Source organism: Sipha flava, unplaced genomic scaffold, assembly GCF_003268045.1.
Source record: "Sipha flava isolate LNK unplaced genomic scaffold, YSA_version1 88_pilon_pilon, whole genome shotgun sequence".
Taxonomy (NCBI): Eukaryota; Metazoa; Arthropoda; class Insecta; order Hemiptera; family Aphididae; genus Sipha; species Sipha flava.
Window position 1 is genome coordinate 1,466,567 of NW_020273630.1, and position 64,752 is coordinate 1,531,318.

At 29.6% G+C, this 64,752-nt stretch overlaps 5 protein-coding genes, 1 long non-coding RNA gene and 1 pseudogene across 8 annotated transcripts; 3 read left to right on the forward strand and 4 right to left on the reverse strand.

Annotated features, from left to right (window-relative positions):
* Nucleotides 1-1,315: 1,315 nt before the first annotated feature.
* LOC112693568 (ARL14 effector protein-like) lies at nt 1,316-1,997 on the reverse strand. Its single transcript, XM_025568690.1, has 3 exons — nt 1,653-1,997; nt 1,454-1,579; nt 1,316-1,382 (listed from the first exon to the last, which is right to left on the reverse strand). The coding sequence occupies exons 1-3, from the start codon at nt 1,730-1,732 to the stop codon at nt 1,334-1,336; spliced, it is 255 nt and encodes an 84-aa protein (XP_025424475.1). The 5' UTR covers nt 1,733-1,997; the 3' UTR covers nt 1,316-1,333.
* A 6,359-nt stretch (nt 1,998-8,356) lies between these two features.
* On the forward strand, nt 8,357-13,993 carry LOC112693583 (DDB1- and CUL4-associated factor 12). Its single transcript, XM_025568708.1, has 7 exons — nt 8,357-8,655; nt 8,742-9,150; nt 9,996-10,199; nt 10,267-10,563; nt 12,675-12,834; nt 13,218-13,369; nt 13,439-13,993. Exons 2-7 carry the CDS (start codon nt 8,743-8,745, stop codon nt 13,598-13,600), a joined length of 1,383 nt encoding a protein of 460 aa, XP_025424493.1. The 5' UTR covers nt 8,357-8,655; nt 8,742; the 3' UTR covers nt 13,601-13,993.
* A 2,276-nt stretch (nt 13,994-16,269) lies between these two features.
* On the reverse strand, nt 16,270-19,489 carry LOC112693516 (neutral alpha-glucosidase AB). The gene has a single exon (XM_025568628.1). The coding sequence runs from the start codon at nt 19,162-19,164 to the stop codon at nt 16,435-16,437; it is 2,730 nt and encodes a 909-aa protein (XP_025424413.1). The 5' UTR covers nt 19,165-19,489; the 3' UTR covers nt 16,270-16,434.
* A 9,103-nt stretch (nt 19,490-28,592) lies between these two features.
* On the reverse strand, nt 28,593-31,335 carry LOC112693535 (annotated as a pseudogene).
* Nucleotides 31,336-34,460: 3,125 nt separating this feature from the next.
* LOC112693580 lies at nt 34,461-38,921 on the forward strand. Of its 3 annotated transcripts, none has more exons than XM_025568704.1 (4): nt 34,461-34,728; nt 35,377-35,571; nt 37,523-37,928; nt 38,017-38,921. In XM_025568704.1, the coding sequence occupies exons 3-4, from the start codon at nt 37,526-37,528 to the stop codon at nt 38,442-38,444; spliced, it is 831 nt and encodes a 276-aa protein (XP_025424489.1). In that variant the 5' UTR covers nt 34,461-34,728; nt 35,377-35,571; nt 37,523-37,525; the 3' UTR covers nt 38,445-38,921. The 3 variants fall into 3 exon arrangements, with proteins under 3 accessions (XP_025424489.1, XP_025424488.1, XP_025424487.1); XM_025568703.1 differs by having other exon boundaries at nt 35,380-35,571; XM_025568702.1 differs by lacking the exons at nt 34,461-34,728; nt 35,377-35,571 and adding an exon at nt 35,587-35,765.
* Nucleotides 38,922-51,111: 12,190 nt separating this feature from the next.
* Nucleotides 51,112-57,184, reverse strand: LOC112693505 (eukaryotic peptide chain release factor GTP-binding subunit ERF3A). Its single transcript, XM_025568613.1, has 10 exons — nt 56,881-57,184; nt 56,526-56,798; nt 56,152-56,298; nt 55,944-56,089; nt 53,025-53,326; nt 52,791-52,965; nt 52,557-52,730; nt 52,404-52,493; nt 52,151-52,319; nt 51,112-51,195 (listed from the first exon to the last, which is right to left on the reverse strand). Exons 1-10 carry the CDS (start codon nt 57,071-57,073, stop codon nt 51,152-51,154), a joined length of 1,713 nt encoding a protein of 570 aa, XP_025424398.1. The 5' UTR covers nt 57,074-57,184; the 3' UTR covers nt 51,112-51,151.
* A 133-nt stretch (nt 57,185-57,317) lies between these two features.
* Nucleotides 57,318-60,418, forward strand: LOC112693508. The gene is made up of 3 exons (XR_003149487.1): nt 57,318-57,801; nt 59,393-59,547; nt 59,690-60,418. It is a non-coding gene; the product is annotated as an uncharacterized LOC112693508 (long non-coding RNA).
* Nucleotides 60,419-64,752: the final 4,334 nt, after the last annotated feature.

The following is a 64,752-nucleotide window of genomic DNA, read 5'->3' on the forward strand; positions in this document are numbered from 1 at the left end:
ATTTATATATATAAATATATATATATATATGTATTTATTTTGTATACATTTTTATACGGGGGCTTATTTAGACTTACTTCTAGAAGGGGCAACTCATATTTTTTTTCAATTCAGGCTAAAAATGTACAAGTTAAATGTTGGTAATATTTAAATCGGGTGAATCCTTGATATTTGTGGTTTTTTTTTTAATCTTATGTCAGATCCACTTAGAATCGACTTTAATGTAGTTCTTTTTAAACACCTGTCCGTGTTTTGAAAGTTACACGTGTTTTATTTGATTTTTCACTAAGTATGGACCCGCAAAAAAGCCCAATTCAGTATCACAGCCACACATAATTTGATTTTGTTATGAAATGATCCACATTAAAAAAAATTATAATGTGTATCTCACAAACTCGTATAATTGATTCCTTAAATACAGATTCAAGGGGGGTGATCGCTCCTGCTTTTATATACTAGTTTATAGTATATTCTATGATGGTTATTCAATGTTTTCTTGACAATAATATTATCAACAAACTTTGGTGGTTATCAACTTATTAATAATATGCACTGGTAAATAATTATTATAGTAAATAACGTTGATCAAGCATATTGAATAAATTACTATATATTTTTAATTTTTTTATATTTATAAATATTATAATTAACTCATAGCAGAATGCATTTATTTCAACACAACTATTACAAAATGGGTTATAATTTTCTGGAAAAATAAACAATTATACTAAATATAATCAGAATCATATATGACATTGTGTAATAAAAATTCTAAATAGATGTATTATTTTGTATACATCATGTATACAAAATTGAACACTAAACGATTTACTTGTTTGACGATATATATTTATAAATATAATATAATGTTGTGTCACATAAAGTGAAAATACATAATTTTTGTTTTGTAATTCTATTTAAATATTTTTAATTCTTTGTTGTCTTATTCTGAGGTCTACAATATAAATAATAAGTAATAAATTGTTTAAGTAAAATTTTTATTATTTATAGTTATTTATTACTAAAGGTACAGCTTAATACAATCTATGTCAGTATGCAAAGTAGAACTTACTTGGTTTATAAGGTAATATCAGTAAGAAATTTAACTATAAAAATATAATTTAGTTAAATTAAAAATAAAGTAGCAAAAAAGCATTTATATCGGAATACAATAAAAAAATTATTTACGGAAAGTATATAAAGTATTATGTTGATTAAAAAATATCAATTATTCATTATAAAAAAATTTTACAAATAGTTATAAAATATAAAAGAATCAGTAGAATTGCATTTCAAATAAATTTATAATTTTTTAGGTAAAATAGGAAATAATTTACTTTCCTTGAATTATAACACTTTCATACTTCCATTCACGGCCAACACTGAAACAAATCAAATATATTAGCAATTAATTTTCAATGAATCAGTTTTAAGTAATTTAAGTTAAACTCACCGACATTGGGGACCACATTTGACTGATCTACACGATTCACATGGTAGAAAACATCCAGGACAATCAGTATCACAACAATCACAAGGACCATCATCAACTGTTAATGATTCCGAATCCGATTCATGTCTAAAACAAATTGTAAACAATTTTAATAACAGCCATCGCACAAGATATAATTTTAAAAAAATGACACACTCACTCTACTTCATCTAACTCTAGACTGTCTAATTTTTTCTTTTTTATTCTTGGAGACAGGGCATCAGTATTAGGCGAACTCATTTTTGAATAAATGGTTCTTACTTTCCACGATGAAGTAATGGATTTCGTTACGGTTTCATAATGAGTAGTCCAGTAGGATACAAGTTCATTTCACGAACCATAGACAATACTTACTAATAATCCGACAACCACGGAATATTACAGCCTCTTCTTTGTTATCGTGATCTGACAGTTTATTATTATCCATGAGTAACCTAACCCCCTAACCTAACCCCATGGAATAATAATAGTACAGACAAGGTGGATATATAAATATCCACTTTGAGTACAGATAAAAATATTTATGTGAGAAATGATAAGTGTGAATTGTGTTATTGATTACAGAGCGACTTTACCGCTCTCTATTTCCTATTCTCAGAGCCAGAATCGAATTTAGACTAAGATAACACATAGTCTGGCGGGGGTGATTAAAAAAGATACCAATAAGGGGGATGATAAATAATTGTCGACCATCAATATATCATAATTTCGATATAATTTCAATATTATTGTCTAGTACCCATTATCGATATCTTATATCTTATGTATTATGTACAACAAGTATTATATTTATTATATACAGATATAGCGATTGCTTGTTTGTCCGCAAAAATCACAAAAACTACTTGTCAGATTATTATGAAATTTTAAATAAAAATTCTTTATTACATGTGGAAATGTCATAGGCTGTATAGATTACATTTTTTTTAATGCATTATTTGTGAAAAGAAACTTGTAAGTTCTTTCACAAAATTGAAAACAATTATTGATTACATATTTTATCGGGAAAAATTAGGAACCCCGTCCCGGCTTTGTGCTAGACTATTTATAGACTGCCTATCTGGTTTTATCGCTCGCTCATATATTTATTAAAAGTATATCAAATATTATAATCTTATACACTCATATATTAAACGTTTTTTTGGATAGACTCTTCGATTTGATGAACGACTATAGTGTAATCGTTCTATGCACAGGCCTGTATTTAAAAATTTTTCGCCCCCGGGTAGGTATATAATTTATGCCTCCTCCCCAAAAATAAATAATGATAATAAAACACTTATTATTTCTTCCATAATCTAGATTCTTTAATATTAAAATTAACTTATAAATGGAAATCGTTTAGTACCTTTTTTAATTAACAAATTAAATAAATTATAACATAATAAAACATTCAATTTCCTTTTTTTTTAATTAACAAATTATAATATAATAAAAATACAATTTTTTTTTAATTTACAATTTATAACACAATAAAACATACTTTTTTATTTTTTTTATTGTTTTATTTTATTTTTCATTTGGTACATAATTTTTAAAATTATTTTTGCTAAAATATTTTGCCGTCCCTGAGACCTGACGCCCCCGGGCTTGTGCCTACCCGTGCCCCCCTAAATTCGGACCTGTCTATACATATTACATGCATGCTACTCAGGCCCGTAGCTACGATGGAGGGGCAAGGGTGGCATATCCCCTTGGACCTTATCGTTGTTCCCCAATAATTATTAAATTTGCATATGTATTATTTAGTGATATATCATGCAGTATATTGTTTTTTTTTAACGCTCCTCTAAAATTTGGTCTGCCCCACCTGATGATTTGGTCTGGCCACGGGCCTGATGCTACTACGTTAAGAGCTGCATTTGAATATCAAGTTCATAATATAGGCTACATCAATCAATTATTATTTAATACAATTTATAGTTAATAAACTATATTCACCGTTAAAATGTTTTTACTTTTGAAAATTTCGGGGGGGCCACACCTCTGGATCCCCCCCAGTTACGGCCTTGATTATCGTTTTATTTATTTTTATATTATCCCTTCTTCTGCATTTTTAATTTTTTTACGTATATGTGTATGTGTATATGTATATGTATATGTGTCAACTTATATATAACTAGTATTATCAAAAGTAAAGAAACCGATATTACCGATATGTTTTGCTAACACTTAAATATATTTGGATTTACCTTACCACTTTGTACGCAAGAAGCAACATTTCATAATTAATTAAACGATATACGTACATAGGTACACATCATTGGCGTATATAGGGGGTGCCTAGTGGGCTATAGCCCCCCCCCCGAAATGTTTTAAAAAACTTTAAAATTATTTTAAACGTATGTTATATTTTAATGGTGCTTTATGCTTATTTAGAATTTGCGTCCAACGTCAAATCGTTTTGGGACATTCTGTAAATGAAACGTAGATAAGTACCACAGTGCCTTGTTAGTAATTCTTAGGTAGCAGTGGTAATTTAACTCTGTCGATAGTAGCCCCTCTCGAAAATATTTTCTATATACGCCACTGGTACACATAGGTAGGTATATATGATTTAGGTACTATAATAAATAGTATAGGTATATAGTAGGTATGTATATAAAATAAATCGTCGCAGTTTGTATAATGTATTTTATCAGTTTTGTTGCAGATTGTAAAATCTTAAATTTTTTTTTTGCCGCAGCTTACATCGACTTTTAAAAAAGGTTAATTTTTCGCATTTTACATACAGCCTCCGATGGCTGTTATCAGTTAATATGCTTATCGCCTGTATACTGTTATCGCCTTCAATTGCGGCCTACAGCTTATAGATGACTATTGTTATGGGTAAAATAAGTTTTGCCCAGGGCCTCGAAAAAGGTAACGCCGGCTCTGTCAAAAATCATATTTAGTTGGATTGATTTTTTAAATCAAAATAGTACGTTTTTGTATTTTTCGATTACAAAATATTTTAAAATAATTTTTAAAATTTTTACAATATAATATTTCGAGGTTTTATCATGTACGACACTACGTCAGTTAAAAATGTTAATATATATAATATAAAAAAATTAAATTAATTTGAATTTAAATTAAATCATGGCATATTATCATAATGTTCAGGTAGCAAATAATATTTATAATTAATTGTTATTTTTTATTACATTATTCCGTATATATTTGCAAACACTAGTAAAGTAAAACAAAAATACGTTATCCAAAATATCTAAGACTTTTATTGTACCATAAATAAAATCTATATTTGTTTATTGTTTACCGTAATCACCGTTTCATAATTTTCTGCTCTAAATGAATGATAAATTGATTGTCAATCATTTTTGTGGGCTAAGAAAAATACCATTGAGCAATAAAATGTTAATTTTAAACTATTTTATTCAACACTGGAAATAAATAATAAACAAACAAAAATCTGGTTGTTAATAGTAATATGGGTTGAAAAAATAATTCAAGAGTTCTAACGCAGTTGTTGATTTGGAATAAATCATTCACTTGACAGTTGTTAACGGTGAAAATGTATTCTTGACATTCGCTTGTGGGATATTTTTTCATAAAAACCTAACACGTAAAACATCATTACAAACGAGTGTATAACGTTATTATTATATAATAATAATAACGGAACCATATATACCCGTATACTTACTGAAAACGTATTTGGATAGTTTCGTTGGTCTCGTTTCAGGGTTTCATTACGGTTTATGACGAAAAAAACCAATGAACACTATTAATTGTTTTCATCGATATTTGGCATAGACGTCTGTGGTCCGTACCACTGCTTCAAGGTGTAATCGAACGAAAATAATCTTACGATTTATTAATACACTCTACGGATATGATGTAAAAACAAATCAATTATAGCGACGGACGCGATGTGCGAGCCCGAGACGAACAGCATTGGGACTCGAGTTGCTCAGGGAAAACGTATTTACCAGAGCTCGCAATTTTGACCGGATATTAACAAATACGTGTACACGGATTCAGTGTACTCGTCCTTGAACGTATTAATACCCGTATAATTACTCAAGAGTTCATGTATCTGAAGTACAAGTATATTTAAATTTTATATTTATATTTTACATATAAATATAAAATATTTTTACGGATAAACTTCTCCAGACAATTCTTATCTATCCGATGGACGAAAAAGATAGATTGGATGTAACTGGAAACCCACGGGCCGCCGTGCTTGCACAATACGTATTGGCGGTGAATAATTTAATCCATATTGTTTAAAATCCTTTCTTATTGTATACAAGCATCTTTTCTCGCGCAACTGTTTTGTATTTTCTACAAATCCAAAGAGTATCTACCCGTTTATAATGTAAAATAAAATAAAATTATGTGTCGTCTTAACTTTTAAAAAAAAAAAAAAAAAATTCTTCAAAGTCAAATGTAAGCCCGCACCCGGAGCGACATAACTTTTTAGTTGCTTCACCCGGCGACAGAAGGGCGACGAAACTGTCCCGTGCGGTTTCCTTTCCCATAGTTTGATATCTACGTCCGGACGCAGGCGACATTATAGTTGCCGTTTCAATTTTTTAGTGACGTATGAGCAAGTCGCATGGATATCGCTGTCATAAAACGCTGTTCTTTTTGTTGTTACAAGCTTGATAATGCAAAATGGTCACTATAGTCTGTCCAACGGTATAAATGAAATAGAAAAAAAACTGGCATTGTTCAGTAAAAATTTAAAAGAATATTCAGATGCTAATTTTTTTTTAATTTTCTTTTATTTAATTTTCCTTTGTTGTAAACATTACAGCAAATATGCTAATTTAAAAAACAAATTATGGGAAGAAGTGTACTTAAATTGGAACCTAATATTACTTTCTTAATCGTTTTTTTCCTACGTTAAATGAGAAGAATATAAACCACTGCGGTCTCCGAAAAAATCTATGATAACGTGTACGTGGATAAACGATGTGCATGTGTATTTGTTTACATAGATCATGGACCAAGAATCAAATACCCTTCCGCACAATTTTGTTTTCTAATAATTACCATGCATCCATTCTTGTTGAGTTTTGAACACGTTATCAGTGACAAAGTTAAAAATATCAAACCAGTAGTCAATAATAATAGATTATTATTTAGTACGAAAATCACACCCTCTACAATTTTACGCCCGGAGATAAGACCCCGTCTTCCTCCCCCCTAATTCCGCTATTTGTTTTTGAACACACATGCAACAGGGAGCTCTTGCACCCTGTACGTCTGCGGGTCATGAAGGTTGGACGTCGGAGAACATTGATCGGAATGCATTCAGCGGATCGTTACTCGACAACAGCACGCAACCAGAAGGTGATCGCTACCAGCACCACGGATGGCTTTTGAACGTAGCGTCTAGCCAGGGCCGTAGCAAGGGGGTGGCGAGAAGTGCCTACGCCCCGGGCATAATTCCTGGGAGAATTGAAATCTAACATTTAATGTTAACAATTACAACGATCAATGTCGTATATTTTGTTAACAATTTTCATATTAATTAAAGCAATCGTCGAAAATTATATCTAATTAGCATAATATTTTTAAATTAAAAATACATAAGGGCGCATTTTGAAGTTTCGCCCTGGGTGCAATGTTTGGTTACTACGGCGTTGCGTCGAGCGTTTGTTTTCAATTCGTCCGTGTGCTTACGCCCGTCGTAGCAATAGGACCGTCAGACAAACCTTCGCAGTGCCGAATTACCCATTAGACGGAGTAGGAGCCCGCCTTAGAACCTCACTCATTCAAGAGGCCCTGTGAAAACGGAAAACTATATTTTTTTTATTTTATAATATCTGTATTTTATTTAAGAATTTACAGGACAAAAGTCATTATAAAATATAATACATATTAAGGCCCTGTGAAAACGGAAAACTATATTTTTTTTATTTTATAATATCTGTATTTTATTTAAGAATTTACAGGACAAAAGTCATTATAAAATATAATACATATTAAGTTGTAGGTGTTATATGCAGTAATAATAATAAAATTATTTTGTAAAAAATATAAATAATATATTAATTAATTAATTTTTCTTGCTAATAAAAAAATGTACGAATAAACGTCGAATTTACGAATAAATGTCGTAATAAACATGATTTTATTTATTGATAGTAATTGGTTATTATTAAAGTTGTAAGTTTATTTTAATTATCGGATAGTAATATTAAAGATATACGTAAAAAATAATTTTGTAGGGCCCAACATTTTAATAGCCCACAAATGTTTAATCCGGCACTGAACCTGCGTGTCGAAAAAACCGTTCGCAAACATCATCACGGCGTTCGTACCGACATGGGTCGACGTTTTCGTCTTGGCACCCGCCGCGGTCCATCGTTCCGCCGCGTTACTTAACATTTTTGGTACACTCGTGTCCGGACGGTTGTCACGATTATAAATCTAAAGTTTATTGAATTTATTAACCTATTAGTTAACAACAAGTCCACGCAGAAGCATAGATACAATTTTTTTCTGAGGGGGGGGAGGTTAAAGAATCAATTTATAATATTCTTAGTATATCTTAATACGAGGTCCCATATAATAATATTACATTTAAAATGGTATTATTATTATTATGTCCGATACCTAGTTGATGAAAATTATTTTGTTACTCAACTTTTTAATATATATCTGATCATAGTAAAATGAAAATATAATTTTACTATAATAAGTAAATATTAATAAATAATAATTAAATATCATTAAAAAATAAATCTGAGAGGGAGGGGGTGGAACCCCCTTACACTCCCTCCCCCCGTAATTACACCACTGAGTCTTTGGTCACGATGACCGTGTACAGTGGTCGTCGCGTGTAATCACCGTAGCGCGTAGTCGTCGGCTGGCGCTCGTTGATATTGCCTATCGCTCGATTTTCATTATTTCAGTTGCAGCAAAACGACAACAAAAACAGTTCATACCCAATGTTGGTCTAACTGTGACCTACTTATCATTTTATTAGTATTTTATCTTTTTGTTTTTAGTTATTCGAAGATATTTGTGATTGTATTTAATCTTAATATTCCTGTACGATTCGTTTGAATTACACATATTTCGTGATTAAAGTACGTAATGTCGGTCACAATTATCATGTTGCGTCTAAAATTCAACGTCTTGTTCGATTTTCTCGTTCCTTTATTATAATCGTCATACGCCGGGCTTAAGGTGATCATTGTTAAGTGAGTTCTTTCATTTTTTTTTTCTATCACCGTTTTTAGGTGAAAATATTAAATAACGTTGTACATATTCATTACAATTCTTCTAGAATGGCACAAACAAGACGAGTACCAGTATTCGGTTCAAGACCACCATGCGCATATCAATCTCGTCTTGATGAACGTAGCTTACAGTTACGAATGGCAAGACTAGAACGGTCAAGAAAATCTGATAAGCCTGAAGATTTTGTTTGCTATGAAGATTCAGATGAAGAAGAAGAAAGTACTATGTCGCTATGTACGATGCTAAATTCTTCGTACAATTTTGTGGATTATATTAGAAATAGAGAGTATGGAATGCGAGAGTATCGGTCTGTTAACCAAAATCATGGTACTAGGCATATTCTTACTCATGATTTATTCAAAGAAAGATCCATTCCTTTAAAAACAATGAATAAAGTTTTTTGTTCGCAATGGCTAAGTAGTAAACAAATTGTGTTTGGTACGAAATGTAATAAAGTAAGTACAATGTTTACAATATTTTAGTATTCAGTTGCTTAAAGGTTTTTTTCAGATTTTTCTTTTCAACTTAATGTTTATGAAGTTTAATTTATGTTTACACTTTAATAGATTATATCAAATTGCCTTATGTTTTTCATTTGGTGTAGTTTGAAAATATTTTTGTTTAGAAATAATTTGCTTTGATCAAAAGCTTATTTATAACTTAAAACTCTTGAATTAAATTCAAATGTTATGTAATGGTTGATAAATTAAATTAATATAAATACACTACATTAAGAATAAAACCAATCAATGGCTTATTATTAAAGATTTATCTTTAAACTATTTTTAAGTTATATTTATTTTCTATTTCATATCATGTTTAATTTAAATTTTATTTTAACTAAGCTTTAAAGCAATGATATTTGTATTATTAATAATAATATTATTTCAATTAAAATATTCATTAACAACATTCAAATTAGTTATATTTATATATCAATATTTTTCAGTGTATATAAGAGAAATAAATTATAATTAATAATTACATAAAAAGATTATTTTTTTGAAGAATTATTTAAAACATGAATTATTTATTTGAATATCATGGATTTGAGCTTCAATGTTGTTGATATCAGCTGTAATTTAATTAAAACTTATTTTAAAGTCTTAATTTTAAGTATGCTGTTAAATTCTATAGTAATTACAAAATATAAACTTTTATGAAAAAGTATTTTGTATAATATCAAATTTTGATTAATTTAAGATTTCACTTATAACCAACCATTATATGTATACACAATTATATTTTCTAAGGATTTATATTTACTTTATTTTCAAAAATGTGTATTTATTTTTATTAGCTTATGGTTTACAATGTAAAATCACATGAGCTAGACCAAATACCTTCAATAAAAGGACGAACAGATGAAGCACCAGATCAACAAAGTGGCATTCATTCTTTAAAAATAAATCCATCTAGATCATTATTGGCAACAGGTGCATATAATTCAAATGAAATTGCTGTATACAGGTTGCCTACATTAGATCCAATTGTTTTAGCTGAGGTATCATTTCCTCTTCTTTTTTTAACATTATATAATATAAATAAAACTAACATTATTTTTTAATTAGGGTGCTCACAAAGATTGGATATTTGATATTGAATGGTTGGATGATGAATTTTTTGTTAGTGGATCACGAGATACCAAGCTTGCACTATGGCAAGTTCAAGATCAATATGAAGAACAATATGATGCTGATGGTGATCTCATACAACCAGTAACGCAATATCTGAATCCCGCAGTTATAAGAAGCTGTAAAACAGCTCAAAAAGTCCGTGCAATTACATTCAATAAGCATTTAAAAGAAATGGTTACACTATCATTAAATGGATATATCCATATTTGGGACGTTGAACGTTTTAGACAAGTAATTACAGTTTCAATACATCAAAAATATTTATTTATTAGTTCTTAACTGAGTTTTTTTAACAGACAAAATTACAGTATATTTTCGCATAATTAGTACATTTTATGATTCTATATATACAATTTATTTGAATAAATCAATAAACAAATAATTTATACAGAGAAATAAATAAAATTACTTAGCCTTGAATATTATTATATTTGTAAAGTACAATCAGTTTTAAATTAAAAGCTCATCATCACATATATACAAATTCAATAAATTTGCGACTCTATATGAAAAAATAAAAGTAGGAGTATATTGAAAAAAAATTGATTGTTTCATGTAAAGATAATTTATTTTAATAGAAGAGATTATTTAAAATGATTTCTTATTAGACAGAGATATGTTAAAAAATTTAAATATTTTGGTTATAATTATTTATTATTATTTAAAATTTAATGATATATGACAAAATGTATTTTTAAAAAACATGTTTAGGAAAATTTGAATTAATAATTTTTTTTAATTTTATTTAAAAAATGTGTTCATTATATCATAGTTTAAAAATATTATTTGTTTTAATTTATACAATTTATTATATTCATCTAAGTTGATATATATCAGCGTTTTCAAAAGAAGGAGTATTTTTTGTGAAGTTTTTAATTCACCTTTGTAATTATATGTTTAATTAAATTATTATTAGTTATAATAGCAATTTTACATTTTAGTTAATAATAAATAATAATTACCAATGTATTTATATTTCTTAACATACCTATATATAATAAGAACTTATTATAAATAATCTCTCCAGTTAAAATAAATTATCTTTATGTGAAACGACAAATTTTTCTTAATGTATCATTCTTTTCTTTATTTTTTTATATTCAGTCACAATTTTATTAAATGCAGGTAATATATAAATATATATATAAATACCTGTTAATGAATTTTTAATTTGAAATGTGTCATACTTTATAAATAGAATAATATTCTAGGCTAAGCATTTATTTATTTATTTTTTATGGCTGCATACTACTTGTGTCCCCCAAAAAGGTATATTTTTTAGGTAGTAAATTCAACAAGTAACTTGCATCCCGTTTTGGGGATGCAACTTGACCATAATATTTTTCTTACCTGCTATAAAAGTCATGACTGAGATGTGTCCATAAATATTATGTGTTACAATAATCATGTATGTGTAAATTGTATATATGGTATAATATCTGCGACTATTGATAAATTAATATTATTAGCTATTATAGTGCTTCAGTGAATAAAACGATGTACCATGACAATGTCTGGTTGTCGCCAAACAATTTGTGAGCCGTATTTATAAAACTGAATACTTTGAAAAACCAAGAGACAAGAGATTTCATTTTATAGATAGGTATATCGTACACTATAATCGATTAGAATAACACAAAGTATTTTGCACAGTGCTATACTATATATATATATAACTGTAAATAATTTGAACAGTTTTATTTATTTAAATTTGATGAATTATTTATAATACTTATTTTATGCTATGCTTATGATTTATTTGTGCTGGGACGCAACTTGGCTGTCTCAAAAGGTATTCTTGGACGCAAATAGGCTATGACCTTTTTTGAACCTTTTTTGGTGGGACGCAAATTACCTACTGATAATAATCTCGGACACAAGTAGTATGTACCAATTTTATGTATAAACAATCCACTAAAATGTATGTATTTCCAGTATTTCAAGTTAAATATATGGGTAAACAATGATAATAATTTATTTTCCCCTTTCCTTAATATAGCATTGGAAATCACAATTTAAGTATAAGTTTAAGTAATCAATAGTATTTTTTAATAAAGGCAAAATAAAAAAAAAAATCAAGATTAATTATTTTACATTTGTTGAACACTTCTATCTATTTTCTATCTTTTTAAAAATGTTTGAATTTTTTTATATTTATATTTATAACTTTCTAGAAAATATATACTTTGGATATTTAACTTGCATGATTAACTGTGAAATCATTGAATAGTCCCTAAAATATTTGATTTCCATTAACTTTTATTTTCAATTTATATTTATTATTATTTAGACATAAAATAATTAACATTAATAATTTTGTATTTTCTATTTTTACCTTGTAGAGATTTTCAAGAAGACTATCATCTTATCAGGACAATGTCTGCATGGCAATGAAAAATGACAGTAGTTTATATGCTGTTGGATGCCGTTCATACACATTATTACTTGATTCAAGGACTTTACATACTATAAAAAAAATCCCAGCAAGATATAGTGGATGTGGTTTGTACAATTTTAATATTCATTAACAATAAGTTAGGCAGTCATGAATTTATGAAGGTAGTTTCAAATTTTGACTAAACCTACCCAATTATAATTATAAAATATTTATACATTTTATAATCTCTAACTTGTGACCCTCTCCTCCTACTCCTTGAAAAAATTAATAATACTCATAATTTAATTTTGTGATAATTATTTAATACATTTTTGTCTCATGAATGAATAAACCTTATTAACTTTCTTTTTAATCATTTTCAGTTTTAAATTATTAATTGATAATTTTTTCAATGTGCTTAAACAACTTCTATTATAATTTCTAATATTCTTTAAATATAATAAAATAAAGTTTTAATTGTTAAAGTAACTAATTGTTGGTTTTTCAGGAATTAGATCTTTGAGTTTCCAAGATAATGTAATTACAATTGGAACAGGTGTTGGTGTTATAATGTTCTATGATATAAGGGCTGGAAAATACTTAGAGTCTAGTATTAATTCAAGTAGAGCCGTTGTATTAAAGACTAGTCGAGGTTATGTTGTAAGTATTATTATTTGCTTGTAATAATATATTTGTATGATTATTTTGTTTTATAACTATTGTTATCAGTACACCGATGAAGATTTCATGATGGATCAAGGTTTTCAACGAGTAAAATACACACCAGCAATATACACTCACTGCTATGATTATTCAGGAACCCGATTATTTTCTGCAGGAGGACCATTACCAGCCAATTTATGTGGAAATTATGCAGGCTTATGGCAATAGTATTTTCAATTGTTAAGATATTATTGGTAGTATTCTCATACTGTGTTAAATGTTTATACCTTCAGTGGGTAAAATATAACTATTTTATGAGTGACATTCCTCAAGTTAAAGTGTGTGTGCGAAATGTTGAAATAGGTACTAATTAATTATATAAGCAATTTAACTATGCTATTTGATAATCAATACTTGATCTTTTTGATTATGTGATTTGAACATGAAAAATTTACTTTTTTCAAAATATATCATGTTTTAGGAGTAAGAACTAAGACTACATCACGAGGAATGAGTGTTATTCAATTAATCTAGCGATTTTTTATAAGAAAACAGTTTTTAATTTTGCAAAACTTGTAAAACTTATTACTAATATACTGATAATTGAATTCTATAACAAAAGATATTCTTGCTTCATTCTGTATTAAAATAATCATCTACAATTATATATATATATAAATATATATATATTTATATATTGGTTTTGTCTTAAATAATATTTAAAGTTGTAGTTATTTTACTTATATAAATAGATAACAATATAAGTATTCTTTTTTTTACATCAAATAAAATTTACAGAATTAAAATTATATATGATTGTAAGTAATTACAAACAATTAATGAAATATATGTCAAGTTTTTAATTTTTAATTTATGTATTGTTTATTTATTTTTATTTATTTTATTTAAAAATGGTAATAATTTTTTTGTGTAACACATTAATATTGGGTGACTATACTCCTGTTTTCTAATTATTGTTATTTTTGCTTATTATTTTTATTTTATGTTTTTTTTTTAAATATTGGATATACCAATATCAATAAAAATAAAAAAGTTTTATTGAAAGAATAATATAATAAATAGAGCAGAGGACTTGTAGCATTTGCATATTTTTTTTTGCACAGTCATAAAAATAGTAGAGTGCGAAACAAATACATTTCATGCTTCCACAAAGCTAGTTTTGAAATTTTATTGTGTATATAAATGCATATTTTGCGTTTTTTTTTGGTTTTTAGGGCATATTTCTTCCATTTTATACTTTTAGATGCATATTTTAAATATTTTATCATTTTAAAATATTTTTTCGTCAACGTTTGTATTTATTTATTTATACAAACAAAATAACGTTAAATTTAAAATGATTTTAAATTTTAATCATAATATTAATATGTTTTTTGACTTTGCCCAGACCCATCATGGTTTTACTAAAAACCCGTCTTAATAGTTGTCCATTAGATTGATTGTCGGTTTATTAATTTTATTTATAGACAGATGAGATAATATTGTCCAATGCACAAAATATTGATATGGACCACGGGGACGCCTGTCGCCAATATCAGATATATTCATATATCAGTAATCGCTGTGTTTCTCAATGGTTGACAGTCCAAATACGTTCTATTTACTATTTATTATAAAAAATGCTTAAAGTAATTATCCAGATAAGATAACTCATAAAATAAACCCAATTAATTAATTGTAAGTTGTTAAATAAAGTTGTAAATAAAATGTATTCATTATAAGTATCTACAGAAAAATTCTTATTTTTTGTTCAAAAAATTAATTTTAAAATATATATTTTGTATACTTAAGTTGCATATTTGGTGAATTTGTTAAGCTACAAGTCCTTTGCCCTAATAATAAAAAATAACTCTGCTTAATTATACTAAATATATATTTGTTCTACTAAATTTTGAATAGTAAATACACATAAATTGTATTGATTAGGAAAACCAGTGGCACCAAAGAATTATATCAAATATAAACATTTAATTATGATTATATTCTACAATAGAACAAATTTAGTATCCACAAGATACTAATGGGGTACCATCCATCCAAAAAATAGTGCTGCTGCATCACAAATAGGGTTCGGTGCCGCTATGAGTCCACAATATAAAATTTGGAATATTAATTAAAAAATGTATAAAATGATAATAATTATTTAGGGTCTTATACTTTAATGAGTAGTTTTAATAAGCACTTGAAATTCCTATAGTATTTTATTGATACCCAAATTATTTACCTATATTTGTTATTTTGCTGCAAAAGTTAATACCTAATTTAATTAATTAATATTATTTTGTTATTATATGGTATCTTATATTTATTACATTTTTTTTATGTTACATGTTATATTTTTTATTTTGTGCTTGAGCAAACACGAGTAAATAATATAAATAAATAAGTAAAAGAACAATTCGAAATATAAACATTGAAAAATTACATATAAACTAAAAAATATAAAAATTATACCCTATATGTTCATTATTATAATAATTAGTTATTTGAAAACGCATAAAATAATTTTTAGAATAAACTCGCTATAAGTAAAAAATACACTATTCATTATACTATATTTCTAGCTTAATACTTCATTGATTTAAATAAAAGGAAGTAACTATTTTATCAAAAAAAATTATAATTGCTAATAGACTAATTTATATTTCAAGGAAATATATAATAAAATAAATAAAATATAGAGAACATGTACAAATAGATACATAAATTTTATATAAACATTTTATTTAAATTTACAATATAATCAATTCTAAGTAGATTATAAAAGTATTATATTTATTTTAATTTTGTTTCATGTTTATTGATACTTTACTTCTATAATTATTATGTTTCAATTATTTTCAATGCCACAAATAATTTGAAAATATTAAAAAAACTTTTCTAAAATTGATAATCATTTTATTTTTAATTACTAATAAGAATTGTTTATTCAAAATCATTTAGAAATGAAAATTTTCTATGCTTCATACCACTATATAAAATAAATACTTAAAAATTATAATTGATTAATACACAATTATTCAATTACATATTAAAATATATTAAAGTAGAGTTATGGTCCAATTTTGAGCTATTCCAATTGCAGGTTTCCGTATAGTAAGAACTTGATTATTTGTGTTGTATGAAACAATTGACTCAAATGAATTGCTGCCATCGACATGCACAGTAGCTTTGGTGAATACAGAAGGAATACCAACAATCATAACTTTTTCTACCCATGACTTGGTATTAAAACCCTCATTGTGCAAACATTTTGAGATCATTTGATTATTGATGTATTCATATATTATGTATGCAAAGTTACCATCACGATATTCAAAAGTTTCTTCATCATCAATATACAAAGATCCCTTAGCAAAACCTTTATGATCGATTGCTACGATCAATGTGTATGGATCATCTCTCATTAAAACTGATGATCTACGAACTCTTTGTTTAATAGGAACAATTGTACCTCCTCGTTGATAAACAGGCACCTTATTAATAGGCGCTTGTATTTTTGCCAGTCCGTTTGTTTTGATGGGCTGGTAAGTATCTCGATCATACCAAATTTCCTCATGACCAGGGAAATAACAAGTCAGCTCTTGAACGTTTTGTTCTAAAACAGGGCAAACTAACAAAATATTGCCAACCATAAATTCGCTATCAATATTATTGAGTTGTTCTTCAAAGGGAAACTCAAAAAATAAAGGTCGTATAACTGGAAAGCCAGTCAATTCATGATCTCTAAATATTGAGTACCATAAAGGTAGCAGAGAATACCTTGTTCTAATAGCATCACGAATCAAAAGTGTAGTTTGCTTATCAAATAACCATGGTTCTCGACGCTTAGTGTCTATGTGTGCATGACCTCTGAAGAATGGTAAATAAGCTCCAGTTTGATACCAGCGGATTATTAATTCTTTATCAGGGTTATTGAAAAAACCTCCTACATCAGCACCACAAAATGATATGCCAGAAATTGCTAATGACAAACACATAGGAATTGATATTTTTAAATGACTCCATTCAGCCATATTATCACCAGTCCATACAGCAGCAAACCGTTGAGTACCAGCAAAATGGGACCGGGTTAAAATAAAAGGTCGTTTTTTACCACTTGATCGTGCTAGTAGACCTTCATATGTACTCAACACTTGCATTAATCCGTAAATGTTATGTATATCTCTATGTTCAAGATCGCCATGATGAATACAATCTTTTGGCATTGTCACTTCAGGTCCATTAAATACAGAAGGTTCATTCATATCATTCCAAATAGCAATACCATCAGTTGGACCAACAAAATTATCATAGGAATAACGAGAAACATAATACTCTATTGCTCTGGGGTTCATAAAATCCAAATAACTGGAAGATCCTGGCCAACACCAACCTTCATAAACATTTCCGTCCTTATTCTTTACATAATAATCATTACTAAGAGCATCATTATGGAAAAAATAATTGGTATCACGTTTAATATGTGGATCAATAATTGTTACCAATTTTCTTCCTTTACTTGTTAAATTGTTCACCATTTCTAAAGGATCAGAAAATTTTATTGGATCCCATGTAAAATATTTTTTACCGTCTGTATACTCAATATCTAACCACATTACGTCCATGGGAATATCGTAAACGTCAAAATTTGTTTCTACGGTGTGTACATCTTTTTGATCATTATAATTCCATCGACATTGATGGTAAGCCAAAGAGTACAAAGGAGGTAATGGAGCTGTTCCAGTAAGTGAAGAATATTGCCTGGTCACATCTAGAGGTCTAGGTCCCAACATAATGAAAAAATCAATAATTCCACACTCTGACATAAAATGAGCCTTGGGGACATCTTTTTCTGCAGTAGATCCAGAAACTAAATTTACTATTGATTCCACAACTGAAGTATGTTCAGAGTTTTCTTTTACACCTGCAATATCTACCCATGTTTCAGCAGCATTCAACCAAAAAACTCCAACACTGTTTTTTTTCCCATGTCCCATCAAAAACGGAACAGCTCCATAGAGAGCCATTCCATTGTATAATTCATATTCGAAAACATCTAAGTTATAAAACCGATAAGGCTCATTTCCATAAGTACCTTTAAGAGCTAAGTTATCTGCATGCTCAGGTAATCCATAGAGAGAAGTAGAGGTATATAATTTAAAATCCATAGCTACTGCAGACGGTCCACGAGGTTTAGAATCTTGATGCTCCTTAAAGTACTCTTCCCATGATCCTATTTCGTTGTCTGGAATAGATTCCGGTTTGGATCGAAAATGTTCAAATTGCATTAGATTATCATGGTTTACACCAATGGTTAATTCATTGTTAAAAAAAACATCCAATTTAAATGGGGCAATGGTGATGTACATTTTAATGTTTGTACTCAATTCCAATTCTATGGTTGATGAATTTCGAGCCATGGTCATTGGTTCAGTAATAGGTTCAGTTACTAGAGCATGCACCGGTTGAAATCTCTTATGCATTTGATAACCATCTTTATTAATACGAAGACGCAGTATACTATCTTTAAGGCCGTCCAATCGCATTCGTAATGAAACATCTTCATAGTTCTTATTTAAAATGAGGGCTTCGAAATATTTTTCAGTTAATATCATACTATCAGGTTTCAATTCAAAAACAGAATTTTGGTTTTTGTCCATAGAGCGACATCGTTTACAAAAATTACTTTGCTCGCATGTTTTAAAATTACTGCGATCAACTGAATGTACTTCTAAACCAAACAAGCAAACCAAAAATAGTACAACATTGATTGTACTTGTTAACAACATTATTTGTGTGTTATTAATTATGGTTTTAGAAACTAATGACAGATTTATATTAAATACAAACGTGTCTAAGATAAAAAAAAAAAAACACTCACATCGCTTTTAACATGGTCGAAATTGCATATTAATGTGTTACTATGAAAAATGATTATAAAATTATAAGCGTTATATTAAAATGGTTAACAAATTGAACATCCGACATTCGTGTTCGTAACGCGTTAAGTCCCTTGCACAATTTTTACAATAAACGTAAACACTAAGTAAATACTAAATAGATATAATCACAAGAAGTAGTAGGTACTTTAAACGAACAATGATCCTAAATTCCTAACCTAAATTTATCGCGCAGATAATACAGATAACGTATTTTGTTGTTATTTATTAATTTTTTTTATTGAACGGAAAATATTTATTATTTTCGTAACTATAAGGTGTAAAATATCTATACTGTTAAAATTTAGAAATAATTATTATAGGTATGTATTAGTTCAAATCATGGTGCAGAAAGATCTGCTCTACACCGGGGTTCAAATAACACCATAGATTTATAATATTATATTATAAGTCTATGATAAACACGACTATCGTATGTTGATATCAATCGTTCGCGCGAGCCAAGGTTTATAGATTATAAATAATAATCTATTTGCATTTTTTTTTTGGGTCATAATTATTTAAACGAATACATTAATTTTCATATTGTCAAGTTTTTATTCAATATGATTCGATATTTGATCATCAATATGTCAACAAATTCAAAAAAATATTCTGGAGGTTCATCCTGTGCTAACGTGCAAAAATTACGCGAGCCAGTTTAAAAACCAGGAACTTAATATATCATTTCATAGGTATAGCTTTAATTTTTATACTAATAAATAAAAAATAAATAATAATAACAAAATACTCAGTGGTATTACACAATATAAATACTTCTAGGTATATTATGTATTATATTATGTTTAGATTTCCATAGGATCTTGTTTATAAAAATCAGTGGATACAAAAATGTCGACGAGGATAAAAGTGGAATCCCTTAAAGTCTTTAATTTGTTCTGTACATTTTACTGCACATTCTTTTGTTCGTGATTTGAAAGCAGAACTCTTAGGTAGGTATTCATTTATTTATCTTTCTCATACTTTTTTTAACAATTCATAATTATTTATCATTTATAAAAATGTTTTAGGATACACTCCTAAAGTTCGAATTTTAAAACCTGATGCAGTTCCAACATTAAATTTACCAGCTAATCATAACCAAATTGTTGCTTCTACATCAGCAATTAATCGAAAAAAAGAATGGAAGCTAAACAGTTAAAGAGGAAAAAACATTAGTATTATTTCATAGAATAATATATATATATAGGTATTTATTTACTCAGCTAGTATAGAACTTTGAAATTGAATTCATTTTTTATTCTTTATTCTAATTTAAATGATACAAATAAAGACAATTTGTTGTATGAAAAGAGTAAACTGAAATTAAATATAACATATTTTTTACACTAATTATTAATTTTAAAAGTATTTTGATCAAATTAATACTTCTAACCCAAATAAAAATGAGTTTTATTCAAATAATTAGATTTTATACTCATGAATATAAAATTATAATAATTATAAAAAATATAACATAAACCACTATTTATTTTTATATTGTCAATAAATAAAATGTTTCTTTACTGCCAACAATTGATGAGGAATCAATGCTCTCAGATACATCACTTTCTATCAATAATGATTATGAACAGTTATATCATGAACTTAAAAAAAAAAAAAAAAATATATAATAAATTGTTAGCTGAATATCACAAACTGGAATCTAAGATTAAGCTAATGAATCAGCCTGTAGCAGAATGAAAAATTTAAGACTTCAAATTTAGAATTGAAAACAACTAAAAAAAAAATTATTTGTAGAAGTTATGAATTTTTCCCTAGACAAAACTAAATCCGTTGAAATTAAGCAAAAAAGATACCAATTCTTCAGTTTTTCTCAGAATCAATTAAATCTATTATTGAAGAAAAAACAAAGAGTTCGTTGGACAAGAGATGAGATGGCAAAGCTTTTACATTGAGGTACCTAAGTAAAAAAGCTTATATTTATGTATAAGATGAACTACACTATCCTCTCCTTGTGAGAACTATTTTTTATTTAATGTTTTACCTAGTTTTACTACTATTTACTAGAAGTATTATCTTATTATTTACAGCATATTTATATGTATTCTTTTCAGAATTATCATCCATTCAACGATGGGCAAAAACTATAGAGATGAGATATGGTATTCTATGTGACATGTGGAACAGGGTTACCTAAACCGTTAATTTTTGAATAAATAAAAATAATCAAGAGACATTGCCATCAATCTTCAACGATTTGAGTGCAGCAGTCAATACATTGGAGATATTGAGGAGTATGCGATGTGTTGCTCATACTTTACAACTATCGATTCTAGATGTATTTAAAATAGAAAGTATATCCACTATAAACAAATTATGGAGATTGGTGAAGATGTTGAGATTACCAAAACATTTGGAAGCTCTCAAGAATATGGATATGTTACTATATTATTATTCATAATAACTTATTACCTATATTATCATAATAATATTATATCATCTTATATTGTCAAAAATAAATGATTGGCTATTGGATTTATTTTGGCTGAAGCTTCTTTAATTCTTTCAAAGTCACATTATGCTGTTGATGTATATTTTTAATCCTTATCTTAGTTATTATTAAAGATAGGACTAGATGTAATTCAAGTTTTAGATTTTGATATTAAAGTACTAATTATTCTTCAATAATTTTAAATTCAAAATAGTCAAAAGATAATTTTGATTCATAACGTTATTTTCAAAGTTCGAAGAATGGTTTAATTTATGTTATTTTATGTGTAAAAAGTTTAAAGAACGTATTAGCTTACTACATTTTCTTGTAATTGTTAAAAGAACTTAATAAGTTGTAATGATTTTCTAGTAATTGTTCAAAGAACTTGATTGGTTATGACGCTCATCATGTCAATTTTTTAAAGAACTTTTAAGATAATAACGTTTTTTGTAAAAAAGGTTAGTAAACTTAATAGTTTATATTGTTATTTCATATGAAGGACCAATAAACAAAAATTAAATAATTGATTTAGTTCTATTATATTTTGATTTATGAACAACAATAATGTTCTTTGACCGTTTTTTTTACGTTCCATTCGGAAACCCTGGTGCTGAAGATCATGAAACTAAAGGGTGATACATACTTAAAAAAATTATGAAAAAACTAATAGTCCTGATATTTGACGAGGATAATATATCAAGTACTCTAGAATATGATGTATTACATGACGAATTTGTTGGACCCCATAATTATATAAATAAAATATGAGACTAATTTAAAACTAAAATTAATTATTACCTACATGATTTTGTGTATCATAAATTTAATAACAATAACGATATACTGTCAATTTGACTTCCAATACCCTTTTTTATACTAAATAAACTATTAAAATTTATCACTGCATTCAAAGTCCAAAATAATACTAGAAATACTGACCATTTCTGGTAATATAAAGGTAATGTGTTTCATTTTTATTATATACAATATAATGAGTAGTTACTATTTTTATAGTTATAATAAATATAGTGTAGCGCGCCGTCGGTTACTTGATGGTGCAACAATAATGTCTATTGCAAGTTATTCGTCTAAGCGTTACGATAGGAAAAGTTCAATAATTACTCGTAAAGAATACTATTACTATAGTATTTAATAATATATTTAATACATAGAAAAAAAATTAGCAAAGACAATAGTCAATATTAAAATAATCAAATCCAGGGGCGTCATTTCAACTTTTTGAAAGGTATGCTAAAAACAAGGCAGGCCAATGTATTATATACTAGTTATTACAAAAAAAAATTTTCTCGCTACACTCAACAATTTCATTCTTCGACAACAGACGCGGATCCAGCCCCCTCCCACCCCGTCAGAAGTATCAAAATGTATAGTATCTAATTTGTTGTACTATTAAATTACATTATTTTGTGTTATACCAATCTAATGTATTGTTAATTGTTATTGTCACCAATTTTCGTCTTTATTTTTATAACATAAATATATGAAGTGCATAGGCAAGTGCAAACTCTAAAAGCCGGTAGTGCCCATATATTATCATCGGCCCTTTAGTCAACCATTTTATAAATACAACACATCTAAATTACATATACCTATTTAATATCAACACACATCCTATATTATCTTACATAGTTTATAATATAATAATAGTAATAATAATAATAATAATAATAATTATAAATTATAATATAATATAGTTTAAAGTTTTTTTTTTTCAATACTTTATATCATACAGGTACAAGTTAATTAAAATAAAGGTTAACGAATATAATAATTATGAATGACATAGATAGAAGTTATATAAGTATTTTATGTACTTAGAGAGACATTTGTCTATTACCCATACTATTGAACTCATCTATTACTGCATTTAAATCTACCTTTGATACCATTTCTTGTTCCGTAAAAAGTAGTAATAATGACTCCAAACGTTCTTGATCCATTGTACTGCGTAATTTGTTTTTTACAACAGTTAATTTTGAAAAAACGCGTTCACATGTACAGCTGGTTACAGGTATGATCTTAAACATTTTTAAAGTTTTAAAAACACAAGTATATACAGTGGAATTTCTAGAAGTTTTCAACCAATCAATCCATTCATAAACAGATTCAATAGTAGCACCATTTAGTTGCATAGCATTTTGATAATTTTTCATAAGTTTCAGTTCAGTAATTAAATCTTGCGTCAATCCACAGTACGTGTACCCGAGTAAATAAAAATAACATATTAATATGATATACACCACTAAACGGGTAGATTACTCAGTGATTGAGATGCATGAGTTCAGAATTGTATGTCATTATAAATGGAAAACCCTACATAAGCTCTTATATTTATTTTTTAAATTTATTGAAATGTTAACATGTATATCATATTGACTCATATTTAATAATTCCGATTACAAGATATCTTTGTATATCTTATATATCTTTTTATATATCTTTACTATATTATATTAGGCCCTCCGCACACGGTAAAACTGTTTTGCAACGAGAATTTCAAATCAGTTGCGCGAGCAACCGTTTGGCGATTTTGCTTATCTAGCGTAATAGGAAACCGCACACTTGTCGATCAAAACCAAATCGGTTTGTAATCAATTTCCAACTGGTAGCGTGCAACTGTGCTTGCAGGTCGAATTTCGGTTTCAGTTGCGTGGTTGCATTGAATTAATGATTAATTTATTACTTAAAACGTATTAAAATTATTATTTTATTATTATAATTATTATATAATACCATTTCATATTTTTCTCTATATATGGATGGGTCCAATATTCCCTTCGTACTAATTTTCGTTTTCTACGGTATTGATAGTAGTCAATTATATCATCTTCATCAGAACTACTCGACGTATTGCAAAAGTTTAATGTTTAACTATAAAAAAACTTCGAAAAACTTTAAAAAAACGCACGTTTTTTCCGAACATCAATTCGCATACAACTGCGTACACTGGTCAAAATTCGATCGAACTCGTGTGCGGAGTAAATACATAAATTGATTGCAAACTAATTGCACAACAATCGCTCACGCAACTGATTTGAGATTCTCGTTGTAAAACAGTTTTACCGTGTGCGGAGGGCCTTAGTTTATTATATATACATTTATGATCAAACTATAACCATATGCTTAACAACCGCAACATCTATAAATAACATATAAACCGCGTTATCGCGACCAGACTAAACCGATTCTCCGAACCGTCGGAAATCGGTTTGAAACGATCACAAAGGGTTGCGGTTTCGCCGATAAAACGCTAGTCTCATCCGGGCCTAAGAATATTTATGCCAAAATATGTCTATATACAATAATATATACAAACTTTCATCTACAGAGTGCACATAGTGAATTCAAAATTTTTTTTTTAAATTCTCTTTAAAATTGAATTTTGTAATTTAGGTAGATCAGAGGCATAGGGCGCTTCGGCCCATGAAAAATCACAGGGCGTGCCTGGCCACGCCTATGATGAAGTGTCGATAACAACAATATTATTGCGACCGTATGAGCGACGACAACCACCAGCCGGCCAGCCCAACCGACTCATAGTTTTGTTCTAAAAATAGTATGAGATTCCATGTTTATTTTGTTTACAGATATTAAAATCTTCCTTATTCCTGACTGCCTGAAATATACATATTTATAATACAGATATCAGTTTATTTCTAGCAGTACCTATAATAGTAATAATTGTTGTGTTGACAGTTGACATTAGATTAGACACTTTTTAGTCTTTAGTTAGACAACCGTAGATATACACGCGTACTTGTATTACGTATAATTTCCTTAGTAATCGAAATTATATTTCTCGTAATACGCCGTTAAAAGTAACCGCGATTTATTCTTTTAATTTAATTGGTGACGTTTGTATTATAGTGTAAGTTGTTATACTGTAATTATTTCATTTTATTCGTTTATTGAACAAAAACATAATGTCTAAGAGGAAAAATGTCGATATCACAAATTTTTTTTAAAAAAAAAAAGTGCAACTAGTGCAAGTACTGTGGAAAATGATGATCGAACAACTGAGGAAAATAAAAATCAAATTGCAGTGGATTCAAGTGAGTCGTCTTTACCATCAAAAAAAAAAGTATTCATTATACATTTATAAATAATCAGGAATTGCATTATGTACTATTGCATTTATAACTATTTATATATATAATAATAATATAATATAATATATTCGTATTTAGCAGTAGGTATCTAAATATGTATATTTATTTATAATCCGTCCCCCCCCGTTAAGATAGGCTGGATCCGCGCCTGTTCGACAATATAATAATTTAATATAATATCATATTGTATATACCTACCTAATAATCCCAAGTCAATACTCAATACCTACATTATTTTATTTCAAATTTTATTATATTTTTTTGTAGACACTATGAAAATAAAACAAATCCTGAAATTTTTAATCACACATAAGTTATTTAATATAAATCAAACATTTATTTTTAAATTATTTCATTTAAATAATAAAATGTTAATACATATTAACAAAAATAATTTAATTATATTTACTATTGGTACAGTGGGTACCTTCTGACTTTCATTTTTGCAAAATCATCAACTGCATCGTTCAAATTAATTTGATTTGCTTTTTCGATTTCAACTCCAAGAACCATTAAATCGTTTAATCTTTCATCACCAATTGATGTTCTTAAGAAATTTTTTATCCCTTCCAGTGAAGAAAAGAAACGTTCATTAGATGCTGTTGTCACCGGTAATGTTAACATTATGGACAATATTTTTGTTGTTTCAGGAAATGCAAATGGACCCGATCTTCCGTCGACGCGAATTGCTCGCGTTGCGAACCGAGACCGTCGTCACGTCGGTCCTGAAACTTTCGTTTTCTTTCGTCAACGCGAAAGACGAAGCATTGAAAAACTACGAGCAGATTTTCGACCATTGAGCCGATCTCGCACATTCGGTAGAAAAAGTTCTTGACACTCTGACGGAACTCAAAAAGTCGTCGGTCTAACACGAGCGAAAGGTATTCGATTACGTGTTGAAGTACTTGTTCAGCTAGATCGAATGCTTCCGAATGTACACCGCAGAAGCGTTAAACCGATGTGCCCATCTGTTCGGTGGTGTAATCGAACGCGGTTTGATATCCGATTCCGAGGCTCTAGGAAAGGCCTTATACTGTTCAACCTCAGCGACTTTTTGGGTACTATTACGACCACGTTCAACAAGTGCAAACCTACCGAAGCAGCGGATATCCAGCTTGTCAAGCGACAAGTTAAAGCATACACGGTTAATGATCGTCAGTATATGTATTTTATTATATCATTAAAAATACATTATTATATTATTAAAATATTATATCATAAAAAATTTTTTTTTGATTTTGCAATGCGAAGTGATATCAAAAATGACGCTTTAAGGGCTAACTCATTTTCAGTTCCCGTATTTCGAATTAGTGTCTTCTGAGCTTTCAATTTACTCTCTTTTCTTTTAAAAAAAATCGATTGACTTACTCTTATACTGCTGGTGTTTTGTTTCCAAATGTCTTAGAAGTTTTGCTGGAGCCATAGAACTATTAGTTAAAATTTCCGAGCAAATAACGCATTGAGGGCAATTATCTTTATATGTAAATCCGAATCCTAGGTATAAGGGATCGTATTTACGAATTTTCGGTTTCTTCGGTTTTGGTTCCAACGAAGATATTACATCACTCGTTAATGGTGTTGGTTCCTCAGCAGTAGTAATAACACTAGTATTTGGATTTTTTAAAAAAGAAATCCAACTTCTTTTGTTTACTCATATTTTAATAAATTGCCACACACAACTGACGAACAACGGTTAACGGAAGACTACGAATGGACGAATACGTACTGAAGTACATTGGTAATATTATACTTCGTAAAATAAAATTTTGTAATAATATACGATGTGGTTAATAATAATTATTCGATACTGTCATGCCATCGACGTTGCCCTTATCGTCATCATTAACAATATAATAATATCTCATACAATATATTGTGCACGTCTAACGGGTTTTCCTACTAGCTGCCTCTAGAATTCTAGCTTTTTTTCTATTCTTAATATTTTGATAAAAACACAGCACAGCACTTTCGCGGAACCCTCAAGTGATCTTCGCGGAACCCAGGTTAAGAAACACTGTTCTATAAGAATAGAAGGTAAAGATATATTAATTGCTCCACGTTTTTGCAGACCAGCATGTGTACCAAGAGAGTAATGAGTTTCAAATTCATCAAAATAAAATAAGAACGGAAATAATATTTTATTTGGATTTTTTTCATGTTTTTTTTTCCACAAATTACTTTGAATAAAATTGGTAACATTCATCTTTAATTAACTTTTCTGTGTTATTTACCATCATGTTTAAAACATTTGGCATTTCAAATTCCCTAACCTAATCTAAGTTTAGGTAATGGTATGCTATAAGCTTTCATAGGAGTAGAAACAGCAATAGTAAGGCCGTTTTCAAGTTTATCATTTAACCGATAACCCAAATTTATAGGTTTTGGTCTAATTATACATCTAGTTCTTCTAAAGCTTTAAATCTTTGATGTTCAGTGTTTAAACGTTTGAAAGGGTTAGTAATTGTGTTAAACATTGCATTTATTTAAGTTTTGCATACGAAACGAAATACGAATACACACGTTACAAGTTACAACAGTTGAGAGACGAAATTACAGTAATTCGCACAAATGAAATGATTCCACAACGCGTCATTGATGAGTGCGTGAAGGCTTGGAAGCACCATAGATTCACAATAGATGATTGATCTATGGAGGAACCGACAAGTGTAGTGTACCTTACCAAGGCGCTTAAATCAATTCCACGGGTCGTACACATTTGATAAGAAAGCTGATAAACCTAAAATTAAAAAAAAAAAAACTTAAAAAAATATATAGGAATCTACTATTATATATAATGCATAAGTTTATTATAACGCCACATAGGAGTATTAATGGCGAGCCAATTGTCAAAAATATAGAGGTACTGTTTCACATCCTGCCCCATCCCAAATGACGCCCCTGGAGCGCTGGTAGGGTTTGAATAAAAATACTTTATCGAATATATGTTGCTAGATAGCGCTAAAGTAGTTGTACATGATGTTATGTCTCGTTTACACCTGATGACCGCTCGGCCATGAAATTTATTGAGTAGTTACTTTGGATTACCAACTAGAATAAAACTAATAAATTAATTGTCTTAGTTTGTTTCCTTTGGCTCACTCATTAAATTTAGTGGGACAAAATGCGGTCAACTGTTGTAAAGAAGCTATTTATAGTTTCTTAACTTTATTTAGAACATGTACACCTTTTTTTTCAGCATTGACTTACTGTTGGTAGATTTTAAAGTATTCAATCAAGAGATTGTCAGATACAAGATGGTCTGATAGAGATGATGCATGTTATTCATTGAATAAAAAAATATATGTATATATATATATATATATGAATAAAGTAGTTATCTGTTGAAAATTATTTAACTTAGATTAGAGAAAATGAAAAAGAAAAACCAATTCAATGTGAAGTAAATATATTTAAAATACTGAATTCATAAGAAACATCTTTCTTGTCAATTTTTTTGGGGAGACTTATTATATAGCTTTATTATAGTTAGTAAAAACTTCAGTGTAAATATTTAATATTTAAATTAACTAGAGCATTGTTGTTGATCATTGTCAACCATTAATTAACTACACTGGCGATATTCATATGGATAGAGTATGAAAGTTATAAATAAAACTATTATTGAAAAATGTGGTACCATGAACTTCAAAATGACTGAAAAAAATAATTACAAATTTAATGATAGTTCAACAGAAAACATTTTTACTGATTTTAAAGTAAATACATATTTTGCAATGTTAGATCAATTTAAGCTAGAATTGTTGAAAAGAAAAATTGCATACAACTACCTATTAAAAAATATCCTTGCTTTTTAAATTTGTTTATTATTGCATAGGATTGATAAGAAATTATAAAATTAATTTGAATAGGAAGTAAAATAAATAATCATTAAGTATTTATTTATTTTAATCAGTATGCGCCATACAATGTATATAAAAAAATGTAAATTTTACAATTTAATTTTAATTAGATTCTTGGGGTTGTTTGGTAACACTTAATTATTTAAATTTGGTTACGCAAATGATAAGCAAACTCGTACGTGTGAACTTACAAAAAGTATATTACGATATTTATTTTCAATTAACGTGTATGACGATAAACACCTTTTCACAAACACTATGTTCGTTATTTAATATTTCATAAATAATTTGTTAATTAAAATACGTAAATTCCTGCATTTTCAGTCATTACCTTTTATCCCCCCGAGTACCCTTGCGTATCTTTTCGGGTACCATTAGTGGTACGCGTAACCCGGTTGAGAAACGCTGATTTAAATTAACCGGTGGAGTACGATTGCGCGCGGTGCCGGAATAACAAAGAACACGCTTTTGACTATTCAAAAGCGTACGATTACGCGTGAAATTGGATGCGACGTTGCCAACTTATTATTAAAATTTAAAGTAATTATTATTATTAAAAAAAATTATAAAAAATTTGTTATTTGTCGTATATGTTGTTAGGTTAAATTGTATGTGTATTGTATGTTAAAATGTATGTATTAAATTATATGTGTTTAGGTTAAATAGTACAAATAGTTACAAAAAATAACAGATACTTTATATTCACACTCAGTCTAATTTAATAAAAAAATCGTTGTAATAAAATAATATAAAATATTCGAATAGATATCGAAAAAAATTTAAATTTCAAAGCCCTAATACCTATTTCCAATTATGGAAATTATGCAAATACTTAAGTAAGTTTTTTGGTGTTTTATTTTTTAGATATTTTTCGTGTTGCTTACTCACAAATTCGATTATTTTTTAGTTCTTCCTTTGATTTTGGCTTGCTTTTTCCTTTGGAAATGGTTGATAATTTAGTGACGGTTTCTGCCTGAGTTTCCATAAGCGTACTTATAACAACAGATGTCGGAGGATGAGCACTAGTAAACTGGCCAATATATATTCTATGGAAACTTTCAGCCCCGTTTGTAGTTCTGAAATGTATGAATATAGTAAACAATATTTTTTTTTTTTTGACTTATTAGTAAATATATACCTAGGATTTAGTGATGGCGTTTCATCCCATTAAATAAGTGGAAATAAACAACCAGGTTCAACATACGTCTCCAAAACATAGTTAGAAAATAATTGTCCATCTGTAATATTTGGACACGTACTTATAAGCTCTACAAAAGCATCCTCCACGTCATCTGGAGCGATGAAAGAAAATCCAAAAAATGATTTAAGCCATAATTGTAAATCGTTCTTTTGATCGTTGTATGCCATTCTTAGCTTTGTATTGCCATTAATCTGAAAATTGATTTTGATTAATTATTTCTAAAAATATTCATATTGATTCAACTTACTTTGCGCCACCAAGCTTGTCCTAAGTGAAAACGGCATGTTTTAATTTTGACATCCGGAAAAACTTCTTTTGTTGCTTGAATAGCACCAATTTCAAAATCAATGTGTAATATTTCAATTTTAAAAAGTAGTGATTGCTTTTCACATATATTAATTAAATATTTCCATACATTTATGTATGTGTTTTTAAATTTATCCTTTAAAAAAAAAGTATACCAAAGGTACGTAAACACCGTTTTTATAGCCATGAATGGTGTATAATTGCAAAAAAAAATTTTGGAGCATAGTCGAATGTACCGTCCGAAAATATATCTGTGCAACTTGTCAAACATTGAAGATTCTCTTCAGTTGTTAACCAAATAAAAGTGCAATCATCGGGTAAATGTATAATTTTTTTTCCCTCTAAACATTAAAAAATCTTCATTTTGTAATTCGTTCAGTTGCGTAATGGCATTTTCTCAAGATGAAGGTTAAGGAGGAATGTTTTTTCTTCGTTGAATATACATAGCCTTTCTAACTGATTTTATATCATTATATTCTAACTCGGTACTCACGCTATTTATAAGTTGACTTCTAATTATTTTTATTGGCCGGGTAGCTATGGAACATAGCTTTACGCTTACAGTTTTCCCTTAGAACTTGCCTTTTGATTTTTTTGAGTAGAATCTACAAGGTGGTTATGCTCACCAGCAATTTTTATCATTATTTTATTGTCACTTGTCATTAGGTGCCCATACACGAGCTGATTTTATAACGGATTTGGTCTCTGACGGATTAAATCCTCTAAAAAGTCCTATCGTGTGTGGTGTTCTAAGGATTCAATCCGGCAGATTTAAAATCCAACGGATTTAGTCCAACGGTTCAAGTCTCTCGCTTTGCCACAGACTAAAAGACCAGGTCCGGCGGACCACGGACCTTGATAAGAAATTTTTGTTTTATTGATAACTGTTGTAGTCCGTCGCGTAAATCCGCAGATCTTTCAGAACGTCTTGAAAGACCAAAGGACTAGGTCCTCAGCATAAAAATCAACGGATTTCCTCCACTAACCAGCGGACATGGTCCGCTGGTGGATTCGCTCCGCGAAAAATAGCGGACTTTTATTTTCACGTTAGTGGACACGTTAAAGGACCTAGTCCGACGGACCAAATCTTTCAAGGACCTAAGGATTTAGTCCGTCAGACCTAATCCGTTATAAAATCCGCTCGTGTATGTCTACCTATTAAGACTGTACAAGTACACTGCTTTTTACAGCACCTCCATCTATTATTTCCATCTGCCCGCTGTCTGATATGTCGAAATTTGTGTTTCTTCACCACTAACAAATCACTCCCCCTTTCTGAACTTATTATGAAAATTTTTATTTTCCATTTTAAAAAATTAATTATAAATTGTTAACAATGCAAAAAAATATACGTTGACAACTAAAACACGAACACGAACACAACTGACATTTCAGTAAATACGTATAGACATACAATGCGAGATCATAGTTTAGGTATATTTGTACATGTGAGAAAATTTACAATAAAGATAAAAATATGATCTATAGTAAAATTATCTACTTCTTAGCGATGGAAAGTTTGTCTGGTATCGGCGATATTAAGTAATAAATAACGTACGGATCACCACAATCGGAATCTAATCGGATATTTACCATGCACCTATAATCTGTATATTTGGCAACGTTGCTTAGAAGCCGAAAAAATTTAACACGCGCAATCGTACACCTAAAAAGAAGAACACTCATCAAAATTAGAAAATATATTTTTGATTTATTTATTTAATTCTTTAGATAAAAAACAAGTTGGTAATCAAAATCTCTTCAAACACTTAATATCTGAGATAAATTTTTTAGAAGAGTTTGTTATTGATGTAGTTGTAAATAATCAATCATATCAAATTTATTTCAGTTTAGCACTAATAGTTGGGGACAATTTAGGTTTACATGGTATTCTAGGATTCACTGAATGTTTAGTTTCTAATTATCATTGTAGGTTTTGTCATAGTTCTAAAGAGGAATGCCACATACAAATTTCCTAAAATAACAAAAGTCTGAGAAATATTGATAGTTATAATATAGATGTTAATACCAAAAATGTTGCACTAACTGGAATTGTTGAACCATGCATTTGGAATAATGTTAATTCATTTCATGTTGTTTATAACTATTCTGTTAATTTAATGCATAATTTACTTGAAGGTGTATGTAATTATGATATGTCATACGAAACGGTAAATATGTTTACTAATAATACAAATCTGCAGGATTTATACATTTGCCACAAGTGTAAATACATTTATTTATACTTATTTTATTTTTTACACGGAATATTGTGGTCACAATGGAGAAAAAACAGCGTGTAGGTTGTAGACGTATGCACTTCAGGAATATGCTGTAATCTTATTATTCAAAATTAATTTAATTTCTGCTATTTACACTAATAATAGTCCGGCGATAAGGTTGTATACTTTTTGATTATTGTTTTTTTTAAAAATGTTACTCTGAAGTTGTGCCAACGGACACATTATTTACTAATGTAATTCAAATTTAATAAAGAACATTGTTATTTACATTTATTTGTTGTGTTCAGATTTAGTAAACAGATCATTGAATTAGTGGCATATTGAAATCTGAATATTTCAAAATTATAATATTACCAACAGAATTACTTAAAATACGTCAGAGTTTGGATATATTTTACTATTTTAGATTAGAACAATTACTATTTCGACATAAAAAAAAAATTAGATCTGGATGTGCGAGTGTCAGCACTTTTCGGGCTAAGTATTTAGGAAATATTTTTATTTATTTGGTTTGTTCATTTTCATAATTACCGATTGAGGTACATGTCAATCGAAACGGTATAAATAAATAAAAATAAATATCATTGGAATACAAGACGAGTAATAGATTTTTACAGCGATTACTGTATAAATTTTCATACACCAATGTGAAATATTTTTAAAATCCTTCATCGCTTAAAAACTGCCACTCCGAACATATTACAATAAAAATCGCTACTCGAGGCGAACGTCGTTGTAAATGCACCAGGCGGTACGAGAAACCAGTCGAGAGACGATGACGAACAACGGATTTTACACGAGGTGAAACGTTAACGCGCGAAGAAACGTTGGTAGCGAAAATCGGCGAGGGGACACGTCGCGTCACATGGTCAACATGATCGTCTAAGCGCGAGCAAAATGGCGACGGTTGATAACATACAGTGTGACCAACGTCAGCGTTGGCGGTCACCGTATTATTGTTACGTGAGCTGTAATATAAATATTCCGAACGTTTGTCGATTATGTCGACAACAACAATAACAACAATAACAACAATAACAACAACAACAACAACAACAACAATACATTCGTACGACTCAATACACATACGTCGAGCGTAAATCGCACGTGAAACGTGTGCAAATCGGTCGCGCGGAAGCACGTCACTGTTGTACTCAATCCGACCGAGCGGAGGACGATTGCGAGCGCAGTTAAGCGAAGCCACGACGAACGGCACACGGTGAGTAACCCGTCGCGGTATCGTTGCGGTCGTGCGTTGAACACGGGCATTCAGGACCGCGTGCGATCCGTAGGGTTAGGCGGAACACGCGAAACGGCCGCTCGTCGGACGCGGTTTTTATCAGCATCACGTGGTCACCGAAACAACGTCGCGCGGCACCGCCATCGCGTGGACCACGTCGTTCGCGCACAGTGACCACGTGTCGGTTACCCGTTCTCCTCGATGGAGATACGGACGCGGCCCGCGCACTACCCTGGACGCGGGGACGAGACTGATATACGGAAAACGGAAACGTGTTTTCGAGGACGTTAATTTCAACCCGTTCCGCGTGACGGTTTTTCACGCCGAGGAGACGACCGCACGAGCATATTGGCCGGGCCGTGCGAACGCGTTTTTTTTTCATCGGGTCCGGTGCACGGGCTGGCCCCTGAAAAGCCGACCCGTGCACGAAAAATCGTAAAAATCGTCGTACCCACCGGCCCCGACAGGTGTTCATCGCCGAAATAATACTATCATTAAAGCACCGCGCGATCCGAGTGTTCTTCTCGTTGATATCGAATCGAACATTTACAATTATAATAATAATAATAATAATTATAATAATAATATTAATTTAATCCCGTGGTGTTTTATATTATTTCGATGAAGAAGAATTGACACATTTCGCCACGGACGCCGAGCGTTCACTTTTACCGGACGACAACACCGCATCAGCCGCTGTCCGCGAGACACGCGTCGCCGCAACGCCCTGTTCAACCGTGTTCAGCCGTCAAACCGTCCAGTGTCTAACCGCAGCCGATAGCTACAACAACATTGCGCTCGATTCGTCCGCGTTGGTCTCAGGTACGTAGTGAGTCACTACTAGTGACAAAGTATACTGTTGTTGCCGCGTGATTTCCGTAAATACGCGTATCGTTTCGTGTATCGTATATCGTTTCCAATAGTTTGCGAACAACATTACAACCCCCCGGATACAGTCAGTGAGCGAGGCCTGTCCCGGAACCGGTGGGCCGCAGCCTAAACGATCCATGACTAAGGTGACCATACATTTTCATCGTCAAAATGAGACAGAAAAAAATATCTTCATAGTTTTGATTACGAACAAATTTTTTCTTTTTTTCTAATAATTATTAACAAAATTAAGTACCATTATGGTATGAACAAAAAAATTGAATTAATTACACTTATTAATTAGTAACTCAGTTTTATCATAATCAACTTTTTTCTATATACATATAAAAAAGTTTCGACGTGAAGAAAATGGTCAACGATTACTGTAACACTGAAATAATGAACTATAAAAATAATTTTCCGTTTGCCCTGATGTGGCTTTGCTTATATGTATATTTTATTTTATTCCAATACACCGTACCCGGCCCCTGCCATTGTTGGTCGTCACTCGTCATGCACACATACTAGTTAAATATAATAAAAATAATAATCCATCATCGAATTAATATTGACCATCGTTATTTTTTACTACTTTCTGCAAATAGGATATTTTAATGTCCCGAAGATACTCCGGGGGATGACGAGATGCAGACAAAAAACGGAACCTTAGCTATGACACGCCCTGGCGCGCTGCACCGCCGTTGGTACTGGCACGCTATCCTGTAATCCATGGATTTCTTTGTCTTCACGCCAGTAGCGCAATTATCGGGAGCGTTGGGTGTGCAAATTCACTGGGGGCCCCGAGATCTCCTGATATTACCTTTATCCCTTACGATATTCCTACTATAATTTGTATTATACACATGTTACATTATTTGTTTTAATATAATAACAATAAATAATAATTATAATAAACAAGAGTCTTGGACTGGACATTATCACAAGGGCCCTTTACTATGAAGTTGTGTCATTGCTTCGTGCCACGTGAGTCCAACACACATCGCGCATGTTCCCCGTGATAGCCGTCCCGGCACGTCGTTTTCCGCGACCGTTTCATGTGTACGCGTACACCTATGTGTTGATTGGGTTAAAACGCTACATTTACCGTACATTTTTCCCGACCTTTCTTTCACAATTGTGTGCTCAAACCCTTCCGGTCACGGTACGTTCCGCAGTCCTCTTGCTTGACGAACATCAGTTCCGTTTTAGAACGTATCATAAATATTTAAATGTTTGGACTGGGAATATTAAAATTTGGGAGAGGTTAGCCCCCCCCCCCCCCGACTACTACTATTTGTACCTATGCATATTATAATCATCTCAAATAGTATGTTTCATAATATAGGTATGTGTGTGTGTGTCATTGTGTATGTATATTTATGTATTATTTTCCATGTTATATAATAGGAATGGGCAACTTAAGTAACTTAAGAGCCGATTTTTAGAACTTTAAAATCTGGCGGACTGTAGTAAAGAAAGCAAAATTGAAAAAAAGGTCATTAAAATTGACATTTAACATTTATTTTACAATATTTAATTTTGCGACTGAATCAATACAATAAAATAAGTACCTATAGCTATGTTAGCTATGCCGATATGGATATATATATTATATTAAGACATTTAATGATTTAACTGGAGTTTAATAATAGAGATTAATATAATATCTACATTTTACAATCAATGTGATAAAATTAAATACTGATAAACGCTAAAATGTTATGAAGTGATTTGAAAATTTTGCTTGAACTAAGTAAAAAAAGTACACACCAGTTGCTCATTCCTTATATATATAGTACGATTGTACCAAAATATTGTTAACTGCTTAATTATTAGCATCAAGTATGTTTATATATTATTTATTTATATTGTTGTGTTAATTTCTTTTCTTTCTTTACATTAGGTAATGATCAACAAAATGAAAATGTTAAAGTTGTCGAATATCGAACGCAGAAAATTAATGAGACTGAATATTATACGTCATAGAGAAACACTTTTAAAATATTTAGGAAATATTGATGACACAACTTTAAGAAATAAAATAAATAAATTACATCCTAGCAATGTAATAGATTCAAATTTAATTGAAGAACTTAAACAAGAATCGCCAGTAAAAGTCGAGGTTAAAGAAGAAGTAATTTATGAAGAACAACCGAAACCCAAGAGTGAAGATGAGATCTCTGTTGGATCCAACAATGAATGGCAAAGTATTTGTGAAAGTAAGATTGAGACTCCTGTTGAAACCAGGAGATCAAGCCGCTTAGAATTAGTTAAAAAAGATGCCCATCACAGTACACGGCGTGAAGATTGTAAGTACATAATACATTTTTATTTTTTAATTATAGATAAGTATGTAATTATTCTGTTATTAACTATGTTTAATTTTATTTTTTTAAGTTGTTTACGATGTACCACATGCTAATGGTATTAGATCGAATCCGAAAAAGAACTGTTCCAAGCGGCAAGTAACTGCGTCCCAAAAAATTCCTATTCCTGTTAAAAAGAATGCTAAGGTCTTACAGTCTATAAATAATCGTGATAGGTCATTACATAATGCTAAAGAACGAGCGTGTCGACAGAAAATATCAAAGTTATTTGATAATCTGAAAAAACAATGTAGTTACTTGGAATCCAATAGGCGCTACCCATCTAAACACAGTATACTTATGGCTTCTAAAAAAGAATGTGATTTGTTAAAGATTTTTGAAAAAAAATTGACTGTGGAAATAAAAGAGTTGGCTGAAATTAATGCAAATTTGAAGAAAAAGTTAGAGGAACTAAGTAATGTAGACCATTCTAAGAAATCGAAAAAGTATATAAAATGAGTTTTTAGTCAAAGCTCTAACATTGAAAATACTGTGGTAAATTTTTTCGTTGCAAATTGATCCAATTTTCTGTTTTTGAGTAGTAATTTATAATTTAGTCAACAATTTTTATTTGTAAAGAAATTTAAATATTTGTGAAATAATATTTTTTGTATAAATTGTAAATTTATATTTCTCAATTGTATGTTATTTACTGTTTGCCATGGTGTAATTTAATATTATGTTAAATATGATGCATATCATACATATAATTTTTAAATATTGATTTTAAGAGTGCTATTTATTTTGATAATATCTGCATAAAATCTTTATTGACTAAAGTCTATAATATACGAATTTATTACATTATACATGTTATATCGTTGGAAAAGTATATCATATAATATTATTTTTAATATGCTCAAACTTATTTTTAATTTTTTTTGCCCGATTTGTACAGTTTTTCTCTATATGAATAAATATATTTGTTTTATTTAATTGTATTTTCACTATAGATATCTTTTGTACAATCTTGCAAGCAGGAAGTGTGTTTTATTTTTTAAATAAAATACTTTTGTTTTTAATTATTGGAATAGTACAACATTTTATAAAAAGTTTTAAAATTATTTTGTTTTTTTATTGTTATTAATATATCTAAAAGGATAGATAATAAATAATCTATAATTCACTAAATATTCTTTTTATTTAAATTTTGTTCAGTTTAATCATTAACAAAATTATCCGGTTTATACTTCAAAACTATATTACATACTCTATATACAAATTGAAGTACATGCATATACATTTAATAGTTTTTCTAATAATTTATTTAATAATAATTTAATTTTTTTTTAAAGACAGTTAAATTATGTGATAAAAATTAATACACATGATTTCTATTTATATTTTTAGACATTACAGATTGTTTATTGTTTATTTTTTGTAATCATTAAAATTAAACATACATGTTTTATAATATATCATGGATGATGTTACACAATGATGATGCACGATGGACTTACATTTTTGAGGCGAATTAAATAAAAATGGTTCAAGATATGAAAAAAAAAAAAAATGTAATTAGTGGAAAGTATATAATATAAGGTTTTTTTTTGTTATTTTTTAAAAATTATATCGCCCAAATGATGGCCTTGGCGAGCAACGCACATGTAAAATCGTTCTCGAATATTGTTCAACACCCTCGCTAGTATATCGTGTGCAATCCCTTCGATTTCTGGACAGATTGCTTCCTTCAGTTCTTCAATGGTTTTTGGTTGACGTTAAAAAAACCAGATTTGAGGTACCTCCATAAAAAGTAATCACATAGGCTCAAATTAGGGGAGCAAGAAGCCTATGCGATATCTTCCCGTAAGATCAGGCGCCCAGAAAACATTAGCATGAGAACTACGTGTTATTGAAACGGGTCGTATGAGCAGAAGATCCATCTTGTTGAAATCAGAAGTTATCATTATTTAGTAATTTATGTAGTTCTTAAATCTTGTACCCAATTCAAAATCGTATTCCGACACTTTCATTTGGATTTGAGCTAAACCGTGTACGAAATGCTCTCTGCGTTGCAATCACACATAGCGTTTTTGTAAAATTTCTCAAAAACAAAACCATGTTGTTCACCTGACTGCATCTTTGTGACGATTAAAAACTCCATGATCCTATTTATCGTGATAAACCACTAAATTTAATCAGTTTTATTACGTGATGATTATTGAAATATAGGAGCCATTACGCCGCACCCTGTATTATAAGGTCAGGTAATTTGTTTCTAAAAATGTTTAGGATATTTCCGGGATTGAACTCAATTATCCGCGTATGCGCTTGAATTATGATCTTTGGCGTACGCAGTGGTATTTGGCATTTAGTAGTAATTTTAAAAAATTACACTTTTTAGTACTCTCAATAAAATGGAATTCTTTTAGTGAGGCCATTGAATGATCAAGTGGTGGGTGATATATATTTGTTTACGGTTGGGACACTTAATAGGAGAAATTATATAATATAGCTGATTATAGGCGTATATAGGGATGTCTTGGGGAAGGGACTTAGACTTAAATTAAATTTGTGGATATTTTTAACCAAATATTAAAGCTGAACGTAATACAACGGTGCGAAAATCCTATTGATTTCCACCAGACATGGATCCAGAGTAATTATTAGGGAGGAAGGCATTTCATATTGTGGACAAAATATAATATATAAAATTCAATAATTCTATAATATAAGTATTACTGTTAACCATAAATATTTTTTAACACTGTAGAAGATTAAACTTTCAACTAAGAGTTTAAAAAAAAAATTAACGTAGGAACATCGAAAAGAAAAATTGTTATTTAAGAACAATAAAAAAAAAAATTAAAAATTAAATTAAATTCAAAATTATAGAGCGAAATCTAATTTTATTTTTTATTTTTGAAAATATATCAATACATAGTTGCTATAGATAAATTATAATTGTTATCATTGCTTGACATACAGTGCTCGACTTGAGGGGTGATGGAGTACCCCAACTGATATTTAGAAATTTTAGCGTTCCCCTACTATTATTACGTTATAATTATAATGCTTAACATGTTCTGGGAACAGTATTTTTTTTAAAGTAAACAGAGCCCCCCCTTCTTTAATTATGCCGAGTCGAACACTGTTGACATATAATATTATAATTTTTTTTCGTTTTGTTTCGTGACATTTGAGGGGTATCTTTTCCATTCCCTCCCCTCCTTGTATTCGCGTCTGATTTCCGCATGAATATTTTTGATATTATCCCTAAAGTTATGCATTATTAAGGCAAGTTTTGAAATATTAACACTCAATTGTCTAAATTAATTAACAGGCATTGTTCAGAGAAAACAAGGACATTAACAATGTTTATTTATTTTTATAAATTCTAACCAAAACATATTTTAGGATGAAACAAATATTAGCTGCTTGTGAAAGTTTCGGTTAATATTTCGAAACATGACGTCACCGAATGGGAACATTTTAATAACTGTCGAGAGGGTGACATAAAATGTACCACCCTCTTCCCCCAATAAAAATAAGATAAAATTTTTTCTTTATTAATATTACATAATTGTAGTAATTATGTAATAATTCTTAAAGAGTTTTCTGAAAACATTAAGAACAAGAAGAGCCAATTTAATTGGACACGTACTGCGTCATAACAGTCTATTAAGCAGAATAATGGAAGGTGCCATTGAAGGGAACAACAGCAGAGGCAGATCACCACTGGACTACATTAGTCAAATAGTTAGAGATATGGACTGTAGATCTTATTGCGAATTTAAAAGGAAAGCTGAGAAGCGTCAGCAGAGGAAAATTGCTGCCAACCTGCTTTAGGGCTGTTAACAAAAAAAAGAATGATTGTAGTAGTAGATAGTAGTAAATAATTACATTAATATAAATTAAAATTCAGTAATAACCAATGTATAATTTAAAATAACAAAAAAACTTCAAATATATAAATTTTGTCTAACCTCTAAACCTACATTTAATATAGCTGCTAGGGTCAATTGTCTCTCCAAGCCATCCATTAAATACGGACCTATATGTATGCTTGACAGTTGCATAAATAATTTGTTCAGGAAAAAGTTGTTATAGACTATCAAAGGGGCATGAAGAGCGGTTTGAGGTCTACAACTTCACCAACCTGATTGAGCGCTTTATTTCTTTTAATTATAGAACTTCTTCAAAGCTTGGGATATTATGTTGTTCTAGTGGAATAACTAAGTTATTTATTTAGCAATTTAACATTTTAAACAAATGTTAGATAATGAATAATAATGATAATACTTAGATAATTTCGGGCATGGCCATTTTCGACCAAAAATGTACCCTTCCCTTTTTTGCCGATTCACTTTTCGACCAAATTTATAATAGGTTCATTCCCTTTTCGATCAAAACAAAAATTTAAAATAATAAAATAATCATGTACAATTTGTGTAAATAATTATTAAAATATTAATATAAAAGAGAACGATATTTTGTATCTAATTTTGATCTTTTATCGTAATGAAAATTGTTTCATTTTTTTCAAAAAATCAGAACTTTAAATTTAAAAATGTTAGGACTTCGCTCGTTACGCCTGCCGGTTCTACTTATAAACTCAAGTGCCACTGCGTGGCACTTTTCGGGGGGATGGGATTTCGCCCCAAGGGAAATTATAATCTAAGCCTAACCTAGTTTTTGTACAAGCCTTGATACTGTTGCAAATGGGATTATGCTTTGTATGTGAATCCATAACCTCGCTACGTGAGTAAAACCTTGAATCTTCATTAATATATTATAGTAGTTTCCATCATAATCAAACATTGTATATCATTATTTTATTATTTTAAATTTATGATATACATTTTTGTTTTGGTCGAAAAGTGAATCGGCCGAAAAGGGAAGGGTACGGTTTTAGTCAAAAACGTAATCGCCCATAATTTATATTTTTATACAAACTTTTGCGATGTTTCATGGTACAGCGGTAAGTTTTCATCGATCATTTAAATGTGTATGTTACGGTGAATGATGTAAATGTGGTAAAAGACGTCATTCCCCGGTAAATGACATCATTTACTTAAAAATTGGTAAACGTTGTAAATGCAGACATTCTCCGGTTATTGTCGTCAATCACCAGTTTGATTGGAGAATGATGTTTAATACTTTTATAAACGAAAATCCCAACTAGCAATAACGTCGATAACCCGAGTAATAATGTGAGATATTTTTTTAGTTTATTAGTTAGTATCGACGGATATATTATAGCGAGTTGTATTTGCTACGAATGTGTGTTTTATAATATTATTTGTAAAAATTTGTGACAGAAATGATAGAATATGGGGCGTTGAAACACAAATATACACGAGCACAAATTTCTCCATGTAAAGAAAAATTTCTAAAGCTAGATGAAGCCATGAAAAAATTAAAGACAGGGAAATAACATAAAGAGAAGCAGCAGGACATGGAATAGTTGGCCATCAAGGATTTAATCGATGCAACTGCAAAACTGGTTGTGGTACTAAAAAATGTACTTGCAATGCAGTGGAAATGTTGTGCAGTTCAAAATGTCATAGTAACCAAAATTGTACAAATAAATAATTTGTAATATGCACGTATTTTGTTATTTTATTATTTTTTTATTTTAACAATAAATCATTATTATAAATAGTACCTATAGTAAAAAAATCAGTGTATTATTTGAGATTTATCATCATTTACCACTAGTTTTGGTAAATGACATCAATAACCGGTGAAAGATGTACATTTGAATTTAAAATCTGGTTTTTTACATCATTTACCTACATAATCGAATCATTTTAGTAAAATACGTCATTCACCGGAGAATGACGACATTCACCAATATTAATCTTTTACCGTAACATATACATTATTCAAACCGATATTATATTATACATAAATATTATTATAAATTATATAATATAATAGTATACATACATATTGGCAGTAGCGTACATTCAATCTTGCTCTGGTGGGGGTCTAACAAAAATAATTGTTATCTTTTTTTTTTCATTGCACAGATAAATAAGATAAATAACTACTATAAATAGATATTATTTTATACAACTTTTTTACCAATTTACTCATTCGGCTATCAGTAGCCGTCGCGAATAGTCGTTAACTGCGTCTCTGCCTGTGTCACATATTACGTAACAATAATAAGTAATCCGCATGCTCCCTTGTAGTGGGGCTGGGTCCTCCGGGACCCAAAAATCTACCAAACCCATCAAGCGTTCAAGTAGTACTGCTCTATCACCTCCAAGTGTAAACAAAAATCGTTACTTACCTCTATCAAACTTAAACGAAGACGACAACGATGATAATATGAGCTTAGTAACTCATAGTGACGGTAATGTAGCTCGTCAATCTACTGAGGTTAGTCAAAAAATACCACCTATTTATGTACACAATATAAAAGATTTCGAAAATTTCCATAATTCACTAACAAAAATGATTACCGACGAACTTTCGATTACTCAAACCAAATATGCCTTAAAAATAAATTTGTCCTCAATCGACGACTATAGACACGTTACGAAAAGTTTTGACGAATCTGAAATTGAATACCACACCTACCAGTTGCCTTCGGAAAAACCACTCTCAATAATAATTAGGAACCTTCCAGTCTCAATCTCTGAGGAGTCTGTATTCAAAGCGCTGACAGATTTAAAATTCAGCGTAACCTCTGTCACACGGTTGCAAAATCGATCTAAATGTCCTATACCTATTGTTGCAGTCTTACTATCCATATCATCCAAAGAAATATACTCCTTAAATAGACTTTTACACTGCGTCGTCCTAGTTGAACCTAGGAAACCCACAAAAGGTATTCCACAGTGCACAAACTGTCAACGCTTTTCGCACACTAAAAAATTCTGTCATCTCCCCCCAAGATGTGTTAAATGCGCCGGTGACCATCATTTTACCCAATGTGTTAAGGAGATAGACACTCCTCCGAAATGTGTAAATTGTGAAAAAAGCCATCCAGCCAGCTACAGAGGGTGTACTTATTATAAAGAAATTTCTAAAAGCAAAAACAAATTTAACTCTAAACAGCCTGTCATTAATAAAAATATTACGTACCAATCAACCCAGCGCATCGTAAATAATGAGTATCATAATGAACCGTTATCAAATGATTACGTAAATACAAAACGTAAAACTTACGCATCAGCTGCTAAATCAAACATCACTACGGATAACGACTTTCTCAAAACACTTCTACCTCTAATAAACTCCTTTGTAAGTCAACTAATGCAGAAAATCATTGAAAGTCTGCCAGTCATCATAAATAGTATTAATTCTAACTTAAATGTTCAACCATAACACAGTTGTATTAAATTGGAACGCCAACGGATTAAAAAATAATAGAAATACTTTATCAGCATTTCTTAACCATCATAATATAGATATTGCGTGCATAAGCGAAACACACTTATCAATAACTGACAAAATTAAATTCCCCGGTTATATAATATACCGCGCGGATCGAGTCACACAAATTCGTGCCATGGGTGGAGTAGCCTTACTAGTTCGAAATAAAATTATACAGCAACAAATGCCTATAACCGGTCTCGAGTGTTTGGAAGCCGTGGCAGTTTTAATAAACATAAATAATAAACCAATTATGGTCGTTAGCGCCTATCAACCACCCAGTCGTAGAATGCTTATCGCTGACTACGATAAAATATTGAGCCTACACAATTCTATTATAGTTGCTGGTGACCTTAACTCCAAGCACACTAATTGGGGCTGTCGCGTCAATAACCCGAACGGTGTCAAACTTCAAAATTTTATCGCCAACACTCCCTACTCAATAGCTGCACCAAACGAACCTACCTACTTCCCTACGGACATTAATAGACTACCAGATATTTTAGATATTTTATTATTAAAATCAATTCCGTTTGTATGCATGCAAGAAACTCTCGCTGAGCTTGACTCAGACCACGCACCTGTAAAAATTACATTAAATTCTACTTCTCAATCTTATCAGTATAATACTTCACTAATTAAAGGCAAACCAAACTGGGATATATACTCTAATCAAATAAAAACAAATTTAAAAATACCAAATAGTATACCTTCTATTCAAGCGGCGGAACAAATATCAGAACATCTAATTACTGTCATTACGGAAGCCGCACAAGCCTGCTTCAAACCCAAGACACATAATAACTCTCAAAATATCAGTTTTATACCACACTTTATACTATCTTTAATACGTCAAAAACATGTTGCTAGACGGAATTGGCAAATCCAAAGAAACCCGGCAACTAAAAAACTCTTAAATCAACTCACTAAAAAAGTTAAGATAGCGCTACAAAACCACCGCGTATCGTCTTATAATAACTATTTATCAAATATGCATCCGGGTGACACAAATTTATGGAAAGCATCCAAAAGACTGTTAAATCAAGATATAAACACTATTCCCCCTCTTCGTAAAGACAATCAACTAGTGACTTCTGATGCCAAAAAATGCAACGTCTTCTCAGAAATGTTATTCAACACGTTTTCTGTTAACCAAATCTCTAATACTAACAACGACCGTCGAGTTCTAAATTTTTTAGATCTACCCGATTACTCTGTCCAGAAACCCATGGTACACGTAACACCTAATGAAATTAAGCTAATTATAAAAAAATTACCAAACAAAAAAGCACCAGGAAACGATCGCATCACGAACATCATGTTCAAGAAGTTACCCGCTATAGGTCTCGTCTTTATGACTTCATTATTTAATTCTCTGTTAAGACTTGAACACTTCCCACCGAAGTGGAAAATAGCAACGGTCATACTTATCAAAAAACCTGGTTAGGATAAATCGAACCCGGATTCCTATAGACCAATAAGTCTTTTAACCTCCTTATCCAAAATATTTTAAATAGTTATTCACACCAGGTTACAAGATTTTATAAATAGCGCGGACACTATTCCTAAATTCCAATTTGGGTTTAGATCGAACCATTCAACAGTTCAACAACTGTTTCGTATAACAGAGCATATCAGCACCTCCTTTGAAAAGCACTGTCACACGGGTGCCGTCTTTATTGATATCTCAAAGGCTTTTGATAAAGTATGGCACACAGGTCTTATGTACAAATTAAAAAGTATAAACACACCAAAATACTTATTCTATATTATTAAATCCTTTCTTTCGGACAGACAATTTTCAGTAAAAATAAATGACTCTCTGACCTCCAGCCTATCACTGCCGGTGTACCCCAAGGATCCAAGCTGGCCCCAATCTTATTTAACATCTATATATCTGATATCCCACAGTCACCACGCACCAATATTGCCCTTTTCGCAGACGATACGACAATTTACAGCGAATCCCGTAATATAGAAGCGGTAACTCATAACCTACAAAACCACTTAAATGTATTATCAAACTGGTGTAAAAACTGGAAGATTCAAATAAACGCATCAAAAAGCACAGCAATCATTTTCAGCCTTCGTCGCTATTCCACACCACCACCATTAAAATTCGACAACGTGCCTATACCTTGGGAACCAACTGCAAAATACCTCGGAGTCACTCTTGATAAGAGGTTGACCTGGGGGCCTCACTTATCAACAAAACTAAAACTAGCATATCAACGTCTATCGATGCTTTTTCCAATAATAAATAAAAAATCAATCATCCAAAAAAAAATGCTCAATCCTAATATACAAGCAACTTCTACTGCCATTAATAACTTATGCTTGTCCAGTATGGGGGAATTGTTCGGCTACACACCTAAAAAAAATTCAAATATTTCAAAACAAAGTGCTAAGAATTATTACAAATGCTCCGTGGTTCATTCGGAATGAAAATATACACAAAGACCTCCAAATTGTTAAAATCGAAGACCTTATACGCACACTATCAAAAAAAATTTCATAGTTCATTACTCAACTCAACAGGCTCACTTCACTACAATCTCCATATTCATCCACCGTTCCAACGACGTCTAAAACGTGGCCGCCCTCATGACCTCATTATTCAAAATCAACCTCCAGTCTAATCTGTATATATTGTAATAGTTTGCAATTATATAATATCTCAAGTATCTGTAACCATACCGTATTCATATTGTAATATTTAGAATACTTATTTATTTTATTTAGTTTTATTTAGCTTAATTGTATACATCTGTCCATTTTTTTTTATATTTATATTTATCCTTTTAAAATAGCTACAAACTAATATTGTCTTTTATCCATAGATATAGATAGCCTGCAACGGCTAGGAATGTCTTATTTTATTAATAATATACCAATTTACAGTGTACTTTTACATTACAGTAAATTAATAGCTATTGGAATATAAAAACAGCATAGTTAACAAAACTTTTCAAACACCTATCAATTTAATTATTTAATTATCATAATATTTGTATGGTTGTATATTTTAAGTTCAAAGCGTAATAATGAAACTATGAATATATTACACGTCATCAATAATAAAAGAATTTTTTTTCGCCCTGGGGGGATTTGAATCCGGACCCCCCCCCCCCCTCGTATGTACGCCGCTCCGTATTGGTATACCGAAAATAATAATTTAATACGAAAAACCAAATATTGTTATACTTACACACACACATATACATATGCAGATGAATTTACGATTAACATAGATACCTATTACTATTAATTTACCAACACGTCTGTTCAACGAAATACACGTATAAGTACGTTTTTGGGTACGTGAAACAGTACACCGAGCATAGCGCGAAAATTCAACTTGATTCAATTATAACATGATGAATACGATAGTTTAAATGAAATGAGTTATTATTTAGACTAGATTTAATTGCAATGAAATTAAAATAATTTTACATCTTGAAAATATGACAATATTACATATGAAGCTTTTAGATTTTCGACAAAAATTATATCATGTAAAATTTAAAAACCATCGCTTGTCTCGATTATCATTGCTATCATAACGCATATAACTTTTTGGTTTATTCTATCACTCATAACTTAATAGTCATACAAAACATTGAATTATTCTCGTGTAAAATTTACGAAATCTGCTAGACAATATCAATTGTGTATTTATAAATTATAATTAGTGTTGTTACTATGACAAGCAAATTTACAACAATTTAACGTATTGCCACGGTGAATCCACAGCCCATCCAATTAGTAATTTGAAGTTAATATTTCCTACCATCATCTGTAAATTGTAATTGTATTGTATCGAAAAAGTTTTATTCCAGAAAATGATAAGAAAATATGGGTTCGATGATAGATAAAAAGGTTTTTTCCAGAGGAAAGTTCAACGGATTTCGCTTGCACCGATAAACATTTATTACATGTATCGTCTCAGACTAAGAAATTGTCGGCCGACTAGAAGACGCGTATGGATGGATACAACACCAATGCGTTTCCCGGCTTCCGAAGGATTCGGTAAAGATCGGTTCGAATCGAAAAACCCCCACTCAAAATCAACTTAAAGTAGATAGCGACACAAGTATAATGTTGGCATGGAGTACCCATAAGGGCACTTATGAAGTCTTAAGATTACCATATGGCATAAAACCAGCCACAGCCATATTTCAGTGTGAGGTCGAAAAAGTGTTTTAACACATTTCAATCCAAATTTACCAGTAGTATTAACGTGTGATGCATCTAATGAGGGATTAGGAGTTGTTTTATCACATATTCTTGATGAGGTGGAAAAGCCAATACATTTTGCATCAAGGGCACTAACTGCTGAAAAAAAAATTATTCTACTACTCATAGAGAAGCATTGACAGTGGTTTGGGGTGTTACTAAAAATTACTAATACTTAAAAAGAATAGAATTCACTATCAAATCTGATCATAAATCTTTACTGACACTGTTAGAAGACAAAATTATCTCTAAAATGGCTGGTTGTTGTACGTTTGTCTGACGGAGGTAATACATGCGGGCGTGGCTTTCCCTTAAGCTGGATAACTTGGTGACTTCATGTTCTAACATTTTTATCTTTTTAAGTTTAAAATTAATAATAATACAATTTATTATTATAAATTATCATGTATTAAATTTTATTTCGGTAACATAAGCAATTTAAGCATTACTTCTAAAGTTACTTTATATACAAATGTACAAGGAAAATAATGTCTTTCAATATATTTTTTAACGTAATAAACCAATTTTTATTTCATACTCTTTGTTGAATTATTTTTCTAAAATTATCTTTAAAGTTGTACACCTTCCAAAACTTGCCATTGATTAGATAAATCAGTAAACTCGGAATATCTAAGAATTAGAAACGATTCAATCAAATTTTTTTTTTTATTATGTTACAAAATTTGGGGCAAATGTACACTAACTCGCTTAAAAAAATCTTAAATATTTTAAAATAAGACCTTAAGAACAATAACAAACACTCCATGGTTCATATGGAACCAAAATATTCACATAAATAAAAATAACATTTGATTTGTAGTTGAAAATAATTGTTTTATTATCAGAAATAATAACAATAATAATTATATAATATTAATGAATATATTTATTTTCCATTTTCTATAAACGTCTGAATTGAAAATTATTTAATAAATTTAATCGTTTATTGGATGTACACAATTATGCATGTTAAATATTACATTTAACCAATTAAATAGTTGGTTATTAAAGATGGCATATTTTTCAATAATTTAAAAACAGTTTTGTATTAACAACAAATAAAATTAGTTTTAATACTAGAGCCACATTAACACAGCATCATTCCTGGTTCATTTTTAATTTTCTAAATCCAATGAAAAAGTAGTTCACTGACACACGGTAATTTAACATATTATATATATACTTTATTGAAAGAAGTATCATAGTTAACATTGTTGTAAACAAACATGTATTTACAACTTTAAATGAGGATAAGATGGCAGTTCAATGATTTAAAGAATATTATTAGTAACATTTTTTTTATACATAGTTTATGTAATTATTTAACATGTACAAGCTATGTAAAAAAAGAAAAAAATGCCAATTATAAGGCACACATTAACTATCAATCAACAATCAACAAGTGTCCGTTTCATGTGGCTATATAAATTAGATTTCTTATATAATAAAAGATCAGCATTTATTTTTATTTTTTTAGTTCAACATTTTTTTTATCATAAAAAATAAATGAAAAAAATTAAGTTATAAAATAAATTTGTATATATATATATATACGTCGCTCATCATTTTAAAATTATAAAATTATAATAAAATAATTTCAGCTACTCAATTATTTTCAACACTTTGCCAATAGCAATAGTTTTACCTGAAAATAAATAACAATAAATTAAAATTAATATTATATTAAATTCAAGTTAAAAATATATAACATTTATCTAAAAAATCTGACTATGATATTCAATATAGGATTAGAAGTGTGTTTGTACCTTAGAGAATCTACTTCATAATCCTACTTTTAAAAATCTATAACGTGTATTAAAAATGCTATTAAAATACAAAAAAAAAAACTTAATGATCATAAATTAATTGTATGATAAAATCAAATAAATCATAGATTCAACCCTATATACAACCAAAAAGTAAGATAATTTAGTAAAATTCATATTGTATCATACAGCCATTTCCAATATTACTGACCTTATTGAATATATTTTTTAATGGACTCTTATGACACGTATATTAGCTATTCGTGGATACTCGCCATTTCATGGGAATAAAGTACTTACATGAATATTTGGTATTTGAAAATTGTTATTCGTTATTCGAAACTTTCTTGTGGATTGTTGGTAAAAGTGACATGAGTCAAAAGAAATTGTATCACCAAAATATATATTCATTGGATCATTTCCACCATGCGACAGATATTTGTCATTTAGTTATTTAGTATTTATTGCTATCAGTTTTGTGTTATTATTTTATGGACTAGGACATAAATTATTTTTGATTTACTATTTAGTTTTAATGTAGTTAGAGTATAATATTATTATTTAATTATAGTAATTTCTTAATTATGTCAAATTGCATTTATATAGACGACCCATAGTCTCCTCGGCTATTTGATAGAAGTTGTTGTTTTATATATTTAATAAATCTAGTTTTAAGTTATATAGGGTGTAAGAAGTAGAAATTTATATGATTATTCTAATATTTGTATATATTCGTCAACTATATGAGTAGGATTTATAATTTACAAAAATACATGTAGTAAGCCAAAATAACTTATAAATTGTATGAATAATATTAAAAATTATTATATTTACCTTCGTCTCGAAGTGTAAACCTTCCCATTTGTGGAAAAAGTTTAAATTCTTCTAGACAAACAACACCTGAACATTCAAGCCTCATTATAACTACTTGATCTTGTTTAACAAATCTGGGTCGCATATTTGATTTTAATCCTGTTTTTCTATCAACTAAGCATATTAATGCCTAAAAATAAATTCAATAATCAATATTATAATTTTTTTTAAATAAATATACAACAGAACATTAAGACTTTATGTTATTATTTACCTTAACTTCTACTACTTCAGCAACACAATGAATATGCATAACGGCTGAATATCCAGCACATATTATGCTTTTATGTTCTAATATGACAACCTAAAATATAAAATAATATTAGTGAAAAACAATACACCAATTTATTATTACAATAGTTTTTACCTGTCCATCAAATATACGACAAGTCTTAACAGGATTAATTGGATCACATAAAATAAAACCAGGAGACACATCTTCTTCTTCAACACCTTTCAGTTTAACTTTGATATTTTCACCAGGTCCAACTGAGGTAACTTCTTCATCATCTGACCATAGTTGATCAACAATAACTTGAGTCTGCACAAACCAAAAAATAAAATATAATAATGCAATACATTATCAAAATGCAAAACTTACTCTATTAGGCATCAGAACAAGAGTTTGTGTCTTTTTGGCTTCACCAGATTCTACTTTTCCCATGAGTACAGTTCCCATGTCTTTATATTTTTCTACAACAGGCATTATAAAAGGTCCGTCTGAACGACGATTTAATAAAGGTAAATTGTCAATAAATGGAATAAATGCAGGCCCTCTGAAAAAATTAACAAATATAAAGTAAGGATGAAGTATTATTAATGATAAATTTCATACCTATACCAAGGGCAAATTGATTCTTCAACTTGGTCTAAAAGCCCTAAACCAGTCTGACCAGACACAGGCATGAATGTTAAGTCTTTGGTTACATTAAACCCAAGTTTTTTAAGGTATGGTAAAATTTTGTCTCGACATTCTTCATATCTAGTTTTTGACCACAGTACTGTTGGATCGTCCATTTTATTTATAAGCACAACCATATGTTTAACACCAGCTGTTTTTGCTAACATAGCATGTTCTCGTGTTTGTCCTCCTCTATCGAATCCTGTTTCAAATTCACCTTTACGAGCCGAAATAACCTAGTTAACAATAAAATGAATTAATTAAAATTACTAAGGATTATTAGATAGTAGGGCCATAAAATTAGTGATGGGAAGAATTAGGATATGTCGAAATTAAAAAAAATATGAATTTAGAAACTTTAAATAAGGATTCTTTTGCGAATTACTAATGATAGTTATTATCATTACACAATTTTTTTAAACTAAATTATTACATTTCATATTTATTTAACACGTTGGTGATGAGCGCCGTTTTTGCTATCTGTTCATAGCCTCTATAAAATGGAAACTGTAATAAAATTACTTGTAGTGACATCTAGTAAATTATTTTGGTACCAACTGATTTGTCTGATAATGGCAAACATATTTCTGTAATAGTGGTGGGTGTCACCGGTGATACCCACGTCTATAAATAATGGAATGGAAAATACTTTTTTCAGGGTGGCTGGGTGTCACCGGTGACACCCAAGCTTCCTAAGTGTAACTATAAGTATAGATATGTGTAGGTATAGATCTCTGACCAAATGTCTAGCTACCATAGTTTTCTTAGAAAAACCATAAGGGGGGTACCATAAAGTTGCGTTTAAGTTTCTCTTTGGTATGGCAGTTGTAAATGCATGGAATGTTTATAAAAGTGTCACAAAAAAATAGTAAAATTAAATAAAAAAATTCTGCGAAAACCTCATTCGTCAACTACTCAGTGCTGTGATTTCTTCAAAGTTGACAACTTCTTTAGTTTCTATAAAATTTGTAAAAAGACTACATCATTTGATTAAGATGGAAGGCAAAGCTGGATGTTAAAAAAAAAAAAAAAAAACGGAGAAAATGTATAGATTGTTATGAGAATCTAAGGTTGACATTGAACCTTAGATCATATACAATGGATGGAGTCATACAAATAATTTGTGAAGCCAACATAACAGTAGGACCGCAGTGATATGCGCATGCGCGTGGCATCTTATCATTCATTTTTGGTGCAAATATTAATTGATTATTGAACAAGATAACGATTAACTATAAAGTATAAGTATTTGTTAAGTTTCTAATTGCATTATTATAATAATATAATTAATTATATTGTATTTGCTATGTTAAAATGATGATCAATAACAATATTTCGTAAATTCAGAATTAGTGATGCCTAAATTCAATTTTAAGCCGAAAAAAAGATCAACATTTGATAAGCATGCGCACATGTCACCGGTCCTATAGTTATGTTGATTTCAACTCATTCTATAGGTGTGATATGCGATGATTCTATCCATTGTATATGATCTAAGCATTGAACCCATATGAGTCCAAGAAAAAAATGCAAAATGGTTTCAACCATTTGTCAAGATTGTGAAGAACTATATTGTTTACAATGTTTTCAACATAAACATTATCTCCTAATTATTTTTATACTTCAATTTCTTATTGAAAGTTTTATAATATTTTGTTATTTTGTATTAACATGGCTAAAAGTTTATAAGTTGATCATATTTTATTTATTATTTTTATTGCAAGGATGTAAGTTTAATAATGTTATTAAATATAATTAGTTATTATAATCAAAAGAATAGGTTTATATTATACATTTATTTAGGTATTTGAAATGCACAAATTATTAATTTTTCTAAAATACCTAGTAAATATTTAAAGTTTGACTCATTATAATCACTGACCAGAGTAATACTAACTTGAGAATATAGTAGTGAACATGTTTTGGTCTTAGTTTTTAATATAATCACATTTTGAATTTGGAAAGTTTAATTAAGAGAAGTATTATATGGGAATCACCGGTGATACCCAACGTTCAGTAAGAAAAACTAGTCAGGTGTCACCAGTGACTTCACTTGTCGCCAATGTGTTGAAGTTTATACAATTTAAAAACTAGTCATAAATATAATTTTATTTTAAATCATCTAATGTACAAACAAATCTATTCAAATTGTTACAATATGTAGTTTTAACAATTTAAACTCAATTGAGTACAAAAAATCAAAAATTGGATTTTAATATCTAAACATTCAGATTTATGTCACATTATTACATGAATATGATAAAATGTGTGTCAAGAATAATTGTTTACAACAAGTGACAAATAATACAACACATAATATAAATATTTATAACAAATTATTATGAATTTTTATACTGATATCAATTTTAAATATTAAGAATATAACTATACCGTTATACGTTAGTTAATAACATAAAACTATTTAATTTTTAAAATGTAACTATGCTATATTATATACATTATTAAATAATAAACATATTTTAAAGGTTATTAATTATTAATTGCTCTGATTTATTTATATTTTAGAGTGTACTAAAAATGCTTTTACTTATAAACAAATGATTTATTAATACAAGAACTTCATACAAATAGTTTTTTTTATTTTTACTAATTTATCAGATAATTCCTATGATAAATCCTAATAAGATTAACTAAGAGTGGCCAAGTTTTTAAAATATAAATTTAGACTTTTAAACGTGCATATTATACATATATTTTATTATTTATAATTCCAATGTGTGTAAAAAAAAAAAAAAAAATAGAGAACTAAGATTAAATACTTTCCCATTAATGTCAATGTAAGATAATCATAATTTAATAGTATTATTTATAATTGATTTATATTAAACATACCAAAACAGCCAAGTCAGCTTGAGCAGTACCACCAATCATATTTGGGACAAAACTTTTATGACCAGGAGCATCCAATATAGTAAAATGTTTTCTTTCTGTTTCAAAATATGCTCTACCAACTTCAACAGTTTTGCCTTTTTCTCGTTCTATGATTAATATACAAATGTTTATAAATATATATATAAATCAATAATTTAAATGAGCTTACCTTCTTGATTAGTATCTAATGCCCATGATAAATACCAAGATTCTCGGCTTCTTTCTTTTGCTTCTTTTTCATATTTATCCAACGTTCTTTTATCAACCATACCAGTAAGAGCCATTATTTGACCACCAATAGTTGACTTTCCAGCATCTGAACAATTAATAACACTTATATAGGTTATTTAATTATTACCCATTATTTCTGAATACTTATAAAAGTAAGATTAATTTGGACAAAATGACAAGAAACAATATAAATGACAAATTGGATTAAAAATTGGTAGTTAAAATAAAGTACTTCAGAAAAAACTACTGAATAATGAATAATTTAAATTAAAAAAAAAAAAAAGTAGGTTAATTTTGTAATAGACTATTTACCAACGTGCCCAATAATGACAATATTGATATGCTCTTTTTTGGGTTTAGGTGTAGACAGTTCAACGACCTTTTTGGGAGTAGGTTTAGGCTTCTCTTCATCAACCTCAATTTCAGTGTCTATTTCTATGTCGTTACCATCTTCAACTAAAGGTTTGGCAGTGCCATCTTCAGGGGTGCTAGACGCTCCGTCCTCCCAAGAGTCAAGCACTGTGGACGTAGCTCCTGCAGCACCTTTGCTGTCACTGGTGAGAGTTTCTCCAACACCGTCGGTGTCTATAAACAGCGAAAAAAACAGGTAAATACCGCATAAGGGGGACACGTCATAACCTTAAAACCGAGCGGTCACTACACTTACTGGCGGCGGTCGGTTTCTTGTCACCATCTTTTTGATCATCCTCACCATCGGACTTGGTCGAGAACGAGGCGAACGACGGCACAAACTCCGCCGCGTTGACGTTCAGCTTTATGAGCTTCTGTTGCAAATCGCTGGCACTCGAATCGGTCAATTCCGTTTCCTCCCACGAGTCCGGTGCCGCGTTGTTGGACATGATTATCTATCGATCCGTCGCGTGTTTACGGGCACAGATGACGATGATGCGACAACCAACTCACAACATCGAGAAACGACCGACGTGGACGGGCGGATAAGAGAAAAAACGTGTTTCGGATTGCGGCAAAAAAAAAAAAAAAAAAAAGAGAGAGAGGGTGAGAGAGTGAGAGAATATATCGAAATCACGAGAGATACGGCACGATACAAGCGTAACGCTGTAGTTTTCCACTGGAAAATGGTGGCGCCACGCGTGACCACCATCGCAGTGTAGCCAACACCGTTGCCGGCCTATCAACGGTATCGGTACGAGGAGACGGCGAACACACGTGTAATCACATGTGCATGGAATGTTACCGACGTCGCGTGAACGAACGAATATTGAATTCGTACAGCGGTTAACGCACCTTTCTGTGCCGTTGGTACAATGTTTAATGATTAGTTAATCAGTTCTACTCGTTTTCAAAGTCGGCGGCGGTCTCCGTGTTGTGCACCGTGATTGTTAAAAGATAAACCCGCGTTGTACTTGTGTCCAAGTTTCTTCGTCCCTCGTTTCCCGTAATCACGTAGTGGGAGTGGTTCGTTCGGTTCGTCGTAAACATTTTCGACCGTGCATAGAAGACGGAACCGCGCTGCAACGCAGTCATGTACCACCAAGTGATCTTAGTTACACGCGACGAAATGGTTTTCTCTTGATATATTAGGAAAAACATCGAAATGATTTAGTGGGTAAATTTATAAATTTGAATCTTACAAATAATTTAAGATTTTACATACCATTCGATTAAAATTTACCGTTGAACAATTTGTTTTGTGCTTTGCTTATTAGTTTGTTAGTTAGAAAACCGGTGCCGTACGAAATTCTGATCACTTGGTATGCATATGTCATGCGTGGTGCGGATCAGAAGCCATAATATTGGCAATACGAACGGATCTCCGAAGTCGATTAGGATTCTTTCCATGTGAAAAAATATAATTTTAAACTATTTTTTTCTGGGAGTAGTGCGTACGTAATCAAGTATCATTTTTGAACTGGAATCCTTTTTTCGAGTCTTATAAAAGGCTAGGGTGGCTCGTGTAGAAAAAAAACTAAACAGATAATTATCAGAGGAACAGTAATAAGTTGTACTGAAAAACGAACCATTACAAAAATGTATATGATCAATGTATAAATGTGATCGGAATAAAGTACTTGAAAACGTTAAATACTTCAAAGTCCATGATCATTAGAGCAGTGGTCTTCAACCTTTTTCGAATCGTGACATTTTTATTTTAATAATTAATAATTTAATATGAACATTTTTTGAATACGTATACTAAAGTAAATGAAATAAAAAAATGTAAAAATGAAATAAATAATTTGTAAATTTATGTTAACAATTTTCTTGTTTTAATGGGAAACTGCTTGAATTTTTGAAAATATAGTTTCCATATTAAGTTTTATACTAAAAAGTACTACTCTCAAATCTGGTTTTTTAACCAAACTTATTATTAAAAAAAAATCTGTTACCAAAAAGATTGAAATACACGTTTACGGTAAACGGCACGAGTGTAAAAATAATCAGGTATAAATAGTAATCCAAAAGGGCATTGCAAACGGACCGTTTTTAAGGGGTTCATTATAGGCAATTATATTAGTGCGTGTGTGCGTTGTAAACGATCATTAGTAGGGCTTGGATTTCATTGTATTTGCATCTTTTTTTTGTGGAGTATCTTACACAATGCTTTCCAAGTTACAAACGTGTTTCAAGTACGCCATGTTGTAACTACGAAATTTTTTTTGGAGTATTTTTTGCATTTTTAACGGATTTTATACTTTTTAAGGCATTTTTAACGTTGCATTTTTTGACCTATTATAATATAATATAATATAATAATATGACTAAAAAAAAATTGCCATATTGATATAAACAATGTACTACGTAATATAAATCATTTTCATTTTGAACTACCCGACTATTATAACTACGAAATACTGCAAGGAAATGATATTGCATAATATATATTGTATTCATTATTATATGAAACGTGTTCTTCATTTTAACAATTAATAAATATTTAAAAATACACTTGAAATAAAATACTAAATGAGATAAAACTTAAAAAATTAGTTGGAACGTAATTTATATATATTTTTTAAATATTGAGGATAACATATTTCTGGCACCACGTGTTCTAGATCGAATTCTGATAACATCATCTCCATTCTATTATGTCAGAAATCATCATCGTATTCGATTTTGTCCACACAATAATATACTACAACCAAAATAGTATATTATGCCGTAGCCCATAATGTACTACTATATTTATTTTATAGTTTTATAATTGATCTACCGTGGGTCAATGAAATCATCGAAATCGTTGAAAAGAAACGCTTCTGCACGCGGAACTGGCCGTATTAGTCACCGAAATCGCATGCGCACGTGAACAATTTGTAACGTTTGACTCTCCTCTATGTGTCGGATTATCAAGGTATACGTATATATATATATTTCCAAGTATATTAGACAGTGTTTTTATATAAATAGATGATAATAATATTTATTTATAAAATTACAAACATGACACAAACATATATAGCATTTATATGAAGATATATTACTGATTATTTTAGTTTTAAATGTTGAATGATTGATGGAGAACAGTTCCTCCCAAACCGCAAGAGCTGCTTGGCTTGTCCGCGGCAAAGTGGCGGGCGGCTGAACCAGCGGTGGGATGTCCTGGATTGAGTTGGTAATAAAAAAAAAAGATAAAATACAACGGGCAGCGGCACTGTGGATGGCAGCTAATGTTCGTATTGCTAGGGAAGTTGACGACGTCACAGTTGATGAAGTTCAACTGCCAGTTGTCAGTTTACTTAACTACGGGGAACTACGTTACATATAGTGATATACAACGAATTATATTCTATATGCATAGTACCCAAAGAAGTTCGACAGAACAACTGCGAGAGAGGAGATTTAGAGTTAATTCGGCCGGGTATTTAAGCGTGTCAGATCTGGATTTGTATAGCAGAGTGTAGATTAGCGATGTTTTTGGTTTTTCTTAGTTTTCTTTTAAATTGAAGATGTATTGTGACGCGGAGTAGTTTCGAGAAGTGCTTACAGATATATATTGATGATTTTTTAGCAGTGGAGATCACGAAATTAATTTGAAAGATTAGAAAATGTAAAAAGAAGTTCGGAAAGAAAATCGTCAGTGAAAAAAGAGCTCTCTATATTGGATATTAAATGACGCGAAAGGTGCGACGCGCCGCGCATGTCAAAGAGAGCGGGTTCGTCGGTGTCAGTTGCATAATTGGACACCGCTAGGTGGCGACACATACGTGGTTCACGCTACAAATTCAGGAAGTATGTTTTTTTCGCTACTTTTTTGTTAATCCTATCGATCAAACTAGCGATAAGGTTTTTAAAAATAATTTGAATTCGTTATTTTATCTACAAGAGATCAGACTACTTTTAAAGTTTTTAAATTTAAATTTAGAACAATCAACATTTAAAATGTTGTAAATTTTGAAATATTCAAAACAAATTTGTAGGTTTTAAAGATCAAATTTCAAAATTTGAACTGAATTAAAGAATTTAAAACAGTTTTCAAAAGTCTTATCGCATTATTCTGTCGATTGGTATGATTGACAAAAGATTGGTATGTTTTGGTTGAAATAATTGACAGTTTGCAATGGCCTTAAGATCATTGACCACAATCGCCTATAGTTAATAATCCTTTGTTAGATAAGATTACGCTACAAGCTTTTTTATTTCGATATGCTATTATACATTCGTAGTAATAAGATTAAATTAATACATTTTGATATTAATAATCATTTATTAATTATTTTTGGGGACCCCCGAACTATCTTTTGCAATCCCCGGTTGAAAATCGCTGTATTAGAGGATAATAAGAAAATGTTCTAGAGAACCAAAGTTGTATCATGATCGCCATATAAGCTCCAATATCAATATAATACGTAATTTAATATGATTGAATAAAATTATTAATTTGGAAGTAATGTAGGGGGGTTTATCTTCATATTCTCCAATCAATAATACTCAAATATCGAAGTGGTGATATATAAATATACTTAAAAGCCACTCCATAGTTGACGTTGCCATAACTACAACATATAAGTAATTAAAACTATTACTTTGGTCGATGAATTATTAAGATCACGCTACTTCTCAATCCTACAGGATTAGAGTGGTGTTGCAATTTTTACAAACATTTGCACAGATAGTCATCTCTTGGATCTATATGATAATACGGAGTAATAATGCACAGTGTCTATCATGAATACGATTATGGATGGCTTTATTAAATGTCATTAGGTCACGGTTACTTGAAATACTACCTCACGATGTTCCAAAGTAGTTGATATATTAGCGATTAAATGAAAAAAAAACATGGTGACAGAATGAATTGAATTAAAATTAAAATTAAATCGAAAAATCGGCTAAAAATATTGTAGAATGATTAAATATCGAAATACTGTAGAGTCAATTATAGAATATACATTTCCTACAGATTTTCATTAATAATAAAAATATGTTTGACGATGTTTATTAATATATTTAAATTTTTAAAGATTTTGAATGTGTGTAAGACTTATATGTCTATATATATATATATAAGATCTGATATATTAGTTATTTTATAGCATCACCAATGTTTTTTTAAGTGGTACAGAATATTATCTAGGTGGCACTTGTTCCATTTATTTTATATGTTAAAATATAATTTGGTTTACAATATAGGTACGGTTAAATACTTTAAACATTTTATAGTAATCATTAGATGATCAAAACTGAAAAAAATGTAGAAGAAGGATCTTCCACTTTATTTTCAACATTTTTACTTCAAATATAATATGATTATTTTTGTAAGACATAGCGACATATGCCGTTTTATAGTAGCCCATAGCTTATTGTTTTAGTAGATATCGTCATTCGTATCTAATATTATTAACGGTTATGGATATTTAATGAGGTAAAAATAGTTAATATTGTTGTTGAAAATCTATTTTTAGATAAAAACTTTGTTTTTTTTTTAAGCCTTGATTTAGTTGAACACTAAATATAACTAGTACTATATTCAAGACAGCGTTTGAGCAGGTTTAGTGGGAGGAATGCGCGAGAACAGATGAGTTTATATCGTTACTCTGGTCATCACTTAGTAGTGTTCTCTCGATGGCCCAAGTATAGGGTGAAGTAGAATAATATTTTTCTGCCTAATTTTAAATACAAATACAACACTGACTATTTGTTATTGAAAATTGGAGTTTAAAACATTAATATTAGATTGAGTAAACACAATATATATATAATCTATAAATGATTAAAATGAATATGATTTAATAATCACAATTATAACTTTTTATATTTTTAAGTACAAATTCTTTGAAATTAAACATAATCTTTTTATCATCTACATTACACAAGAGTTAACAAATACTATGAGCAAATCTATATTATGTGTACACCATTTTGTTTTGTTTCATCAATATACAATAACATTACGGATTTTATTTTTAATATTAGATATTTTTTGGCCTTGAACATTGTGTTTACCTATAAAATCGCACATTACGATTTGTCATAGAGATAATAAACAAATAAACAGTAACTGTAAAAACAAATATATCTGTATAACATAAAAAAACTCAATAAAATATAATATGTTCTCTAATGAGCTGGTAAAAAGGTTTAAGAATTAGCATAAAACTTAAAAAAAAAAAAATAAAGAAAAAAATTATAAGACTATACAAAACCACTAGTAACAAATAATAAAGTTAATGTGTTACCTTTTAATTTATTGTATTTATAGCTGTGTATTATTCCTCTCCGATTTATTACACGAAACATTCTTAAACTTAACATTCATTTTTTATAGGTTATGAAATGAATTTGACTTAGAATTATTCGAAACCACGCGATAATGATTCGTATTTATTAAAATGCTAATAATCTAAGAGACATGTCACTATTTAGTGAAACGTTAAGCCTATAGCAATAAAAATATTATTAGATTAATATAAAAAACAATGTTTAAAATAATAGAAAAAAATTAAAAATTAAGAATCGTAATGATTTGAAATAAATCTTAGTGGTATTATATTTTTGATTGTCTGCTAAAAATGGCAGAAATAGTTAACTGAGGTGTACAAAAAAAAACAAACATTTTGAAATTCAAATGGTTATTAATCGATTAATTAATAACGATTATGAAATTATTGTATTTTACTTAATGATAATATAACATATATATTATAATATATTGGATTCAATTTTGTTTTATAATTATGATGTTTTATATATTTTTTTAATTTTTACCAATTATAATTGCTTAACAATTTAAAAAAACAGCGCCTAGATGAGCGGGACCATCATTTTAATCAAAGTTAATGAAGATAATATTGTATTGGAGTACACAATATTAAATTATTGAATGAAACTAAAGTCTAATTAAAGGATATATTATTATTATACTTCCTATATATGTATTTTTTTTTTGTAATTTTTTACAATAATGTAAATGATTAAATATTTGAAAAGTAATAAAACAGAACGTTCTGTCATTAAAAATAATGAAATAAACAATTATAATTATTAAACGAAAATAAAAGTTAAATAAAAATTAACAAATAAAATATTTAGATCTGATATTAACCTGTATACGTTATGAATAATGATCTGTTATTTTCATTTTATCTAATATTCGAATCATTATTTACAAGTCTTTCTATTAAGTATTCTAATTCTACTTATAATAACCATAACAACAAAAATTATATTATTAATAACAATAAAAATAATAGTAATAGTACTGACAAGAATAATAACTATACAAAATAACACTTCAATGAACAATCTGATATAATAATTGTTATTATGTTAAAATATTATTACGATACGATGTAAATAAATCACTGTGATTTTTAGACATATTTTTAAGCATAAGGTTGTCAAATTCATGTGACACATAGTTTAAGTCTCTTAGTTTTGTATTCTATGAATTTTGTCATATGATATATTAAAATGTTCAAAATACCTATACATTAATACTTTATTATAACTATGGACTACAGTAATATAAAATCAATTATAATTATGTTAACAAGATTCAATAACAACGTACAAATAACAAAGTAGGTATTTACATGTTTTTTTATTTTATTTCTTTAATATAAAAACTTTTTTTTTATCATTATTACATTTTATTTTAAAATGATTTCCATTTTTATAAAATAGTTTTGTTTATATTACGTAAACAATGTATAGCTCTAAACAAACGTAGTTTATGTATTTTAAATTTACAATAATTTTACTTTTTATTTATTAAAGCAATTAATTGAGCTGAATTTATTATTTAACACTTTGTTAACGATCAATTATGAAACATTGATTTTATTTGTTTATATAAATCGAAGAAAATCAATTTATTTAAATAACTATTCTATGACTATAGTAAAATTGCTATATATTAAATGTAATTTAAGTATTTTATGATCTACGTTTTCAATAATAGTAATTTTTTTTTTGCTTTTGTTTTATGACATTTATTTGAACCGGAAGACGACTCAAGATTTTGTCATTTAACGTTTTAGACATTTTTATTAGTTACATTTATAATGATGATAATAATAATAATAATAATAATAATAATAATAATAATAATAATAAT

Bases quoted from the DNA above. Each gene is read 5' to 3' on its own strand.
- LOC112693568 (XM_025568690.1), bottom strand. From the start codon at position 1,732: ATGAGTTCGCCTAATACTGATGCCCTGTCTCCAAGAATAAAAAAGAAA. The intron at 1,580-1,652 runs GTGAGTGTGTCA...AATTTGTTTTAG, and splicing joins CTAGAGTTAGATGAAGTAGA to ACATGAATCGGATTCGGAAT. The intron at 1,383-1,453 runs GTGAGTTTAACT...GATTTGTTTCAG, and splicing joins AAATGTGGTCCCCAATGTCG to TGTTGGCCGTGAATGGAAGT.
- LOC112693583 (XM_025568708.1), top strand. From the start codon at position 8,743: ATGGCACAAACAAGACGAGTACCAGTATTCGGTTCAAGACCACCATGC. The intron at 9,151-9,995 runs GTAAGTACAATG...TATTTTTATTAG, and splicing joins TTGGTACGAAATGTAATAAA to CTTATGGTTTACAATGTAAA. The intron at 12,835-13,217 runs GTTTGTACAATT...TTGGTTTTTCAG, and splicing joins AGCAAGATATAGTGGATGTG to GAATTAGATCTTTGAGTTTC.
- LOC112693516 (XM_025568628.1), bottom strand. From the start codon at position 19,164: ATGTTGTTAACAAGTACAATCAATGTTGTACTATTTTTGGTTTGCTTG.
- LOC112693580 (XM_025568702.1), top strand. The intron at 37,929-38,016 runs GTAAGTACATAA...TATTTTTTTAAG, and splicing joins CAGTACACGGCGTGAAGATT to TTGTTTACGATGTACCACAT.
- LOC112693505 (XM_025568613.1), bottom strand. From the start codon at position 57,073: ATGTCCAACAACGCGGCACCGGACTCGTGGGAGGAAACGGAATTGACC. The intron at 56,299-56,525 runs GTAAATAGTCTA...TTAATTGTTCAG, and splicing joins TGTCATTATTGGGCACGTTG to ATGCTGGAAAGTCAACTATT. The intron at 52,966-53,024 runs GTATGAAATTTA...TAATTTTTTCAG, and splicing joins TCAATTTGCCCTTGGTATAG to AGGGCCTGCATTTATTCCAT.